At 44.1% G+C, this 69,759-nt stretch overlaps 1 protein-coding gene across 1 annotated transcript; it reads left to right on the forward strand.

The window, feature by feature from the left end:
* Positions 1 to 11,399: 11,399 nt before the first annotated feature.
* Positions 11,400 to 23,205, forward strand: LOC141198698 (uncharacterized). Its single transcript, XM_073663106.1, has 5 exons — positions 11,400 to 11,531; positions 14,892 to 15,041; positions 15,171 to 15,350; positions 15,434 to 15,557; positions 20,582 to 23,205. The coding sequence occupies exons 1-5, from the start codon at positions 11,427 to 11,429 to the stop codon at positions 21,577 to 21,579; spliced, it is 1,557 nt and encodes a 518-aa protein (XP_073519207.1). The 5' UTR covers positions 11,400 to 11,426; the 3' UTR covers positions 21,580 to 23,205.
* The last annotated feature ends 46,554 nt before the right edge of the window (positions 23,206 to 69,759 follow it).

Raw genomic sequence — 69,759 nt, forward strand, 5'->3', positions numbered from 1 at the left:
TTTCTTCGTCAAGAAGAAAGACGGTTCGCTACATCCTCAACCAAATCACGGTCAAAAACAAATACCCCCTGCCGCTCATCTCTAAGTTGTTTGACCGCCTTAAGGGCGCTAAGATCTTTACCAAGCTGGACCTTCATGGGGCGTATAACCTGGTCCGGATCCGTCAAGGAGACGAGTGGAAGACGGCATTCAATACCCGGGACGGTCACTATGAATACCGTGTGATGCCCTTCGGTCTCTGCAATGCTCCCGCCATCTTCCAAGAATTAGTCAACGACATCTTCCATGACCTTCTATATTCTTGCGTGGTGGTGTACCTGGACGAAATCTTGGTCTTCTCTCCGGATCTTCCCACACACCGGAGGGATGTTCGTCAGGTCCTGCTTAGGCTCAGGCAGAATCACTTTTATGCAAAATTTGAGAAGTGCCTCTTCGAGCTGACCTCCCTTCCGTTCCTGGGCTATATTATCTCCAAGACAGGTCTACGAATGGACCCCGAGAAGCTCTCTGCTGTCTTAAAGTGGCCCCGTCCGGAGAGGTTGAAGGCGATTCAGCGATTCCTGGGCTTCGCCAACTACTACCGTCTCTTCATCCCACATTTATCTTCCCGGACTGCTCCCATCTCTGCACTCACCCGTAAGAGAGCAAATCCTAAGGAATGGCTGCCCGAAGCTGAGGAGGCCTTCCTTTCCTTAAAACAAGCCTTCTCCTCTGCCCCAGTGCTGCACCGTCCGGATTGCAACAAACAGTTCTTCCTGGAAGTTAATGAGTCCTCCTCCAGAGCCGGAGCGGTGCTCACCCGAAAATCTTCATCCGGGAGAATGGTAACCTGGGGCTTCTTCTCCAAACTCTTCTCCTCGTCTGAGCGCAACTACTCCATAGGAGACCGAGAACTGCTAGCCATCAAATTGGCACTGGAGGAGTGGCGTTACCTGCTTGAAGGGGCTCTGTACCCGGTGATCATCTATACTGATCACAAAAACCTGGTATATCTCCAGAATGCCCAAAGACTCAATCCGCGTCAGGCCCGGTGGTCTTTGTTCTTCGCCCGCATCGACTTTATCCTACATTACCGCCCGGCGGACAAGAATGTTAAAGCCAACGCCTTGTCCCGATCTTTCATGTCCTCCTATCAAGAAGAGGAGCCTATGCACATCATCGACCCCTCCAAAGTGATGAATGTGGCCCCCTTGGATCTGACTCGTCTCCCACCCGGTAAGACGTTTGTAGCGGTTCCAGATCGTGAGAAGGTTCTTCACTGGGGTCATTCATCTAAACTAGCCGACCATGCCGGTCAGAAGAAGACCTTCCTGCTCATTACCCGGCATTACTGGTGGCCTACCCTGCGCAAGGATGTGGTAGACTTCGTCTTGGCCTGTTCGTCCTGTGCCCGCAACAAAGTTTCCAGACATCTCCAGCCGGTCGCCTCCTGCCTCTTCCCGTACCTGCTGCCCCGTGGCAACACATTGCTATGGACTTTATTACGGATCTCCCTGTTTCTGCCGGTTGTACAGTCATTTGGGTGGTCGCCAACCGCTTTTCTAATATGGCCCACTTCATCCCTCTGCCTGGTCTCCCGTCTGCATCTGAGCTGGCTAAGGACTTCATCCTTTACATCTTCCGTCTCCATGGCCTACCCCTCCACATTGTCTCGGATCACAGGGTTCAGTTTACTTCACGCTTCTGGAGAGCAACCTGTAAGCTGCTGGATGTTACCCTGGATTTCTCCTCCGCTTACCATCCGCAGTCCAATGGCCAGGTAGAACGTATCAACCAGATCCTTACCAGCTTCCTTCGCCACTTTGTCAATGCCCACCATACAGATTGGGTGGAGCTCCTGCCCTGGGCCGAGTTCTCCTACAACAACCACGAGAGAAAATCTACTTCCAAATCCCCGTTCTTTGTGGTCTATGGTCAACATCCCTAGATTCCATTTCCCGTCTCCGCCTCTGTGGACAACCATGCCGCGGAGTCTCTGGTCAGCGAATTCTCCACCATTTGGGAAAATACTAGGTTCGCACTTCTTCAGTCCTCCGTGCGGATGAAGAAACATGCTGACAAGAGAGGTCTGGATCCGCCTCAATTCCGTCCGGGAGACAAGGTTTGGCTCTCCTCCAAACATGTTCGTCTCAAAATACCCTCCTATAAGTTGGGTCCTTGGTTCATCGGTCCATTTGAACTCCTCAAGCAAATCAACCCAGTGGCCTACAAGTTAAAACTCCCAGCCACTTTGCGGATTCCCAACTCCTTCCACGTATCTCTCCTCAAACCAGTTGTGTTTAATTATTTTTCCAACAATACAGGTACTCCCCCCAGCTCCGGTTTCCGCTAAGGATGTTTTTGAGGTAGAGAACATTCTGGCCACCAAGAGGGTAAGAGGGAAAACCTTTTTTCTGGTGGATTGGTAGGGGTTTGGCTCAGAGGAGAGAACTTGGGAACCCAGGGAGAACATTCATGCCCCGCTTCTCCTTAAAAAATTTCTTTCTGGCCTAAAAAAGAGGGGGCGGAAAGGGGGGGGACTTTAGCATCGGCGTCTCTGCCCCCTGCCAGGCAGAGATGCCGTCTCTCTCACCGCCGCGCTCCCCGCCCGACATCCTCCGGCACTCCTCTTCCTGCAGCTGCCGGCACACACAGCTTCCCGACACTGTGCTTAGGGCGTGCGCGCTCCCTCCCTCTTAAAGGGGCAGTGCGAGCCATCCTAAGGAGTCCCCGGCCAAGAGCCGACGGTCCTCCCATATATAAGGCACCTCCTCCAAAATGGAGGTCCCCGAGCAAAGTTGTAGCTTAGAGTACTCACCTCTGCTTCAGCCCTCAGGTTCCGCTGCTAGCCTGACTACTAGTCCTGTCCAATAGCCTGACTACTAGTTCAGTCCGCCAGCCTGACTTCACTCCAGCCCGACAGTCTGTCTTCCGCTCAGTCCGCCAGTCTGTCTATGGGCTCTGCCCGCCTGCTTACCTGGAAGCACCTGCCTGTTTCCTGCCGTCACTTGCCGTGACCACCTGACAGCCTACCTAGAGGCTCCTGCCGTCACTTGCCGTGACCACCTGACAGCCTACCTAGAGGCTCCTGCCGTCACTTGCCATGACCACATGTCAGCCTACCTAGAGGCTCCTGCCGTCACTTGCCGTGACCACCTGACAGCCTACCAGGAGGCTCCTGCTGTTACCTGCCATGCCTAATAGCCAGCCTACCTGGAGGCTTCTGCTTGTTATCAGCCGTGTCTGCCAGTCCATCTACCCAGGTCACACGTCAGCCTGCCTGCTGTGCCCATCTGCAATACCGGTCAGTCCCTGCCATCTGTACCGTGGGAGTCACCTGCTCCTTTACAAGGTCGTCCCCAGAGTAGCACCTGGTCCCTCAGCTCGGACCCTCCCTGGTCACGGACTCAATTGAGCCGCCGTACAACCTTGGTCGCTCCGAGTTGATACCTAGTTACGCCCCTCTGGGTCCCTCCTTGCATCGCAGCACAGAGGTTCCCCCACCCGGATCCGTTACAGTTAACATGGACAAGAAACAAATTATTTTTGGGAAGTTTTTCAAATGGTCCAACAAATGCTATACACAGAGGTCAATATGGGAATGTGAGATGGTTGGACAAGAATTTTGATTTTTCTCTAGCTAATTCATCTCCTAAGGATTCTGGACTTTACCAATGTTGTGTTTTAACTAAAAATAATTACAAACAATGTAAAGATGTAAATGTTTGGTCAGGAGTAGATAATATATGTACACAGACAAGGTTTCAACCATCTACTCTTTTCCAAATCAATCAATTCCAATCTAAACCTCTATTAAGGGATGGAGTGTTGATGACTATGGTCTGGACTTTTAACATGTCTAGTTGGAAAATCTCATCCAGATATCCCCAGTGTCAATCACATCTCATTAACATGGAAATGGGAATAGAACAATGGTTTGGGAGAAGAACGTCAACACAGGTTAGAAGTAAGAGGGGATATTAGAAGGTAATTTGGGGGGATTAGGAACAGTGGGGAGTTTAATTAACATTATGGACATACATACACTTAAATCAGATTTACAAAATTTTGGGTATATTGGAGGCAAAGGGGTAAAAATTTTGAAAAGTTTGCATCAACTCCTTGAGAAGATGGTTTTGAACACTGCTGCTCTGCTGGGATCTTCAGTGTCACATCTACAAGATGCTACTTTAGCTCTAATAGAAAGTGAACAGGAATCCCAATGGCCAGAGCATGTCTAGAAGTTCAGATTGAATACTCCACCAATCTGAAAATGATTGCACAGGCATTGCAAAGTGGAATTACACCTTTAGGAATAATGAGAAATTTGTCTACAGAATATAATTTTGCGTTAAATCACACAGATTTGTGGGTAAATAAGTGAATAGAACATTTGTATAGGAACATCACTAATCCCAATATCGGGAAGAGAAGAAACCATGGTTCCTATAACTGTTCTGGGCATTCCTGTTAGTAATACACAATTACTATATTATCAATTACAGGACACAGATTTTGCATTTGATGTTACAAACACGGAACAATTAGACATTTCTTCATGCTTACATTTTGTTTGTAAGGTAATGTGTCTACCTGGACAGGATAAAGTCATTTATAACTTGAGTTTTCACAATCATACCTCATGTCATGCCAGAGTTGAGAATGTGCACACAATACATGACTTGGTGACTCTAATAAGCTCGAACAAAATTTGTTTCCAAGTTATGTCCGAAAAATAAGTTTTTTCTGCATTCTTCTCATCTTGTGTACATGCTGAAAATCTGACAATAGGTTTATATTGTACGGAGGGAAGTGTGAAAACTATCTCCAAGAAGGAAGGAAGTATTAATATTACGTCAATAGGGACAAGAAATCTGAAAATCCTTCCAATACAGTTCAATTTGTCCCAAATAAATAATTTCCCATGGGATATGTGGACAAATGAGATAAAGAAAGATAAAGGTTTGTTAAATTTGTTAACAAAGCAACTAAAAGAAGCTGAAATTGTATTCAGACATGAACAAGGTCATTTAAATGATATTGAACATGAATGGACAAGTATGTCAGGCTCATCTTGGAGGAGAAATCTAGGAAGATCAGTAACTAGTTGGTCACAGTCTTCAGCAAAAATGGCAGCAGGAAATGTATTAACAAATCCAATCATAATCATATTTATTTTGATCTTGCTGTGTAATTTTTATCAGATTTTTATGTGTAAAATTAAGAAAATATATTAAAAGATAAAGACAGAAATGAAAAAGGAAGATGGTCTTTTAAGAGAAATGTAAAGAAAAAATATAACCTTTTAAGTGAATTTTTATTTTTAATTTAGAAGCTTTTGGGAACTCAGATGACGTTCAATACAGGAGTTGATACAAGGTTTTCAGAATAAAGAATGAATGTGATACGAATGGTGAGAGAATGAGTTTAGGATTGATTAAGAGATTTCTTAAATCATAATCAGGGGGGACTGTAAGATATTAATCTCTTATGATAAAAAAAAATACATAATAAGAAACTTTGAAGCTTTGGTTCGAACCATGTTTAGTTTTAAACATTTTTATAGAAAGACTGAGGGGTTATTTTGAAGATCTTGGCAGAGACACCTGTTCTGTTTGTCAAACCTATAGGACTCTGGTCTATATTGGTTATTTGGAGATAACTAATGATCCTTAAAGGTCACTAGCCATATGTTTAAAATACACCAACATAAAGTAAATGTGCACGTACAGTACAGACCAAAAGTTTGGACACACCTTCTCATTTAAAGTTTTTTCTGTATTTTCTTGACTATGAAAATTGTACATTCACACTGAAGGCATCAAAGCTATGAATTAACATATGTAGAATTATATACTTAACAAAAAAGTGTGAAACAACTGAAAATATGTCATATATTCTAGGTTCTTCAAAGTAGCCACCTTTTGCTTTGATGACTGCTTTACACACTCTTAGCATTCTCTTGATGAGCTTCAAGAGGTAGTCACCGGAAATGGTCTTCCAACAATCTTGAAAGAGTTCCCAGAGATGCTTAGCACTTGTTGGCCCTTTTGCCTTCACTCTGCGGTCCAGCTCACCCCAAACCATCTCGATAGGGTTCAGGTCTGGTGACTGTGGAGGCCAGGTCATCTGGCATAGCACCCCATCACTCTCCCTCTTCGTCAAATAGCCCTTACACAGCCTGGAGGTGTGTTTGGGGTCACTGTAAACGCAAACCGGATGGAATAGCATGCCGCTGCAAGATGCTGTGGTAGCCATGCTGGTTCAGTATGCCTTCAATTTTGAATAAATCCCCAACAGTGTCACCAGCAAAGCACCCCCACACCATCACACCTCCTCCTCCATGCTTCACGGTGGGAACCAGGCATGTAGAGTCCATACGTTCACCTTTTCTGCGTCGGAACCAAAGATCTCAAATTTGGACTCATCAGACCAAAGCACAGATTTCCACCGGTCTAATGTCCATTCCTTGTGTTCTTTAGCCCAAACAAGTCTCTTCTGCTTGTTGCCTGTCCTTAGCAGTGGTTTCTTAGCAGCTATTTTACCATGAAGGCCTGCTGCACAAAGTCTCCTCTTAACAGTTGTTGAAGAGATGTGTCTGCTGCTAGAACTCTGTGTGGCATTGACCTGGTCTCTAATCTGAGTTGCTGTTAACCTGTGATTTCTGAGGCTGGTGACTCGGATAAACTTATCCTCAGAAGCAGAGGTGACTCTTGGTCTTCCTTTCCTGGGGCGGTCCTCATGTGAGCTAGTTTCTTTGTAGCGCTTGATGGTTTTTGCAACTGCACTTGGGGACACTTTCAAAGTTTGCCCAATTTTTCGGACTGACTGACCTTCATTTCTTAAAGTAATGATGGCCACTCGTTTTTCTTTACTTAGAATTTGTATTATGGCAAGAAAAAAGCAGCTAACAGTCTATTCAGTAGGACTATCAGCTGTGTATCCACCTGACTTCCGCACAACACAACTGATGGTCCCAGCCCCATTTATAAGGCAAGAAATCCCACTTATTAAACCTGACAGGGCACACCTGTGAAGTGAAAACCATTTCCGGTGACTACCTCTTGAAGCTCATCAAGAGAATGCCAAGAGTGTGCAAAGCAGTCATCAAAGCAAAAGGTGGCTACTTTGAAGAACCTAGAATATAAGACATATTTTCAGTTGCTTCACACTTTTTTGTTAAGTATATAATTCCACATGTGTTAATTCATAGTTTTGATGCCTTCAGTGTGAATGTACAATTTTCATAGTCATGAAAACACAGAAAAATCTTTAAATGAGAAGGCGTGTCCAAACTTTTGGTCTGTACTGTAGTCAAAAGGCATATTTTATGAGTTACTAGTTTTGTTCTAACATGGTAGAAGTTACTAATATACCAGAAAGTCGCCATATTGGGTTATGAAACTGTAAAAATAATCTCCAATGTATGTCCATGAGGCGAGATGGTATATAAGCAGAGGCAGACATGAATGGGCAGATGTCTCATACCTTGAGAATCTCCACCACGGACCATCTCATGCTGTATACTTAAGAACTTATGAATGTTGCTTTCTCTCTTATAACCTAATACCTCTTTTTCTGTGCTATGAACTATTTTTTCCTTATTTTTGTAACCACTTTTGAATAAACCTTAAACAAGATTTTGTTTTATCCACACAATTCAATATTGCTTTCCGTCCTATCCTCACTGTACTCTTACTCCAATGTAAGCGTTATATTTGTAACAGTGATGGAAAAGTATCATAGTCTTTAGTAAGTGGGCAGCTCCTCACACATCGTACACACGCGACTCTGCTCCATACACCTCAAACACATGGCTCCTCACACCTCATACACATGCGCCTCCGCTCCGCACACCTCGTACACACACGCCTCCGCTCCGTACACCTCGTACACACGTGGCTCTGCTCCGTACACCTCGTACACACGCGGCTCCGCTCCGTACACCTCGTACACACGCGGCTCCGCTCCGTACACCTCGTACACACGCGGCTCCGCTCCGTACACCTCGTACACACGCGGCTCCGCTCCGTACACCTCGTACACGCGCGACTCTGCTCCATACACCTCGTACACACACGCCTCCGCTCCGTACACCTCGTACACACGTGGCTCTGCTCAGTACACCTCATACACACGCGGCTCCGCTCCGTACACCTCGTACACACGGCTTCGCTCCACACACCTCGTACACACGCGGCTCCGCTCCACACACCTCGTACACACGCGGCTCCGCTCCGTACATCTCGTACACGTGGCTCCGCTCCGTACACCACGTACACACGCGGCTCTGCTCCGTACACCTCGTACAGACACTGCTCCCCTCCATACACCTCGTATATGCGCGGCTCCACTCCCTACACCTCGTAGACAAGAGGTTCCACTCCGTACACATGCGGCTCCGCTCCGTACACCTCGCACACGCGATGCTCCACTCCGTACACACGGCTCTGCTCCATACACCTCAACCACATGGCTCCTCACACCTCGTACACGCGCACCTCCGCTCCCTACACCTCGTACACACATGGCTACGCTCCGCACACACGTGGCTCTGCTCCGTACACCTCGTACACACGTGCCTCCGCTCCCTACACCTCTTACACACGTGCCTCCGCTCCGTACACCTCGTACACACGCGGCTCTGCTCCGTACACCTCGTACACACGCGGCTCTGCTCCGTACACCTCGTACACACGCGGCTCTGCTCCGTACACCTCGTACACACGCGGCTCTGCTCCGTACACCTCGTACACACGCGGCTCTTCTCCGTACACCTCTTACACACGCGGCTCTACTCCGTACACCTCGTACATGCGTGGCTCTGCTCCGTACACCTCGTACACACGGCTCTGCTCCGTACACCTCGTACACACACGGCTCCGCTACGTACGCCTCGTACACACGCGGCTCCGCTCCGTACACCTCGTACACACGCGGCTCTGCTTCGTACACACGCGGCTCCGCTCCGTACACCTCGTACACACGCGGCTCCGCTCCGTAAGCCTCGTACACAAGCGGCTCTGTTCCGTACACCTCGTACACATGGCTCCGCTCCGTACACCTCGTACACACGCGGCTTTGCTCCGTACACCTCGTACACGCGCGGCTCTGCTCCGTACACCTCGTACACGCGCGGCTCTGCTCCGTACACCTCGTATACGCGCGGCTCCGCTCCGTACACCTCGTACACGCGCGGCTCCGCTCCGTACACCTCGTACACGCGCGGCTCCGCTCCATACACCTCGTACACGCGCGGCTCCGCTCCGTACACCTCGTACACGCGTGGCTCCACTCCGTACACCTCGTACACGCGCGTCTCCGCTCCATACACCTCGTACACACTCGGCTCCGCTCCGTACACCTCGTACACACGCGGCTCCGCTCCGTACACCTCGTACACACGCGGCTCCGCTCCGTACACCTCGTACACACGCGGCTCCGCTCCGTACACCTCGTACACACGCGGCTCCGCTCCGTACACCTCATACAAACGCGGCTCCACTCCGTACACACGCGCCTCCGCTCCGTACACACGCGGCTCTGCTCCGTACACCTTGTACACGCGCGGCTCTGCTTCGTACACACGCGGCTCCGCTCCGTACACCTCATACACACGCGGCTCCGCTCCGTAAGCCTCGTACACACGCGGCTCCGTTCCGTACACCTCGTACACACGGCTCCGCTCCGTACACCTCGTACACACGCGGCTTTGCTCCGTACACCTCGTACACGCGCGGCTCTGCTCCATACACCTCGTACACGCGCGGCTCTGCTCCGTACACCTCGTACACACGCGGCTCTGCTCCGTACACACGCGGCTCCGCTTCGTACACCTCGTACACACGCGGCTCTGCTCCGTACACCTCGTACACACGCGGCTCTGCTCCGTACACACGCGGCTCTGCTCCGTACACCTCGTACACACGCGGCTCTGCTGCGTACACACGCGGCTCCGCTTCGTACACCTCGTACACGCGCGGCTCCGCTCCGTACACCTTGTACACACGCGGCTCTGCTCCGTACACCTTGTACACACGCGGCTCCGCTCCGTACACCTCGTACACACGCGGCTCCGCTCCGTACACCCCGTACACACACGGCTCCGCTCCGTACGCCTCGTACACACGCGGCTCCGCTCCGTACACCTCGTACACACGCGGCTCTGCTCCGTACACCTCGTACACACACGGCTCTGCTCCGTACACCTCGTACACACGCGGCTCCGCTCCGTACGCCTCGTACACACACGGCTCCGCTCCGTACGCCTCGTACACACACGGCTCCGCTCCGTACGCCTCGTACACACGCGGCTCCGCTCCGTACACCCCGTACACACACGGCTCCGCTCCGTACGCCTCGTACACACGCGGCTCCGCTCCGTACGCCTCGTACACACGCGGCTCTGCTCCGTACACCTCGTACACACGCGGCTCTGCTCCGTACACCTCGTACACACACGGCTCTGCTCCGTACACCTCGTACACACACGGCTCTGCTACATTCACACTGTAAACCCCTCCTGACCCCACACATAAACTTCAGCTCATCCAGCACCATGACAACCAGCACAGCAGAGTCCTGCATCCACTGAGGCCCCTGATCATGTGACCCCTGACTCCTCCCCTCCTGTGACCTCATCACAGCTCCTGTGCGCACAGAGCAGCCATATATGTGGTGGCGGCTCTGCAGGTGGAGGTATGTGGAGACCCCATTACTGGGCGCAGGGGGCATTAACCCCTTCAGCACGGAGACTCTTTTGGAGTCTTGTGTTGCCCCTTTATAAGAATCATAAGGTTTTTGTTCTGTTTCCTGTAATAGATACATACGACCCAACTATGGAGACAGGAAGGGAGGAAACATATTGTTCTCATAGTACAGGACCCCTTTACTGCCCCACAGTGTAATGCCCCCATTATGCCCCTTATGCAGTATGTATGATGCCCCCACACAGTGTAATGCCCCCATTATACCCCTTATGCAGGATGTATGATGCCCCCACACAGTGTAATGCCCCCATTATACCCCTTATGCAGGATGTATGATGCCCCCACACAGTGTAATGCCCACATTATGCCCCTTATGCAGTGTGTATGATGCCCCCCCCCCCCCCCCCCCACAGTATAATGTTCCCCCAGTACCCCCTAAGGTCCTGCTGTTGGAATAATCCCTCTAGGAAATGGTTTTCCCTTTGCCTGCTCCCCTACATGTATACCCTCGAGCATGTATACGGGCATGTAGGGGAGCCGGCCTTACTAGATATCGAGGCTTTGTACAGTAATATATCGCATGAGGATGGTATCAGAGGAGTAAGACGTTTCTTGAAATCGAGGTCAATAGAGTGTAGCAGACATAATGACTTCATGGAGGATCTTCTAAAATTCACTCTTACTCATAACTTCTTTCTTTTTGACAGGAAGTACTTCCACCAGCTCAGGGGTACTGTGATGGGGCGCCTCTGTGCCCCCTCTTATGCTAACCTGTTCCTGGGATGGTGGGAGGAAACCACAATACTCAGGGATGATCATAAGTGGTGGCAACCATATATTGGGGTATGGTATAGATATATTCACAAAATTTTTCTAATCTGGTCAGGGACGAGTGAAAAGTTTATTGAATTTGTTAGGGAACTCAACATCAATAGAGTGGGCCTTAGATTTATATCAGAGGTTAAATATTACCAGTTGCCTTTCCTGAATGTACCAGTCAAGAAAGTATGGGATAAGACCATAGGTACACTCATCTATCATAAACCTACAAGCACTAATAAACAATTGAAGTGGTATAGTCACCACCCCATCCTCCTTAAAAAAAAGCAATATCAAAGGGACAATTTTTACTGTTGAGAAGAGACTGCTCTAATGTCACAGATATTAATATACAGGCAATAGACATGAACACCAGATTCAAGGAAAAAGGTACCCACAGTACATTTTGGATTCCGCACGATTGTTTGCAGAAAATCGTGAGAGATAGACACTCCTCCATACCTAACCAAGAGAGCAAGAAAAAGATGGGATAACACGAGTAATAGGAACCTACGAGAATCAGAGTGACCATATCTTTAATATCCTCAGAAAACCCTGGCCGACCTGGACCTGAGGGTGCTGTGGGATCTACTCCCACAATAAGTTTCAGAAAGAGTTGGTCAATTAGGGACCGTTTAGTGCATATTTTCTATAAAAACCTGCACCCAAGTGGACTTGGCTGGATAGAAGAATCTGGAGAAAGTTGTATATATAATTGGATGAGACCATGTAAATCTTTCTCGAGTTCCTCTACAGGTAAAATCTTTTTCCAGAGGGATTATTCCAACTGTAACACCTCAGGACTTTTATATATGGCCACATGCACCTGTCCTAGATTATGTATGCATGACCAAGAGGGAGTATAGGAGGAGGGTAGGGGGCATTTGGGCGACATATGCCATGTTCGGAACACCCCATTAGTGAGACACATGAACAATGTACATTGAGGTGAAACCGGAGACATCTCCTTTTGTATCATTGAGGTGGTTAAACCCAATGTGAGAGGAGGTGATCTCAATACATGTATAGTCAAAAAGGAAAGCGAGTGGATTTCCAGACTGGATTCACGAGCCCCTAAGGGACTGAATGAGCAAATTTCCTATGCCTGTTTTGTATGAATACAGCCCCATTCTGGATTACATTTTTGGATTTTATACTCTACCCATTTCTACTCAGTTCCCTGTGAATGAGGTTCACATATTGTTTTACTTCATCGAGAGATCTGAGCTTCTATATCAGAATTATTTCTTATCAGTTATATCCCACTTATACTGTTTAGTAACTAACAAGTGCGGTGTTCCTTGTGTATCTCTAATTATGCAATGAGGGTCAAATATGACCATTTAGGAATATACTGTGGGCCACCATCCCATATTTTCTGTCGTGATAAAGTAGATCTAAATGCCTATTGCATGATGGGAGGATGTGCAATACTTGTTTTTAGTCTCACATGACGCTGATCTCAGAGATAGGATTTTTCTGTTGATGGAATGCAATCCAATATCATATGCGCTCCGGTGTGGAGCACAGACATCTAGGCATGCGCAATCGCGGACAATGATCCTAGATGCACGCTGGTGTGGAATTATAACTACGGCCATTCTCCTGTGTATGTTTGTCTTCAGACCAAGCCAGGACACTAGATGCTACCCCAGCTTGTTTCCTAGAGAAACACTCCGGGTTACATCACAGAGACTAGCCATCTCTGTGACACATACCTCCCTTTGACTATGCGACCATTAGCCACCTTACAGTACCTTGATACGTATCTGGTTTTATGATTACCCCACGGCTGATTAAAGGGAATCTGTCACCCCCTGGGACTTATCTGACCTCTACTATGGGCATACAGGTGATAGCAATGTGAATCTATACATCTATGCCTCATATTAGAGTTTTTTTTGCTGTGAAATGGCTTTTTATTCAGTGAAGATTCCAATGCTTGCTGGCCGAGGGACGGGAAGAAATCCCCGCCTACTGTGTTAATTAAAATATTTCCCACCTCCCCTGCACATCACAGTGCCCTGTGACGTGCAGTCACCATGTCCAGATCCCGCGACTGCGTGCTTTTTACGTTAGTAGTGAACTTGTACTGTGTACTATGCAGTTATAGTACTGCAGGGATCTTGAGCCCAGGCGCCGGGAAGTCACCATGACTCGCCAGCGCCTGTGCACAAGATCCCTGCAGCACTATGATTGCCTAGTACAGCCTTCCGTAAAAAGTGAAGTGCGCGGGACCTGGACATGGTGACTACACGTCAAAGGGCATTTCTTCCCGTCCACCGACCCGCAAGAATCGGAATCTTCACTGAATAAAAAGCCTTTTCACAGCAAACAGACCTCTAATATGAGGTATACAGGTAAGTATAGATTTACATTTCTATCACCTGTATGCCCATATTAGAGGTCAGATAAGTCCCAGGGGGTGACAGATTCCCTTTCATCAGCCGTGGGGTAGACGGTGGAGTGGATTCCCTTTAATAAATACTCAGCCCCATTCTTGGTGCAGGTACTAATGAATCCAGGACCTATGAGATTTTTACCAAATGATAGTTAGGGGTGTATCATCCATAGCGTCGGCCCACACGGCCTCTATGGTGCCCGTGAAAAAACACAGATTTTGAACTTGGTTTAAATTGGTATCCATGCAGCACATAAATACATGTTTACTATGGCCATAAATCAGAAAAAATCTATAAAGAAAAATGATCATAAATCCTGCTGTAAATAAATAAATAAAAAGCAAAAGTGCATTTAAATAAAATAGGGTTCTTATCAACACTGTTTTTGATCAAAAAATAGCATGAAAGCTATCTCACCATGGCAAGGTGCACCCATTCGAGATAGTTCTACTCTGTATAATATTAAAAACCTTGCCATGTGTGAAAGCCTCAAACTTCTGTGTGTGAATCAGACATGAGATCTAACGTGATAGAAGATTACAGTCCGGGGAAGACGGGAAACATTCATATAGACGGCCAGTGGAGATGTAGTCAGTGAAGCACTCTGGCTAAATATGTTTCTTGAGCCTTAGTAGAAGATGAAGATGTCGTCCTATTCATGAAGTAATTATTTCTCATGTCACGTGTAATGAATATCTGCTGCAGTATTGCTAATGCCGATTGCAGTGTTTTTAAATGAGACGAGAATTAGCTTTATGGAAGATGAGTCTTTGAGAAACGAGTTCAGCTACAGACTCCAAGAAAGAAACTGCTTGTTGTCTGTGGCCAAAAATATATAGATTTTATTACTAGATGTAAAGCAGAAAACTAAATACTGTAAAATAATAAATCTCCTCATATGTTTCCCCTTATTATCTCCAGTAATTGTATTATTACACAGGATTTTTATGATGTTACATTTGCTCATCATCTTCTCATTCAGGTCCCTACAATATCAGATCCTCTCAGTGAAGATCTTCTATTTAAGAGAATTTTCCTTATGGACCCATCAAAGATGGATATGGACAGAGACAAAATGGCGGAGAGGATATTGCACCTCACCCTAGAGATCCTCTTCCAGCTTACTGGAGAGGTGAGAGATTCTGATGACGTCATATTACATCATTCTTATCTATGGGAGTAACAGATGGACAGAACTGGAGAGGTGAGGACCCTGGAAATGTCTGTAGTGAGATTTAATAATTTGTCTCTCCATAACCAGGATTACACAGTAGTGAAGAAGATCTCTAGTGAGCACTGTCAGGCCCCTGTATCTGAGGGATGGGAAAGACCCCTGAGCCCAATCACCGGGGCTCCATCTCACCCCCTGATACATGAGGACATCAATGACCAGAAGATCCTAGAACTCACCTACAAGACGATTGAGCTGCTGACTGGAGAGGTGACACTGCTGGGAATGCTGGGACATTATACGGTAACGCTATGAAAGGATCAAGGAGATGACTGTATCATTGTATGTGTCAGGTTCCTATAAGATGTCAGGATGTCTCTGTCTATTTCTCCATGGAGGAGTGGGAGTATTTAGAAGGACATAAAGATTTGTACAAAGACATCATGATGGAGGTTCCCCAGCCCCTCACATCTCCAGGTAATAGACAGGACTGAATACACACGGCCTATAATTATCTGTATGTATGTTATTCTGCGAGTATTTGTGTACTCGCTTCGCTATATTCGGATGTCCCGCCCTGCAGTTTTGGCACCTCCTTTGCAGCCACTAAACATGCTGGGCTTCTTAATCAATCACATTAATGCCACAGATATCTTGGTTGTGGCATTACTGTGATTGGCTGGCTGCCCAGCGTCATGGGGTCTATTTAAGCCCTGCCGCTGCCATTTTGTGCACATTGCATCTGGAGCCTGCATTGTAATAGCCTAGGGAGAGATCGCTGAGCTGCTAGGGAGAGTGCTTAGACCTCTTGATAAAACAAAAGCCTTTTTAAGGGCTACCTGCAGTGTATAATAGTTCTGTGTTTAAAGGAGCCGCTCACTAGCTCCATAATACCACCAAAAAATAGCTCTTTTCAGAGCTGAAGACACACAACAGTCCACTTAAAAAGGTGTTTGGTGCCCTACGCAAAGCAGTAGTCCAAACATTTCCTACTGCCTGCTACAAAAGAAGCACGCACCAGCCCATTGTAACCGCTATTTTGGGGTGTCAGCCTGCCTTCTGTCCATATTAGTCCACTTTAAAAATCATTGAGTGTCCTACACAAAGCAGTAGTCCATACATTTCCTACTGCCTCCTAAAAGCATGCACCAGGCCATTTTAACCACTATTTGGGAAGCCACCATCCCAAATGTCTCCAATCACAAATAGTAGTTAGGCTGGAGTAGGAATACTGTCCTGGTTTGTCCACTGCACAATCTGCATAGGGTTTGTAAAATTTAGTCCTATGGGCTGAATCATGGTTGACTCACTATTTGGCTGTGACAGCTAGCTTGCCTTGTGCCATCAACATCTGAAAATCTGTCAACAAAACCCAAAATGCCAAAAAAAGCCTGTTGTTCAGGGACGTGGACGTGGTGTTGTCAGTGGTGCGTGAGAAGGCACTCAATCTGTGTCAGGTCAGAAGAAGCTTGATACATCCATTATGTTCCTGGAAAAAGTTCCCGGTCTGGAACGTAAACGTGTGCTGAAGCCAGAAGAGCTAGAGCAGATTCTGCCTTGGATAGCAGACAAGGCCTCTATGCATTTGTCAAGAAGCACCAAAACTTCCACGACCACACAGTCTACTGTGGATACACGATGGCTGGCCCTTCCAATCCTGAAGCTGGTTCTCCTTCCTCCAACCATTATCAGTCACAGGAGACATATGACCTCAAGCTTGGCCACTCCGAGGACCTGTTTGGTACGTATCCTTTGGTTGGCTCTGGCCTATCACCATGCAGCATTGAAGAGGGACAAGAGGAGGTGGCGTGCGTTGATGCTCAAGTATTTGAGGACCTACGACCAGAAGAAAGCCACTTGGAGGAACGTAATTTACTGTCTCCAGTGGTGGAGGCTGATGATGATGAGACACAGTTGCCATAAGGTCAGCCTACAATATCAACTGGGAAGGAGGATGAGATTGAAGACGAGGCGATCGATGATGAGTCCACTGATCCGACCTGGACTGTTGGCACGCATAGCCATGACAGCAACTGTAGGCTGACCTGAGGGTCGTAGTCCGCACTGCTACCTTCTAGTACTCCATGTCTCTTGGCCATTTTCACTGTAGTCTCTGCCCTTAAATTAGTTACATAATAGTGAGGGCCCTACAATATGAATAAGTGAGGGCACTCTCAGATGTACACAACAGGCACCTCCAAAATTTCTAGAGGAGGGCACTTCAAAATGTATGTTACAGGGCCACACGAGGGCTCTCACAAAACTCAGCTTTCCTGCTTACTGCAGACCCTCTGAACATTTGAATTTAGGGCTGCAGTATCACATGGTGGTGGAGTAGGAGGAAGAGGGTCAACCCAACGCTACAATGGGCACATTGTAAACTGCTATGGAATATGTATTCCACTATCTGAGTGTCAATGATGGAGGGACCGCCCAAATGTCTAAGTAACAGCTGTCCCTCCAAAACGCATGTTACAGAGCCACCTGAGGCCTCTCAAAAGATCTACATACCTACTAGTACGTTCTAGCTGTGCTTGTAAAGTGCTGGGGAATAGCGAACTGAAAAATGATGTATGACAGAGGGACCTACAAAATGTATAAGTCAGGGCCCTCCAAATTGTAAAAGGCGAAAAAAAGCCACATTATGTGTGAACAAACGCTAAAAGGGACATTTTTTGGTTTCTCTGGTTTATTTAGCCCTATATACAAGTGATTGTGCAGGAAAAACTGTTTCTTAACCTTTTTGGCCTGTTAAATGTAATTTAGATTAGGTTTGGTAGTTGTTCTTGTGTGTCTGTAAAAGTGGCGTAACATTGCTACAAACTTCCCAGAAACCATATGTGAGTCAGAAATGCATGCAGGCACATTCTCCAGGCTCTTCCCATTCTGTTTCATCACTTTCCCGTCCATTTCAGCCTTTTCCTCAAGCCCCTCAGGCACTATCTTTATGTGGGTTTGTTGCACCCTGGTAGTGCATTTAGTTATGAAGATCTGGGCAGGTAAACACTGCTGCCCTATTTTGCTGTGTTTTAGTTTCCGGCAATATGCTTCCAGCTTTAGCAGGGTGTGGTGCTTTCCAGTTGGCTGAAGCAGGGAGCAGATTACTCCAGCTGGACAGCACACACACCCATACTGGCAGACTGGATGGTATTTCAGGTCCCAGCAATCCTAATCTTAGTGGCTGGACAGAAGCTGTACCGCCCAGAGCTTCTGGTTCTGACGTATCCTCCATCACCAGCGCCACCTGCAGGATGAATAAGGCGGCTCCTGGTGACAGAAGCAGACGTCGCAGGAGCAGATTCCGGAGCAGATGGGACACACCATTTGCAGAAGCCCAAATGTGACCAAATTGCAGAAAACCAGAGCAGTAGAAATCCCCATAAAGTGGCTCCATTTTGGAAATTATAACCCTCAGTGAAATAATCTATAGGACTATTTTGACTCCACAGGCACTTTCCAGAAATTAGCACGTAGTGGATGTTGGAGAGTGAAAATTACAAATATATAATTTCATTACCCAACACATAGTGCCCAGATTGTTCTCCAGGAGACACACACCGTAAATTAAGTGGGTTCTTCTCACTATAGTAATGTCAAATACATGGATGCTAAATGTGGCTTGGGCACACTGCAAGGCTCAGAAGTGAGGGGGAGATTTGACTTTGGGGGAGCAGATATTATTGGATTGGTTTATGGAAGCCATGTTGCTTTTCAAAAGTCTTTGAGCCACTAATGTGGAAACCTCTGGTTTTCTATTGACAGATGGACTGATTGACAGTCCCTGACTGGGGACTTATTTTTTGTGAGATGAGTAGAAGTTTTTATTGGTATTATTTCACCTACGTAACATTGTTTGGTGGCTTTTTATTCCATATTTGGGAGACAGAATTAACAAACAGTTGAACACTACGATCTACTGGTTCATCTTAAGACGTTTTCTATTAGACTATGAACTGTTATTGTCCTGGTGAATAATGACGGCTAACATAGAGCAAAATTAAAAAAAAATCACAGAAAATGATACAGCTTTACCAACACCAAATCATATAACAAATGCACTAGCAGGATGCAGCAGACCCCCATGATAAAGGTGGGGGCAGCGCAGGTGCAAAATACTGATGGAGCAACCACTCACAAACCTACCAAATTCATGGAGAGGATGGTTGCCTAGTACTAAAGATGCCCACAGATGAAGCTCGCATAGGACGCCAGTCACACAGGCAGGTTTGATGCACAGTGGCTGACTTAGCCTAAAATGGGGGCACTAATACTTTCTCTACTCTTCTGGTCAGGACTCATAGTAGCTCCAACGGTCTACCATAAATAAGTGCAACTCTAGTTTAGTGTTGGAGCCCACCCCCTCCCCCAAACATACATTCTTGTTGGGGATGTAACGTGTTTTTTTATTCTGTCTTTTTTTTTTTACAGGTTAATTCTGTATGATAGTTTGATTGTGGTGGGATTGGCCTGCCTCACTTAACTCTGTAATTCTTGGTAGTCTTTCAAAAATGGTCTCCATTGTCTCTTCCAAATGCCCGAGTTCTAAATTTAAGACACCTCAGCTCTGCACTATTATAAAAAGTTGTCATTAAATGTATATTTCTTCTTGAGACTCATTTGACAGAAAATATTGGCCCTTACTATATTTTAAATTGCCAGGAGCTACCAAGAAGCATACTTTAATTATCCCAGAGAGTATTCACCACTAGTTACTCTTTTTTTTATCATTTCATTAGATTTGTTATTGTCTATAGTCAAAGTTTTGCCCATCATCCTTTAACCCCTCTACATGGATCTGTACTTACACATAGACCCCTAGGCTTGGACTTGGTGTTGCCTGCTGTTCTGTGGTGTGAGATGACAAGAAGAATAGTCAGGTGGCCTGATCAGAACCAGGAGGGCAGAGAAAATACAAAATCAGAAGACACAATAGTAGTCAGTAAACGGGCCGGGATCACAAGAAGAAACTAAGAAATAAATACACAACACGGGAGCTGAACACAGAGGACTTAACCAGAGGAGAACAAGGCTGTATCAGGCAGCTTCCGGCAATATGCATGAGCTTTAGCAGGGTGTGGTGCTTTCCATTTGAGTTAAGTAGGGAGCAGATTTGACTTTGGAAGAGCGGATTTTGCTGGATTGGTTGTATTGGAAGCCATGTTGCTTTTCAAGCGCCTTTGAGGCACTAATGATGTGGAAATTTCTGTTTTTCCATTGACAGATGATGGACCTGAGTGGGGGCTTGTTTTTTATGTGATGAGTAGAAATTTTTATTGATATCATTTTTGCATAATTCATATTTAGGAGGCAGAATGAACAAACAGTTGAACACCGCGCTCTCCTGGTTCATCCTATGAGGTTTTCTATTAGACTGTGAAATGTCATTCACTGTCATTCTGTCAATAACTTGCCATTTCTACAGACAGTTTAAGTAGAAATGTTCAAAAATATAAATTTTAAGATTATTTTATTCAAATATAATATTTTTTTATTCTTGGCAGATGACTGTACCAGATCAGAGGGACAGCTGACATCTTCAATTTTCAAATCAGATGAGCTTGAGATCCCACAGGATACAATTGAAGGGAATGCCATTACTCCAGATATACCATCATCCCTTTACAGCAAAGATGTGTCATCTGATCCTTTGAAAGAGGTCCTATCTTCTGATTCATTACCGACTACTAAGGAAAATCAAAGTCACAAAATAAGCATTAAAGAACTAATGGCTCCTAAAGCTAAGAAGCCATTTTCACGGTCAGAATATGGAAATAGTTTTCCCCTAAAAAAGTTTTTTCTTAAGCATCAAAAAATTTACACAGCAAAGAATAATTTTTCTTATTCCAAGTGTATGAAATGTTTTAACAAGAAATCAAGTCTTCTTAGTCACCAGAGAACTCACACAGGGGAGAAGCCTTTTTCCTGTTCAGAATGTGGGAAATGTTTTAGCCAGAAATCAGCTCTTGTTACACATCAGAGAACTCACAAAGGGAGGATGCCTTTTTCATGTTCAGAATGTGGGAACTGTTTTAACCGGAAATTAGATCTTGTTACACATCAGAGAACTCACACAGGGGAGAAGCCTTTTTCCTGTTCAGAATGTGGGAAATGTTTTAGCCAGAAATCAGCTCTTGTTAAGCACCAGAGAACTCACACAGGAGAGAAACCTTTTTCATGTTCAGAATGTGGGAAATGTTTTACACAGAAATCAAATCTTGACAAACATCAGACAATTCACACAGGGGAGAAGCCTTTTTCATGTTCAGAATGTGGGAAAGGTTTTAACCAGAAATCTGTACTTGTTAGACATCAGATAACTCATACAGGGGAGAAGCCTTTTTCATGTTCAGAATGTGGGAGATGTTTTAGCAGGAAAGCTTCTCTTGATAACCACCAGAGAACCCACACAGTGGAGAAGCCTTTTTCATGTTCAGAATGTGGGAAATGTTTTGTGAAGAGAGCATCTCTTCTTAGTCACCAGAGCAGTCACACAGGGTAGTAGCCTTTTTTATATTCTTTATGTGGGAAAGTTTTCCTTGAAAATCAACTCTTAATAAACTTTAGAGAAATCACACAGGGGAGAAGCCTTTTTATGTTCAGAATGTTGGAAATGTTTTAACCGAAAATTGTATCTTCATAAAGGAGTTGTCCACTAGTAGGACAACCCCTTGCCATTCCTCATGTTTGGCCTAGTTAAAATAAAAACACTCATACTCTGCTCCTGTGCCAGCGCCGTTCCAGCGGTGTCAGGACTCACGTTCCCCGGGGTTGTTACATCACATGAGCCCTGCTCTCAGTCATGCCAACTTCACTGTCCCCGCCTTCGGACGTACTGAACATCAACATGAAGCCAGTGCTGCGGCTGCTCTCAGATTTCCTTGTGATGTTCTATTTTTCTGAAGGTGGGGACAGTGATTCCAGTGCTTATTGGGCTCACATGACGTAACAACCTCACATGTGCCCCAGGACCGCACATGCCGACACCACTGGAACGGCGCCAGCATCGGAGGTATGTATAAGTGTTAGGTTTGTTTTTTTTTAACCAAAAACATTTTTATATTTTTATTTAACACAAAAACAAATCTTACAGAGTGTTTGATACAGAAAATATAACATATAATAAAACATCACATTTCCAGGATTTCAAAAAACTCTCCCAACCAGAACCCCCCCCCCCACACTTTTTCCCTTACCCATCTGATTTTGCATAAGCCTATCATCTTGGCTATAGAATTTTGGCTATTGCCAATTGTATAGGAGGCGAATCTCTAACCTCCGACACATACTCAAATGTAAAATATTAATCTTTAATGATAAAAAAATATACATAAGCTTTAACCCTAGAACGCATACCTGGGGCCTCGCATGCCCGCCCTGTTAATTGTTTTCTATTTTCTGCAAGATTACTTTAGTTAGAATTTTGAAACTCTAGGTATTCCTCAGGTATATAGTTGTTTGTCATTTTTGTTTGAGTTATTCCATGTTATTTGCACACGGGCCTAAAAGGCCCCAGGTATATGAAAGTGTAGATTTTTATGGTCATGCCTTCTAGGGTTAACATGCTTAGGCTCTAACCATGCTTAGATTCAAATACTTTAGAGAAAGATTGGAGTTATTCTAAGAACTTTGGTAGAGACACCTGCTATCTGTTTGTCAATTCTGTAGGACTTTTGCCTCAACTGTCAATATGGGTTATTTGGGGATAACTAATGATCATTTAAAGGTCACTAGCCGTATGTTTAAAATATACCAACATGAGGTGATGTGCACGTAGTCAGAATACATACCTCACTATTTACTAGTTTTGTTCTAATATGGTAGAAGCTACTTATATATCAGCAAGTCGCCATATTGGGTTATGAAACTGTAAAAATAATCTTCAATGTATGCCTATGAGGCAAGATGGTATATAAGCAGAGGCAGAGATGAATGGGGCAGATATCTCATAACCTTGAGAATCTCCATCACGGACCATCTCGTGCTTCTAAGACTGGATATGTAAGAACCTATAATTGTTTCCTTTCTCTCTTCTAACCTGACACTTCTTTTTGTGTGCTGTGAACTATTTTTCTTCATTTTTGTAACCACTTTTGAATGAACATTAAATAAGCTTTTGTTTTATTCACACTATTTAAGATTGCTTTTCTTTCAACCTTCATCATGCCCTTACCTGAAGTGGGAAGTGTTAATTTTTCTAACATTAATGGTGAGCCTTAGCCAGTTCTGATTTTTTATACTGTTTTTTTTTCTGTGAAATCCTTCACCTTCTGCAAGGGGAGGAGAGTTTTTGGTAAACACCTGTTGTCCAAGTCTCAGGAATTCCACATAGTCACAAGGATCAGATGGAATCTACAGTATGGTGAGGAGTGTGTCTCCAACCATACAACCATAAAGTCTGTACGTGGAGGTCTGCGGAACACAGTAGAGCCACAAAGGACCATCCATTGACGGTTGGATCAATCCAGGAGAGGAAAAGCCATTCTGTAGGTGAGAAATGGATTTTATTCATGACTATTCTAAGAAAAGTGACATACATTTTTAAGTTTGTTCATAGCCAAACAGATGCACAATTATGGTCTAATTTGTATAGCCAATGTGAAGCAGAGAATCTTAGAATTTATAAAAGTTTTTTTTCTGTAAAAAAGTTACACAGAAAACTTCAAAATGTGATGCATATGGTCCGTGTGTACAATAATTTGGTCTTTGAAAAAACTGACACACAGAAAGCATGGATTATCACACAGGACATCAGTCATACTGACAAACAGGTGGACACACAGGAGACCAGTTATACTGAGACATCAGCTCTTAATAAACTTTAAAGAAGTCACACAGGGGAGAAGCCTTTTTATGTTCAGAATGTTGGAAATGTTAGACACAAGACGCTGACGGGGATTACTTTGATTGTCTAAATTGTTTGATTTTGGCAGAACATATTGAACAATTGGAGGATCAAATTGATACTCGGACAGAGTTATTGTCCAAATTACACCAAGACATAAAAAAGGTGTTTCTGTTAATACAAGATCCAATAGTAAGAGTGAAGATAGTACCTCCACATCATTGGTACCAGACACACAAAGTCCAAAATGTTTCAGGAGAAGCTTTACAGGCAGATGATTTACAAAGGAAAAAAAATACATCACAGAGCAGCACGAATCAATCTTAAAATACACAATCAATTAATGAAAATTCTAAAAGACATTCCAAATTATAATGATAAGATGGATGCTTTTTATAATGCAGACATTTTTTAATCTAATACAGATAAATTTGATCTTAATAACGAACAAAAAAACAAGACATTCAGAGTATTGTTACCCTACCATATGGCAAAAAGATTACAGACCACATCCAGATTGAATGATGATAAAGAGTTGACAAATAGTACAAAAAAGACAGACTAGGCAATTGATATTGTTTTCCACAGGAGACTCGCCCTCTCTTGACATTTTGAGTCAATTGAGTGCGAGTATTCGTGATGACCCATTTGCTTTCTTGGTCAAATTTGAACAGGCCTATAGAACGGTGATGGATATTAGGCCTAATGAGGAACGAGCATCCATCAAATTATATGTAAAAAAGTTCAAGTACTTAGATCAAGTACAAGATGAAGCATTTTTGAGGATGGTTCCAGATTCTATTCAGATGGGCACTATTATACAGGATATGCCATTTTTTATCCCAAAAGAGGACAGGTTGTAAAGCACAAATTACCGAGTCATTTTTCAGGTCAGAGGGCAGAGCTAGAAGCAGTAAGAATGGTGCTACAGCTGAGTGAAGCTGGTAATCTGTGTCCCATTGTAATCTACAGTCATAGCTACTATGTTGTGAGATCACTGACAGATAACCTGCCAGTTTGGGGGAAAAAGAGGCTGTAGATTCTTCTAACAAAACTCTTGTACATAGTGACACACTGAAAACAATTTTTGACATAGCTTCAAAAAATCCTAATGGTTTTGCTATCGTCAAAGTTCCTGCTCATAAAAAATCTGATGATGATGATCTGTTGGAAATGCAACCGCAGATACATTAGCCAAAGAGGCAGCCCTGACAGGAGAAGTGTTTGAGCCTGAACCTCTTGAGGTTTCAGCAGTTCAAAGAACAGACACGCATATCCCTTCTTTTGCTTAAGAACAAGAAAAAGATACAACTCTTGTTGCTTCCCGGGTTGATACAAAACCTCCCTTTGCTTGTGAAAACAAGGTTTTGTGCCATGACTTAAACGGGGACTTACGTCCTGTTGTACCAAAACATCTACAGGATACGTTCACAAGATATAATCATGAAAGCTTGGGTCATTTGGGCCAACAGAAATTGTTAGGCATTCTCAAAGAGAAATTTTACTGGGAAAAGATGGAAGAGACTGTACAAAGTATTGTTCAATCATGTCTCATTTGTGCCCAAATGAATCCAAGACCAAAAGGACAGAAACCGCCACTACTCCAAACCCCACCTGCAGATGGTCCATGGTCTACGTTGCAAATCGATTATGTTGGTCCATTACCATCAGGTAAAAGTGGTCTCAGGTATGCATTGGTTGTAGTAGATGTTTTTTTCCAAATGGGTTGAAATTTAACCTGTCAGGAAAGATGATGCTTTGTCTACAGCTAGAGCATTAGTTAATCGTGTCTTTTGTACTTGGGGGATCCCAAGAATGATTACCTCTGATCGAGCAAGTCACTTCACAGGAAAAATCATGCGAGCAGTTTGTGCTATTCTAGGGGTACAACAACAGTTTCATGTACCTTACCATCGACAGTATGCTGGTATTATGGAAAGGATGAATAGAACAATAAAATCCAGAATTGCCAAAATGTTATTGGACAAAAGTAATACTTGGGTGGATGCAGTACCTTTTGTACTGTTGAGTGTTAGCGGAACAATTTCCTCCACAACTCAGTTTACTGCTTTTGAACTAATGACAGGAAGAAAAAATGCCATTGATTTTCCCACATGAACCATTTTTGTCCACACCTCAAAAAGATGCTGTTGCAAGGTCCAAATGGTTGCATTTGTTGCAGGAAAACTTGAAAACCATTCTTCCACATGCTGCATCAAGAATGCAGAGGATGGAGCCACCATATGAATCCAAATTCAAAAGAGGGGCTTTAGTCATGATTAAAACTTTCAGGAAGAGTGGACCTTGGGATAGTAAGTGGGAAGGTGCCTTTGAAATAATCAACACCATTGGACGAGTTATGATCCTAGTGCAACCAGCATCCAACGTGGTTAAAAATACCCGCAGACAACAAAAATTGTGGGTACATGTTGATCAATGCAAATTGTATATTGCAAAATAATGGTACTGCATTTCTTTCAGGAAGAAATGGATTCCAATAAGAGCTGGAATACGGAATACCATGTCCTTGATGGAAGGGATTCAACACCAATCTTTCAAGAAAAGAAAAAGTTTCCCAGGAAAAGCTATTATCTGATGGGAACCACATTTCTGCTACTTTGTACTATTTCAATTGTGATCTACGCAGAAGACATTTTATATCATGGAACAAAATACTAGTGAAGTGAATGGACATATCAAAAGAACTTTACATTCACGGAAACCAAGAGGATCAAGTCTACAAAATCTAATAGATGAAGACATACCAGACGATTCAGTAGATATTACTGGAAACATTTGCATGGGTTATGGTGTAAAATGCTGTATTGAGCTACACTTCATACACGACACTGACTTAATATTACATGCTGCCACAGGACCTAAGTCTAAATTTACACAGTTACAAGGAGATTATATACATAATAATAAGACCGGCACATGGGAATGCAATCCTACAGATGTGTTATACTGGAATATACAGATAAGAGGTGAAGAGAAAGCTGTATGGTCGGGTGATATTACTAATGATATGTTCGCAAAAGGGAAAGAAAGAAAATCCGAAACAGAGATTATGTTAAAGACACAACTTTTTGGAAAAATGTTGGATCCTTCATTACTTTCTATTACAGAAGGAGATGAAGATTGGGTAAAAACATGGAACTTCCAGAGAATCAGTACAAGTACAAGTATCTGTAGTCTTTACAGTAACAAATACGATCGCTCCAGAAGTAAGGGTCGCACCACAAGCAGTACATAGTCAAGAAAATATGTCTCCTCTTTTATTGAAATGCAACACAAGGTTAGAGTTACCTCCCGAGTCTTTGTTAACATGGACCAGAAACAAATTATTTTTCGGAAGTTTTTCAAATGGTCCAACAAATGTTATACACAGAAGTCAATACGGGAATGTGAGATGGTTGGATAAGAATTTTGTTTTTTCTCTAGATAATCCATCTCCTAAGGATTCTGGACTTTACCAATGTTGCGTTTTATCTACAAATAATTACAAACAATGTAAAGATGTAAATGTTTGGTCAGCAGTAGATAATGTATGTACACAGACAAGGTTTCAACCATCTAATCCTTTCCAAATCAATCAATTCCAATCTAAACTTCTATTAAGAGATGGATTGTTGATGAAGAATATGTTGTGAAGAAAAAATGGAGAGTGGTGGTCATGGGGGATTCCCTGTTGAAAGGAACAGAGGCCGCTATCTGCAGACCAGACATAACCTCACGAGAAATGTGCTGTCTTCCAGGAGCAAAAATTAAAGATGTGTCTGACAGGATATCAAGACTCTTCAGACCTACAGATCACTACCAATTCCTGCTAATACATGTGGGAACAAATGACACCGCAAGAAAGTGCCTGGAAACCATCTGCAGAGACTTTGAAGACTTAGGCAAGAAAGTGAAAGAATTGGGAGCGCAGGTGGTCTTCTCATCCATCCTCCCAGTGGATGGCCATGGAACAATGAGGTGGAATAAAATTCTACAGGTGAACAACTGGCTACGTCGATGGTGCCGTCAACAATGATTTGGATTTCTGGATCACGGAATGAATTACCTATATGATGGACTACTTGCTAGAGATGGGGTGCACCTTACGAAGACTGGAAAACATGTATTTGGAAGTCGCCTTGCTACACTCATCAGGAGAGCTTTAAACTAGAACAATGTGGGAAGGGAAGCAAAAGGCCAGAAAAAGATATACAGCTGACAAATACTATTGAGATCTCTGCTATTGGAAGTGGAAAGAAAGAACCAAGACAAAAAAATCTAAATAATAAAAATATGGGAGGAAGAGAAACCAATCACAAACTAAAATGTTTTTATACAAATTCACAAAGCATGGGCAACAAACAAGGAGAATTGGAACTACTAACGCAGGAAAAGAAATATGATGTCATTGGAATCACTGAAACTTGGTGGGACGATACACATGATTGGAATAAAAGGCTAAAAGGGTACAACTTATTTGCAAGAAACAGACTTGATAAACGAGGAGGAGGTGTCGCATTTTATGTTAGAAAAGCGTATATCTGCACAGAGATTGAAGCTTCAGAGACTGGGCGTTCTGTGGAAACTGTTTGGGTAAGAATACAAGGAGAGAACAACAGAAAGGATACCATTGTAGGCATTTACTACAGGCCACCTGGGCAAGCTGAAGATATGGACGAACTCTTTATGTATCAAATAACCAAGTTCTCCAAAAAATATGACGTAGTGGTCATGGGAGATTTCAACTATCCAGACATTTGTTGGGAATCTCTCTCAAGTAAAGCTAACAGGTCAAGCAAATTCTTATCCTCTCTTGCTGACAATTTATCTTCCAAAAAGTAGGGCAGAAAACAAGGGGATCTGCTACTTTGGATCTAATCCTTATAAACAGGGAGGAAATGGTTGAGGAGGTAAAAGTGGCTGGAACCCTAAGAGGAAGCGATCATGCTATTACAGAATTTTGGATAACTAGAGGAGGAAGACATGTGAAGACTCAAACTTTAAGGTTAGATTTCAGAAAGGCAGATTTTAAGCGACTCAGAAAGAGAATAGGAGGGATCCAATGGCTGGATGTCCTTAGGGACAAAAATGTCCAGGAAGGATGGGAAATTTTTAAAAATGAGATTCTCAAAATCGTTAACAATCCCGAAAAGTAGGAAGAATGGGAAGCATTTAATGAAACCAGGATGGATGAACACAGAACTTAAACACATGCTAAAAAGAAAGAAAGAAATGTTTATCAAATGGAAAGAGGGAGGCATATCTAAAGAAGATTATAATGCAGTCTGCAGATCCTGCAGGGCACGTATCAGGTTAGCTAAAGCTGACAATGGATTAAGGCTTGCAAGAGATGTCAAAAGCAATAAAAAAGGATTTTGGGGGTTAAAAGTAAAAGAAAAGTCAAATATGCTATAGGATTTTTACAGGACGAAAATGGTGAAATGGTAAGAAAGGATGCTGAGAAGGCCGAACTTTTTAATTCCTATTTTGCATCTGTTTTCTCTCAGGAAGAAAATGTAACATCAACTGATCTTCACTGTCCTAGTAAAGGAATAGAAGAATCCAAGTTATCTGTAAGCAGAGAGATTGTGAGGGAATATTTAGCTAACATAAATGAGTTCAAGTCTCCAGGTCCAGATGAATTACACCCCAGAGTACTGAAGGAGATCGTAGAAGAAATTTTAGAACCACTCTCCATAATCTTTGAAAATTCTTGAAGAACAGGAGAAGTCCCAGAAGACTGGAGAAGAGCAAATGTTGTTCCTATCTTCAAAAAGGGGAAGAAGGTGGACCCAGGGAACTATAGGCTGGTGAGTCTGACTTCTATACCAGGAAAGATCTTTGAACAAATTATTAAACAACATGTATGTAAGTACGTGGATAAGAATGAAGTGATTAACCAGAGTCAGCATGGGTTTGTAACTAACAAGTCATGTCAGACTAACTTAATTTCCTTCTATGACAGAATCACTGACTGGGTGGATCAGGGAAATGCTGTAGATATAGTATATCTTGACTTCAGCAAAGCATTTGACAAAGTATCTCACACCATCCTTATTGAAAAAATTACCAAGTATGGAATGGACAAGGCAACTGTTAGGTGGATTCATAACTGGCTTAGTGATCGGACTCAAAGAGTGGTCGTAAATGGCTTCAAATCCAGTTGGATGAATGTCTCAAGTGGGGTACCACAGGGCTTTGTCCTGAGACCTGTATTGTTCAACATCTTTATCAATGATTTAGATGAAGGAATTGAGGGTAAACTGATTAAATTTGCTGATGACACTAAGCTAGGAGGGATAGCTAATACTAGAGAAGAGAGAGAGAGGATTCAAAAAGACCTAAATAAACTGGAGCAGTGGGCAGCAACTAACATAATGGTTTTAACAGGGAAAAATGCAAAGTAATACATCTGGGCAATAAAAATGAAAAAAGCATATACAGAATGGGAGGAATAGAGCTAAGCAACAGTACATGTGAAAAAGACTTAGGTATACTAATAGATCATAGACTGAACATGAGTAAACAGTGTGATGCAGCAGCAAAAAAGGCAAATACAATTCTGGGATGTATTAACAGAAGCATACAGTCTAGATCACGTGAAGTCATTATCGCACTTTACTCCTCTTTGGTCAGACCTCATCTGGAATACTGTGTCCAGTTTTGGGCACCGCATTTTAAAAAAGACATCGACAAACTGGAGCAAGTTCAAGAAGAGCGACCAGAATGGTGACCGGTCTGCAAACCATGTCCTATGAGGAACGGTTACAGGATTTGGGAATGTTTAGCTTGCAAAAAAGAAGACTGAGAGGAGACTTAATAGCTGTCTATAAATATCTCAAGGGCTGTCACATTGTAGAAGGATCATCTTTATTCTCATTTGTACAAGGAAAGACTAGAAGCAATGGGATGAAACTGAATGGGAGGAGACACAGATTAGATATTAGAAAAAACTTTTTGACAGGGTGATCAATGAGTGGAACAGGCTGCCACGACAGGTGGTGAGTTCTCCTTCAATGGACGTCTTCAAACAGAGGCTGGACAGACATCTGTCTGAGGTGATTTAGTGTATCCTGCTTTGAGCAGGGGGTTGGACCAGATGACCCAGGAGGTCCCTTCCAACTCTACCATTCTATGATTCTATGATCTCAAATTGCAGCTGCCATGAGCAATTATCAATAGGAGCGTCTCAGCCCGTCACTTTGTCACTTCTGGTACCCCTGCCAACTGAACATAGCTCAGCTCTGGTTCATGGACACTGTCATTTTGTGACCACATTAGTATTTTTCCAGTAAATACTGCAGGAGGCTGGCACTTATATACCTGTGTGAATATCTGTTCTGACAATGATGAACTTCAGGGTAAACTCTGCAACCAGGAAGATTTAGAAGCTACTAATTAGTGCACCATATAGGAGACCTGCTTGTCAAATCTGTGTCCAGGTGCTTTGTGGAGTGACCTTCCTAAACTCTTAGAACACTGAGTTGTCCAGTCATTTTGCTTATTTATCTACCATATAGATCAGCAGATGACCTCAGACTCCACAGAATGCAGGACTCACTGCTACACAATGGTACACTGACAACAGTAGTCAGGCGGCCCATTTTATGACCTACCAGACCAGCCCACACCGGGCATCTGCCAGATAAGGCAGATTATCAGTCTGGGCCTGGTATAGGCTCAACTTGTTTCTTTTCTTGAGGTTTGTCTCACTGCAGGGATGACTAGATTGGACTTACTGTATTGAGGTTCAAGATTTCCGGGCACACAGAATAAGGACGTCCTCCATACAGCAACTCCATTCTAGCTGTATCACTACAGAGATGACTAGATCGGAGTTACTGCACGGAGGTTCATGATTTCTGCACCGTCAGTACTGTCTATCATTGCTCATTCAGATATCCATACACGTCTCGGAATGAAATGCACGTACTGGCTGCGGGTCTCCCGACCCAAGCATGAGTCTTCATAGATTTCTATGAGGCTGTCATGCTCTGGCTGGCAGAGCCTCGGCAAGTCCATGCATTGCATTCTGAGATCAGACCGAGGTGCATGGACGTCTGAATGAGCCCTTACACAGATTACTCTAAGGCTATGTTCACACATGTGTTTTTTTCTGCTGCAAATCTGCTGCTAACTTTTTTTCTGGCAGGAAAACAGCTGCGTAAAAAAACGCGCATATTTGCTGCGTATTTGTTGCGTTTTTTTTCTGTGTATTTGCTGCATATTTTCGACCACCCATTACTTACTATTGGTGAAAATACGCAGCAAAAAACAAGTGCGTTTTGTGCTGCAGAAACACTGAAAGAAGTGAAACGCTGTATTTTCCAAATACGCAAGCAAGGCAGAAAATACACAGCAAACAAAAAGCAACAAGTGTGAAAAGAGAATTCTGGCTTCTCATAGACTTTGCTGGTACTGCAAGACGCAGCAGAAAATTTGCATAAAAATCTGCTGCAAAATATGCAGCAAAACACAGGTGAAAACTTGCTGATCAATGAGTGTCCGACTCGCACTGCTTGGAAAAATGTGGAATTACAGAATTAGGTCTCTTTCACACATCCGGATATTTCCAATACTGGAAAAAACAGTACTGGAGATATCAGTGTCCCGTGTGTGTGATACATGTGGCAGCCATGTGCCGCATCAGTATCACAAGTACTGGCGCCTGGAATCAGCGTACAGTGAGTGCTGTTCCCAAGTGCCGGGTGCTCAACGCTGCCCTCATCATTGTCGCCTGCTTTCATGCGATCAGCGCTAGCAAGGGACAATGATGAGAGTAGTATTCCGCTCCCGCTGTGTCTTGGTGTAAAAATAAGAATAAAATTTAAATAATCCTTATACTCACCAGTCTGAAGATGTCCCCTGCTGTAATCCACCTGACCGTTCACGCCGGGGAAAATGACTCACTGCAGCAAGCGGGCCCTGGACCACCGCTAAGCTCACTAAGTGGTGTCCTGTCACTCACTAAGCTCAGCGGAGGTTAAGGGCTCGCTCGCTGCAGTGAGTCATTCTCCCTGGCTCCTCATTGTGAGTGGTCAGGTGGATTACAGCGTGGGACATTTAGGACAGGTGAGTATAAGGATTTTTTTTACTTTATTCTTATTTTTACACTTGCTCGACACAGCGGGAGCTGAATACTACAGGGCAGAGTAAGCAGGGAACAATGATGAGGTCAGCGTTCAGCTCCCAGCACTTGGGAACAGCGCTAACTGTACACTAATTCCAAAACGCCGGTATGTGTCACACTGATGACACACATCATCACTGTGCACCTGTGCGGGAAGTTTTGCGACCAGGGCTGCGAGAAAAAAACCGACATGACAGCGTGTTTTGCCCAATGACACACGGTTCAAGGAAACACACTGACATGTGCACAGACCGATTCATTAAAATGGGTCTACGTGTGTCAGTGTCTCCAGTGTGTGTGGAAACGGACACCACACGTACTAGAAATACGGATGTCTGAAATGCGCCTTAAGAAGTAGGTAGGATGTCTGACCATTGCTATGTGGCTGCCAGGAAAAAACATAACTGGAGAGCCCCGTAGGGTGATAATGGAGGTCAGACTGAGCATGTGCACTATATACCCATGCTGAATAAGTGCTGCGTCACTCACCCCCTCGTCATGTGGTCTGTGTGACGTGTCCCTTGGTTTAGCTGGCCACTTCTGGGTGCACGTCGCGCCGGCCACGTGACCGGACCTCCTTTATTCAGCATGGGTATATAGAGACCCCGAGCCATGTCCTCCTCACACTCTCTGCCCTTGAGAAAGTGGCCGGTGACGCCGTGAAACGTGCGTTGGGCTACGAGGCTACGGTCCTCACCACGCTCCCCCTGTGACTTGCTATGCATCTTGGATAGGTAATCCTCAATCTCACCGCTGTAAATCACCTTTCATCTTGAATGGATTCGAGTGAGCTGATTATAAGTCTTTATTTAACAGCAATCATTTTGCCCTGACCATTTAGCATATGCTCCTTTCCCATTTATTTGTGTCTTCTATACAGCCTAATTGAGGAAGAACCTGTAATATTCAGACAATTTTCCCTCTACCTTCAATTTATACATGACACGTTTCTTGACAATAGCCTAGCTATGACATTGTATACGGAATATGTGATTAGATATTTGGGCCATAGGACATTGTGCAATTGTGTCTTCTTTTGAAATGTTGTGAATTTATCATTTGCTTATCCTACCTCGATGCACCCCACCATCTGGCATTACCTCCTTGTCTGTACTCTTCTTTGTGTGTTTTTTATAATTAATAAAATACTTATAATTTGCCGACTTCTGCTCCTCTCTTCTATGCTTTGATTGAGCAGCTTGTGTGTGGACGGTCCTTTGCTTTATTTATACGGAGGACCATCCGTTCTTTGACATTTGATGTCTATGGCAATTTTTCGGTATAAAATTTGTAAGAGGCGCACTTTTACCGCTCTGTAAAATATGTAATGTGACCTCTGCCAGATTCTGTGTTATGGAGCAGCGGCAGCACCAGCAATCAGACCCTCAGCGAAAGCAACTTTACCAAAATGCCTCATTACAGACAAAAAAAAATCTGTCAAAAAATGTTTAGCCTCATATATGACCTGGACGGCTAACCAGGCTGCATGGGCCACATGGAAAGCCAAGTCACATAAGCCAGTATGTTTTTGTTTTTTAACCCCTTCATGACCGGGCCATTTTCACTTTTCATTTTTTGCTCCCCTTCTTTCCAGAACAATAACTTTTTGATTTTTCGGTCATAATGGCCATGTGAGGGCTCATTTTTTGCGGAACAAGAGGTACTTTTGAACGTCACCATTGGTTTTACCACATTGTGTACTGGAAACCTGTAAAAAAGTGCGGTGAAATTGCAAAAAAACTGAAATTCCAAAGTGTTTTATTGTTTCCATTTTGGGGTAGATCCGATGTTTTGATCGCCCTTTATTGCATTTTATTGCAATGCTGCGGTGACCAAAAAAACATAATACTAGCGTTTTGATTTTTTTTCTCATTACGCCATTTACCGATCAGATTCTTTTTATACATTAATAGATCGGGCGATTCTGAACGCGACTATACCAAATATGTATATTTAATTTTTTGTTTGTTTTATTTTGAATGGGGCGAAGGGGGGTGATTTAAACTTTTTATATATATATAAAAAAAAAATAAAAAAAAATTTCTTTTTACTTTTTGCATGCTTCAATAGTCTCCCATGGGAGACTAGAAGCTGCAATTATCTGATTGCCTCTGCTACACACAGGCAATGATCAGATCGCCTATGTGTAGCAGAAATGCTCATAGCAATCTGGCAATAACAACCGCAGGGGTCTCCTGCAGACCTCGGGTTGTCATGCCAACCCATCGGCTCTCATGTGACACGGGTGTCGATGGGCGGCATTAGTGACGCACTTCCTGTAAGCACGAGTTAAATGCCGCTGTCAGAGATTGACATTTAACTAGTTAACAGCTGTGGGTGGATCCACCCGCAGCTATTAGGGGCACATGATAGCTGTACAGATCAGCTGACACGTGCCCGGAAAGGTGCGCCCGACATGTGTCTTAATAGTACGGCACATGTCAGAAAGGGGTTGCATACCGCTTCAGCTCGAGTGTTTGGTTAAAGAGAAAGAATTACTGTATTGGTTAACATTCATATGAATAAAGCTGTGGCCGACTCCGTCCACAAAAAAAGTTCTATGTGTCAGTGTTTTTTTTCTATAATGGGGGAGTATATATCGGCTACATGTGCTCATATCAACAGTCTAATGAACCACTGACATTATAGGGATGGAGTCCTGGACTGGGGATATTTGTCAGTGATTTTAGTTTGGGATCTTTCCTCCCCCTTTATTCTCATCCCTTGCACTATATTCAGCAGGTCAGAAACTTGAGGGGTTAATCTCAGCCGTACCATTCAGTTTATCCACAAGGGTGGGGCTTTTTATAGGGCAGAAGCTAATCCTTGATTTGCCTAAGCAGCTGCTCTCCCTATATAGAGTTGTGCTTCCCTCACTCCTCCTGCTCCTCCTGGGTGGGAAACAGACACGGGAAAGAGTGCTGGAAACAGACACGGGAAAGAGTGGGGGAAACAGACACGGGGAAGAGTGGGGGAAACAGACACGGGGAAGAGTGGGGGAAACAGACACGGGGAAGAGTGAGGGAAACAGACACGGGGAAGAGTGGGGGAAGCAGACACGGGGAAGAGTGGGGGAAACAGACACGGGGAAGAGTGGGGGAAACAGACACGGGGAAGAGTGGGGGAAACACACGGGACCACCAGCACCACGCAAGTAACAGTGCCTCCTCTTTCCCCACACAGACCCCTAGCACGCTGCCACACTCAAGTACCAGCACCCCATCATTCCCCACGTAGATCTCAGACCCCCTCAGCCCCAAGCAAGTAACAGCACCCCCTCCTTCCCAACGCAGACCCCCAGCACACAGCACCACGCAAGTAACAGGACCCCCTCCTAACCCATGTAGACCCCCAACACGCAGACCCACACAAGTAACAACACCCCCTCCTTCCCCACATAGACCCCCAGCACGCAGCCCGATACAGGTAACAGGACCCTCTCCTTCCCCACACAGACCTCTAGCACGCAGCCTCACGCGAGTACTAGCAACCCCTCCTTTCTCACATAGACCCCCAGCACACAGCCCCACGTTAGTACCAGCACCCCCTCCTTTCCCATGCCCACACCAAGCCACATGCAAATAACAGCACCACCTCCTTCCCCACGCAGACCCCCAGCATGCAGCCCCATGCGAGTACCAGCACCCCCTCCTTTTCTACGCAGACTCCCATCATGCAGCCCATGCAAGTAACAGCACCCCCTCCTGTCCCACGCAGACCCCAACACACAGCCCCATGCAAGTAACAGGACCCTCTCCGTCCCCTCGCAGACCCCAAGCACGCAGCCCCATGCAAGTAACAGAACCCCCTCATTCCCCACGCAGAACCCCAGCACATAGCCCCAGGCGAATACCAGCACCCCTCCTTCCCCATGCAGACCCCAAGCACGCAGCCCCATGCAAGTAATAGGACCCCTTTTTTCCCCACGCAGCCCCATGCAAGTAACAGATCCCCTCCTTCCCCACATAGATCCTAAGCACGCAGCCCCAGGCTAATACCAGCACCCCCTTCTTCCTTACACAGACCCCCAGCACACAGCGCCATGCAAGTAACAGGACCCCATCCTTCCCCATGCAGACCCCAAGTAAGCAGCCCCATGCAAGTAACAGGACCCCATCCTTCCCCATGCAGACCCCAAGTAAGCAGCCCCATGCAAGTCACATGACCCCCCTTCCCCATGCATACCTCCGGCATGCAGCCCCATGCAAGTAACAGGACCCCTTCCTTCTCCATGCAAGTAAAAGGACCACCTCCTTCCCCATTCAAGTAACAGGACCCACTCCTTCCCCACGCAGACCCCCAGCACGCAGCCCTATACAAGTAACAGCACCCCCCCAGCATGCAGCCCCGTACAAACATTATGACCCACAGCAGAAAGGCCCAGGCAAGTAACAGCACCTCCTCCTTCCCCACACATACAAAATCTCCCTGTTCAGCCTCCATGGAGGAACATCCACTTATCTGTGCCCCCAAAACCCCTCAGTTCCTTAGTGTCATGTCTTCACAGCCTCAGCTGCAGAACGCGGCTTCCTGGCATCAGGTTTGCAATTGAGAAAGAGGCCCCGTCCCTTCCGGTGATATCATCAAATAGCATGGGCATGACGTCAGCAGAGATCCTTTAGACCACTTGGGTTTAGTCTCTACCGCTGGATCAGGCGAGGGTTGTGGCTTTATCCCAGTAAAGGGCCTGATGCTTCTGTCCACTAGGCTTCAGCTGTCTCACACAGAGCCGGCTGGTTCCTAGTGGGCAGAGGGGCCTGCTTGTGTATAGAATTACAGTGGGCTAGGGAGATATGACACTAGAAGAAGATGTCAATGGTGTTATGCCCTATATTCTATATGTGTATATTGTATACTACACTATTAAGGGGAATTTTAAGCAGAATAAAAGAGGACGAGGATAGTAGTAGGAGAGCCCATGCTATACCATAGGTGCCCAGGATGGGGATGGTGAATGATAAGTGTCTATCGGTTCTGTTAGAAAGAGAAAAAAAGTATTAGTGATCTCACCAATATCTGGCAGAGGCAGCAGAAAAATGTGAACTGGATGCAAATATCCACACAACAGTGTTAATTATAATGACAAAAATTCAACATTAATAGACAGTTATTACATTCATTAAGAGCTCAGCATCCAGACATCCTGAGTGTTATCTCATGGTCTCAAAGAAAACTCACCATGTCATAGTCTCTGATCAAACCTTTTGGGTCTAGAGTTTGAAGTTACAAAATCCAAAATGCCTCATGCATCTTCAACTGTTTAATTCTGTTTTTTCCCCTTCTGCGGGGTGGTGTTAAGGGTGTGTCAAGGGTGACAGACAGTCATACGGTGTCCAGCTGTAGAAGGTCGCTGCGTTTGGCCTTACAAACATCTCCCTAATCGTTTTATGATTCCTTTCTCTTTAGAACCCAGCGGTGACCCTCACCTTGCTTGGGGATTATACATTTCCCTTTAGGACTCTGTACCCAAGCTGGGGTACAGAAACGCCTCAGTAACATTAAAATAAACAAATCACCATGACCTGATGGCATACACCCACGGGTACTAAGGGAACTAAGTAATGTGATAGACAGACCGTTATATCTTATATTTAAGGACTCTGTTGAGACTGGGTCTGTACCACTTGATTGGCGACAGGCGAATGTAGTGCCAATATTCAAAAAGGGAGCAAAAAGTAACGCCGGAAACTATCGGCCGGTGAGTCTGACGTCCGTTGTGGGCAAAATTTTTGAAGGCTTTATTAATGAGGCAATCATGGAGCATCTTGATGCTAATAATCTATTAACCCCGAACCAACATGGATTCATGAGGAATCGCTCCTGCCAAACTAACCTGATTGACTTCTACGAGGAGGTTAGCTCTCTAGTAGATCAGGGGGAACCAGTGGATGTCGTGTATCTCGACTTCTCAAAAGCGTTCGATAGCGTGCCACATAATAGGTTGGTATACAAAAAGAGAATGATGGGGCTGGGGGAAAATGTTTGCAAGTGGGTTGTTAACTGGCTAAAGGATAGAAGGCAGAGGGTGGTTATAAATGGAATATACTCAGATTGGGTAAGCGTCACTAGTGGGGTACCACAGGGGTCTGTACTAGGCCCAATGTTATTTAATATCTTTATTAATGACATAGTCAACAGGATAAATAGTAAAATATCAATATTTGCAGATGACACAAAGTTATGTAAAACAATTAATACAAAAGAGGATAGTGAAGACCTACAGAGGGATTTGGATAAGCTGGGTAGGTGGAGCATTAAATGGCAAATGAGGTTTAACGAGGAGAAATGTAAGGTCATACATATGGGAAGGAAAAATGGAAGTCACCAGTACTCACTGAATGGGAAATCATTGGGGAATTCAGAGATGGAGAAGGACTTGGGCATCTTGATTGATAGCAAACTAAATTGGAGTGCCCAAAGTCAGGCCGCTGCTGTAAGGGCAAACAGGGTAATGGGATGTATCAGAAGAGGTATAGCTGCAAAGGATGAGAACATTGTTCTTCCACTGTACAAAGCTCTGGTCAGACCACACTTGGAATACTGTGCTCAGTTATGGGCCCCAATATATAGAAAGGATATAAACGAGCTTGAAAAGGTACAAAGGAGGGCAACAAAATTAATAAGGGGAATGGAGGGACTGCAATACCCAGAGAGGTTGGCAAAACTAGGACTATTCAGCCTGGAAAAGAGAAGGTTGAGGGGGGACATAATAAATGTGTACAAATATGTTAGGGGACAGTATAGAGACCTTGCCCGGGATTTGTTCAAAAGGAGGGATATTACGGTAACAAGAGGGCATTCACTAAGACTGGAAGAGAAAAGGTTTCAGCACCAGCATAGGAAGGGGTTCTTTATGGTAAGAGCAGTGAGAATATGGAATTCACTGAGTGAGGAGACGGTAATGTCGGATTCACTAAACCAGTTCAAGCGGGGACTGGATGCTTTTCTAGATACCAGGCAGATTTCTGCATATACTTAAAAATAGAATAAAATAGTAGGTTGATACAGGGATTTATTCTGACTGCTGGTTTCAGAGTCGGGAGGGAATTTTTCCTCAGGTGAAGATTGGCTAAATCATTTGGGGTTTTTGCCCTCCTCTGGATCAACTTTAGCAATTACAGAACTAACAGGTCGAACTTGATGGACGCAAGTCTTTATTCGGCTTTACTAACTATGTAACTATGAGGTATCCACACCTTTCTGCTGTTAATCAGCACTTTCTTGCCTCTCTTTCAGTCCTGGGATTCTAGTAGTCGACTAGAATTACTTTGGAGTTCCTTCGTGGATTTTTGCCGTGCTTTCTTCGGTGTCATCTTGGAGCTAAGTGTATTCCTATGTTTGTTTCCCCTGTGTGTACTTTAGTTTGTAGTGGGGTTGACTTAGTGCTCACCCCTCCCGCTCCCTACCTAGGGCCTAGCCTTAGGGTCAGCTAGGGCCAGGTGTCCTGCTTGGCGATAGATGCAGAAGCAATTTAGGGTCTACAGGGGAGTCAGGGTTTGTCGTTAGATCTCCCTTTCCCTATTTGTAGGGCTCCCTCCCCTTTTCCCATCGTTATACGCTTGGTTCTCCCCATTCCTAGGGTGACAGATATGCAGGAAAGCGGTTTATTAGTCAACAGTCACAGTGGTTTGTCCTGATGAAGAAGTTTTGAACTTCGAAACATGTTGACTAGTGATGAGCGAGCATGCTCGCCACTGCTCAGTACTCGCCCGAGCATCTCAGTACTCGAGATGCTCGGAGCTCGCCGAATACTTTCGAGATGCTCGGGCGGGAGCTCGGGTCCCCGTCCTGCATGTTTGGTGCTCTTTAGAGCACCAATCAGGCAGGGATTGTCTGCCACTCACTGTAATGTCACAGCCATGGTGGTTGTGGCATTACAGTGATTGCCCAAATCGATGGGAACAGTGCTCACAGTGAAACATGAAAAGCCGGCAATTCAGCAGCAGCATACACCGGTACCCGACAATTTAGAACAGAAAGAATAGAGCATCACACATAGATTAGATAGAAACATGCCAGTCACATATATAATAAGTACAGTGACAGCGTTGGTTACTGTACTTGTCATTTAGTGTTAAAATAAAGGATTTATTTAAAAAAAAATTGGCGTGGGGTTCCCCGTAATTTTAGTCTGTAGCGGAGGTTAAGCAGACGGCTGAGGCAGATGTTTGAAGCCTGGGAAGGGGGTAATACCCACGGAGCTTCCCAGGCTACTAATATCAGCCCCCAACTGAATACCTAGCCTTTATTAGCTATTAAAATGGGGGACCCCCCAAAAAATGACGTGGGGTCCCCCCTATTTTAATAGCTAGCAAAGGCTAGGCAGACAGCTGAGGGCTGATATTAATAGCCCAGGAAGGGTGCCACTGAGGAGCTTCTCAGTGTCTGCGGCATGGCAAGCTGGATGGCAGCGTTCTGCTACGATCCAGCCTGTCATGTCAATGTAGCAGAGCTGAAGCTGTCCTGGGAACCATGGAAAGGTAAGGATGAGGTTGGTTTATTATTTTACTTTTATTGCAGGAGATCATTGGCTTCAGCTGGAATGGGCGTGATGGTAAGTATGGTTTAATTTAGAACATTAAAGGAATGTGTCTTTATTTCAATTAAAGGACTTTATTCTGGGCTTTTGTGTTTTTTTTTTAACTTTGACCATGGGGTTAGTAATGGTGTCTTAGGATGCGCCATTTCTGGGGTGGCTGACGGCTGGTGTTTCTAGCCTGGGAGAGGGCCAATATTCATGGCACCCTTCCTGGGCTATTAATATCATCCCCCAGCTGTCTGACTAGCCTTTGCTAGCTATTAAAATAGGGGGGACCCCACGTCATTTTTTTTTTTGGGTCCCCCATTTTAATAACTAGTAAAGGCTAGGTATTCAGCTGGGGGCTGATATTAGTAGCCTGGGAAGCTCCGTGGGTATTACCCCCTTCCCAGGCTTCAAACATCTGCCCCCCGTCTGCTTAACCTCCGCTAGAGACTAAAATTATGGGGAACCCCACGCCAATTTTTTTTTTAATAAATCCTTTATTTTAACACTAAATGACAAGTACAGTAACCAACACTGTCACTGTAGTTATTATACAGTGCTGGCCAAAAGCATTGGCACCCCTGCAATTCTGTCAGATAATACTCAGTTTCTTCCTAAAAATGATTGCAATCACAAATTCTTTGGTATTATTCTCTTCATTTAATTTGTCTTCAATGAAAAAAACACAAAAAGAATTGTCCTAAAGCCAAATTGGATATAATTCCACACCAAACCTAAAAAAAGGGGGTGGACAAAAGTATTGGCACCGTTTGAAAAATCATGTGATGCTTCTCTAATTCGTGTAATTAACAGCACCTGTAACTTACCTGTGGCACCTAACAGGTGTTGGCAATAACTAAATCACACTTGCAGCCAGTTAACATGGATTAAAGTGGACTCAACCTCTGTCCTGTGTCCTTGTGTGTACCACATTGAGCATGGAGAAAAGAAAGAAGACCAAAGAACTGTCTGAGGACTTGAGAAACCAAATTGTGAGGAAGCATGAGCAATCTCAAGGCTACAAGTCCATCTCCAAAGACCTGAATGTTCCTATGTCTTCCGTGCGCAGTGTTCTCAAGAAGTTTAAAGCCCATGGCACTGTGGCTAACCTCCCTAGATGTGGACGGAAAAGAAAAATTGACGAGAGATTTCAATGCAAGATTGTGCGGATGCTGGATAAAGAACCTCGACTAACATCCAAACAAGTTCAAGCTGCCCTGCAGTCCGAGGGTACAACAGTGTCAACCGTGCTATCCATCGGCGTCTGAATGAAAAGGGACTGTATGGTAGGATACCCAGGAAGACCCCACTTCTTACCCCGAGACATAAAAAAGCCAGGCTGGAGTTTGCCAAAACTTACCTGAGAAAGCCTAAAATGTTTTGGAAGAATGTTCTCTGGTCAGATGAGACAAAAGTAGAGCTTTTTGGGAAAAAGCTTCAACATAGAGTGTTCAGGAAAAAAAAAGAGGCATTCAAAGAAAAGAACACGGTCCCTACAGTCAAACATGGCGGAGGTTCCCTGATGTTTTGGGGTTGCTTTGCTGCCTCTGGCACTGGACTGCTTGACCGTGTGCATGGCATTATGAAGTCTGAAGACTACCAACAAATTTTGCAGCATAATGTAGGGCCCAGTGTGAGAAAGCTGGGTCTCCCTCAGAGGTCATGGGTCTTCCAGCAGGACAATGACCCAAAACACACTTCCAAAAGCACTATAAAATGGTTTGAGAGAAAGCACTGGAGACTTCTAAGGTGGCCAGCAATGAGTCCAGACCTGAATCCCATAGAACACCTGTGGAGAGATTTCAAAATGGCAGTTTGGAGAAGGCACCCTTCAAATATCAGGGACCTGGAGCAGTTTGCCAAAGAAGAATGGTCTACAATTCCAGCAGAGCATTGTAAGAAACTCATTGATGGTTACCGGAAGCGGTTGTTCCCAGTTATTTTGGCTAAAGGTTGTGCAACCAAGTATTAGGCTGAGGGTGCTCATACTTTTGTCCGGCTCTTTTTGGAGTTTTGTGTGAAATGATCAATGATTTGATTTTTGCTTCATTCTCTTTTGTGTTTTTTCCTTGCAAGCAAATTAAATGAAGAGAATAATACTAAAGAATTTGTGATTGCAATCATTTTCAGGAAGAAACTGAGTATTATCTGACAGAATTGCAGGGGTGCCAATACTTTTGGCCAGCACTGTATATGTGACTGACATGTTTTTATCTATCTAATCTATGTGTGATGCTCTATTCTTTCTGTTCTAAATTGTCGGGTACCGATGTATGCCGCTGATGAATTGCCGGCCAGCTTTTTTAAAGAGACAAAAACTCTATTATTTTTTTTTTTTAATAAATCCTTTATTTTAACACTAAATAACAATTACAGTAACCAACACTGTCACTGTACTTAGAAACATGTCAGTCACATATATAATATCCCGGCCTCCTTACGGATTCCCAACTCCTTTCACGTGTCTCTCCTCAAACCTGTTGTCCTTAATTCTTTCTCTGACGATCCAGGTACTGCTCCAACTCCAGTCTCCGCTGAGGACGTCTTTGAGGTAGAGAACATTTTGGCCATCAAGAGGGTAAGAGGAAAGACTTTCTTTCTTGTGGATTGGAAGGGGTTTGGAGGTGCCTGTGTAAGTTTGTTGTTTGTGTGCTAACACTCTCCTCAGCCCTCAGGTTCCAGTGCCCACCAGCCTGTCTGTTAGCCGTGCCCGCCAGCCTGTCTATCACCCGTGCCCGCCAGCCTGTCCATCAGCCGTGTCCCGCCAGCCTGAAAGTCAGCCGTGTCCCGCCAGCCTGTCCTTCAGCCGTGTCCCTCCAGCCTGTCCTTCAGCCGTGTCCCGCCAGCCTGTCCGTCAGCCGTGTCCCGTCCCGCCAGCCTGTCCGCCAGCCGTGTCCCGCCAGCCTGTCCGTCAGCCGTGTCCCGCCAGCCTGTCCGTCAGCCGGGTCCCGCCAGCCTGTCTACCCAGATCATCTGTCAGGCCACCTGCTGTGCCCGCCTGCTTGCCAACCCGGATCACCCATCTGGCTACCTGCCGTGCCCACCGACTTGCCAACCCGGATCACCTGTCAGGCTACCTGCCATGCTCTCCCGCTGTACCTGTCAGCTTCAGCCATCTGACCCGTAGGAGTCGCCTGTTCTCACACAAGGTCGGTCCCAGTGTGGTACCTGGTCCACCTGCCCGGTCCCTCCTTAGTTCACGGAGTCAACTTAGCCGCCGTGCGACCAGGGTCGGTCAGAGTAGGCACTTAGTTATGCCCCTCTGGTCCCTCCTTGAATCCCAGCACAGAGGTTCCACCACCCGGATCCGTAACAATGTCATGTGTTTGGAAGCTTCTCAGACACACCTGTGGATGTATTTTAATGCACACCTGAAACACACTGCTTCTTTGTGCAGCATTATGGGAAAGTCTAAAGAAATCAGCCAAGATACCAGAAAGAGAATTGTGGACTTGCACTGGTCTGGCTCATCCTTGGGTACAATTTCAAGATACCTGAAGGTGCCTCGTTCATCTGTACAAACAATTATACGCAAGTACAAACAAGATGGGAATGTCCAGCCATCATATCTCTCAGAAAGGAGATGGGTTCTGTGTCCCAGAGATGAAGGTGCTTTAGTCCGACATGTACATATGAACCCAAGGACCAAAGCAAAAGACCTTGTGAAGATGATGGCGGAAGCTGGTAAGATTGTGTCAATATCCACAGTGAAACGAGTACTATATCAACATGGGCTGAAAGGCCACTCTGCCAGGAAGAGGCCATTACTCCAAAAGAAACATAAAAAAGCCAGATTAAGGTTTGCAAATGCACACAGGAACAAAGACCTTAATTTTTGGAGACGTCCTGTGGTCTGATGAAACTAAAATTCAACTTTTTGGGCATAATGACTATTGTTACATTGGGAGGAAAAAGGGAGAAGCTTTGAAGCCTAATAACAACAACCCAACTGTGAAACATAGGGGGGCAGCATCATGTTGTGGGGCTGTTTTGCTGCAGGAGGGACTGGTGCACTTCACAAAATAGATGGCATCATTAACAAAGAAGATTATGTGGCAATACTGAAGCAACATCTCAAAACATCAGCCAGGAAGTTAAAGCTTGGGCGGAAATGGGTCTTCCAAATGGACAATGACCCAAAGCATACTGCCAAAATGGTAACAATGTGGCTTAAGGATAACAAATCCAATGTTTTGGAGTGGCCATCACAAAGTCCTGATCTCAATCCTATTGAAAATTTATGGGCAAAGCTGAAAAGGCCGGTGCGAGCAAGGTGACCTACAAACCTGGATCAGTTACACCAGTTTTGTTAGGAGGAATGGGCCCAAATTCCGACCAACTATTGTGAGAAGCTTGTGGTGTAAAGGAAATATTAATATTCATGCTACCCAAGTGTAAAGGACATATTGATACTCATGCTAGAGCAACTCAATTTTGTCTGCTTGCTTTAAAATCATGTTATTATCACTCCTTGCATAACATACTTCTTTCTTTCTCTTCCCATGCAACTTTCCCACACTATCCTTTTCTCACAAGAACATTTTGTCAGACACCCTGCTCCTGTTATCTAACTAGTCTAGGCCAGGATTGACCTTGTAAATTTCCAGCGTGCTTCAAACAAACGATAATATGACCGTATATGTGTTTCCGTAATAATTGCACTAACATTGGCTCAAGCCTGTAGTACTGTAGTACGGCAGTAGATGATTGGACATTAATAAACTCAAAACAATATAAAATGCTAAGCAAAATAAACGGGATCAGAGATTCTTTGAATCCTCCCATACAGAGCATTGCCTCCATTTGGTTTTCTGTGGATTGCAATCAACATAATAATTTGACACTCACTTGGTCAACCGTGAAGGGTTATTGCCCTCCCTTAACAGCTGGTGCCGTGACTCGGATCCCTAACCAGGGACGCCCCACCACCTCTGGACGTCCACAAAGAGAGACTTGTCTTCAGCCTCTCCCACTGGAATTGGGACTTATCATCCCCCACAAAAAGCCACGGTAAGTGCACAAGTTCTTTACTAGTGTTACTGACCGTTTGGCGTGGTTTACACGTGGTGTGTGGTTGTTTGCAGTATCTCCGGACGTCTTGGTTGGATATAGTCAAAGGTGAGACTATAAGGGGTGTAGTCCCATTAGGGGTCTGATATTATTTACTTTTAAAACAGTATCACCTCGGATTGACAAGTGAATATTGTGTGAATCTTTCTCAACTTCTGACAAAGGTCCTTAGTAGACTGAACACTGTTAGGTTCGGTCGTGGCAGGTGATCGAAGATTGGGTAGGACACGCACCCAGATATACATATATCTAGTGTCCGGAGAGCTGTAGGCAAGAGCTCTCCTCCTTTCACCTAAACCGGTTCGGGGTAAACCCGTTCGGGGCGGGTGATCGAAGACTGGGTAGGACACGCACACAGATATACATATATCTAGTGTCCGGAAAACTGCGAGTTCTCCTCCTTTCATCTGACCGTTCGAGACTTCCCCGAGGGGAGGGGGTGAAACAAAGTCAGTGGAACAGCTGGGCGGTCCGGCCGGACTCGTGCTGTGCACAAATTAAGGATCTTTTGTCAGTTGTAGTGATTAATCAATGTTTCCGTGGAGCAGAAAGACTTTGTCTTCCCTGCAGGAGGGAGAGGATGTGATGAATATCATGGTCAGTCGAGAGGGGAAAAGATCATTTAAGAATGCACCAAAAGTGTTTAAGGTGTTAAATTTTCCTGTGGGAGGGAGACCTCAGCCTGCCATCCGCCATCTCCCTCGCAGAGGAGACGAAGCCTGGTTGTTTTAATTATTTTTATGTAAAGAAGGGAGAATTATCTAGCACTCTAACAGCAGTGTCTGACTGTTTTGTGCTACAAAATGCAGCTGATGTGAAAAAATGCTGCTCTGGGTTTATTGAAAGAAAGGAAAAGTTATGTACAGAAACTTAAACAGTTAACTAAAACATGCAAGCTACCAGATAAGGGCCGGTTAATTATGAAGAAGAAAAAGGGCAAGTTAGAAGATAAAGGATTGTTACAAATAGCTTTGGCTTGGTACAGAACAGCAGAGAATTTAGAAAATGCAGACAATAAGGGAAAGACGCTATGTTATGTGTATTACAAAGATACTGCTCTCCGATAATGGCGGCGTAATGAATTGTTGGGAATGTTCTAATTGTGGCCAGCTGAATCCATTGTCAGCAGATTCTTGTGTTGCATGTCACGCACCCCATTCAGGAGGCCCACCCCTCACTACTACCTAAGCCACTCCTAGTGCCCCATCCTCATCTGTTATACCTATGTCCGCCCAAAGTTCCAACCCTTCCTGCAGCGGCCATTTAGCTACACCCATTGCATCACCTCCGGCCTCTGACAAGATGTCCCTTTGGTGGCGGCCATCTTGACGCACCCCTCCTGTAGTGTGCTTCCCTCTGGTGGCGGCCATCTTGGCACACCCGGAATACAGGCAGCAATACACACTACACCCGGAATGTGTATGAGGAAGATCATCATGATCAGTGTGTGACAGAGCATTAGATGCCAATACGTATGAGAGTGGGGTTAACTTCTGTCAAGCCCTTAAAATATGGGCTCAGGATAAGTTGGCTGATCAATCGACTACCCTCAACAGCACATATTTATGTCCACTTTGACATTAGGGCTAAAATATGGTGATGTAAACTAATTCTCTAGATGGTCATATATCCTTAAGTTTCTAATAGATGCACATACACGTTTTCTGGCTTACAGTAATTGATTTAGCAAACGCTTTTTTCAGCATTCCACTACACAAAGACTGTCAGTTTCTGTTTGCATTTACATCTCAGGGCAGGCAATTGACTTGGACAGTGATGCCACAGGGTGCACAGAATAGCCCTAATCAGTTTGCAAAGAACATGTCTAGCTGTCTGCTGCCGTGGCAGCTGGACAACTCTGAGGTAGTACTTTTACAATACGTGGATGATCTTTTGTGTGCCCCCACGGAGCAAATGTCCATCAGGGCCAGTGTTAGCCTCCTCAAGCATCTAGCAAAACTGAATTGTCGAGTCTCAGCCTCGAAACTTCAGTTTTGCCTTGGTCAAGTGGTCTTCTTAGGCCACTGCCTTACTCAGGGTGCCAGACATCTCACAGAAGAAAGGAAGACGGCCATCTACCTGCTACCATTCCCAAAAGATCCCATAGAGCCCCAACGGTTCCTCGGACTATGTACATATTGCAGACAATGGATCCCAGACGCCTCACATCTGATGCAGCCCCTATATGATGCATTAAAAGAAGACACTGTAGCTGATGTAAACAACAAAGACCACCAAGAACTGCTGCAACAAGCTTTTGAGCAACTAAAGTCAAAGATAATGACAGCCCCTGCCCTTGGAAATCCGGACTATGCTCAACCTTTCCATTTGTATGTCTCTGAGACTGGATGACATGCAGCCGGGGTACTCACACAGAGACACTGTGCAAAGCGGTGCCCAGTCGGGTATTACTCAGCACATCTGAACCCGGTAGCCAGGGCCTCCCCCAGCTGTCTACGAGCAGTTCACGCCACACAGCAGTTACATGAGAAGACGGCGGACATCATCCTTGGACATGAGACTCACATTTATGTCCCACACGATATTGCGGCTGTTCTGGCTTTACAGCAACCTAAACATCTGTCCACACAGAGACACCTGCGGCTGCAGTGTTCGTTGATTTTGCCAGAAAATGTGAAATTACACCGGTGCATCACCATCAATCCAGCCACCCTGCTGCCGGCACCTGAAGGAGAGGGGAAAGAGGCTCCACCGCATGACTGCCTGGAACAAATTACTGCGGAGTCAACTCCACTTCTTCTAGTGGGGGACGTACCCTTGGGTGATCCAGATCTTACGTTATATACGGATGGATCCAGATATGTTGACACCTCTGGCAGGTTTCATACTGGATATGCTGTCACAACTGAAGATACATTGGTACAGGCTGCAACCTTACCACCGCCAAGAAGCTGGTCTCTGAAGTTGTTCGCCGGTATGGAGTTCCAGAAGTTATTGAAAGTGATCCAGGACCAGCCTTTTCCTCATGCGTATATTAAGAAATACTTACCATGATCGGATCAACAGTAGCGTTACATACTCCTTACCATCCACAGTCAAGTGGCAAGGTGGAGAGATTGAATGGCACACTGTTGTGCAGTATGTGATTCAGCTTGCCAAAGCACTGACTAACACCCATGCGTTAGTATCATCTTCTATTCCAGATCCAGCTGATGCAGAAGGTTGTCGTACCCTCAAGCCTGGAGATTATGTGTATGTGAAGAAGCATGTTCAGAAACACGGACTAGAACCATTGTATGACGGACCATACCAAGTGCTCCTGATGACCCCAACAGCAGTAAAACATGAATTTTCTGAATATAAGCCTAGTGATCCAACATGTGGCAATCCGGATGTTGGATATTGTAGCCCCCTGGGACAAATGTCTTCATGGTGTATGCTATCAAATAACACAGTTTTTATCGATTTGGTACATAAATTAGTATTGCAGCACTCTGCTTTATGGGATCAGCCATCAGCCACATATTGGGTCTGTGGGAATAATGCATACAAATGGCTCCCAGTCGGAGTAGGGGGGACTTGTACGTTGGCTCAGCTAACTCCAGCCACTTATCTTATCCCCCATAGTAAAGTAGATATGAGAGCCATCTCTCTTCATACCATCTATAAACGTGCTAAGGACAATACCCCACGCCCATCAGGAAGACCTCATTTGATACAAAAGAGTATACCCAATAAGATAGCCAGTACGGTCTTCCTCTACCCTATGGTTACACAAATGTGGGACAAATTAGTGGAATTCACTGATTACTTAGATGACCAGATTTGGAATATTTTGGAAGTAATTAATACTACTGTTGCAGTGCAGAATCAACTTATTACAGTGGCCAATCAACATATTTTAGTGCTGGACTATTTGACAGCAGTTCAAGGACGGATGTGTCAGGTTATAGGCTCAGCCTGTTGTCACTATATTGACCCCGACTCTACCATACGGTTAAAGACTAAAAGGGAATACATTAGGAAACTCAGGGAAGAATATAACAAACATAACAAATTGACCAATGACAGTTGGTGGTCTGATACGTTCTACTTTTTTAAATCCTGCTAATTGGTTTAAAGGGATTGGTGGATGGATTGCTGGAATATTACAAGGAGTGTTGCATATTGCTGCTTGCATCTTGTTAATATATGTCTTACTAAAACTAGTCTTTTATTGTATCCCATTTTGCATGAGGAAAACCTGCCAGTCATCAGAGAGCAAGGAGGACGCTGTCAACCAACATCCAGTGTTACTATACACGGACCTCCCAGATGTAACCAGCATTGAAGACCTGGACAACAAGGGAATGATGACCTTTACCCGCTTGCCCCAACCAACCTCACGTCTGAAGATCTGAGCTTTATGATTATGTCAACAAACAAGGGGGGATGGACATGCTGCGACAGACTCAATTGGTAACAAGGGCACTAATTGGGTGAAGACCAATGTCCCTCAGGCTCAAAACATGACCCTGGAAAAGCACCTCTATCGTTGATAATAACAATTTTTATGGGGGGAATGTAAAGGACATATTAATATTCATGCTACCCAAGTGTGAAGGACATATTGATACTCAATGCTAGAGCAACTCCATTTTGTCTGCTTGCTTTAAAATCATGTTATTATCACTCCTTGCATAACATACTTCTTTCTTTCTCTTCCCATGCAACTTTCCCATACTAACCTTTTCACACAAGAACATTTTGTCAGAGACCCTGCTCCTGTTATCTAACTAGTCTAGGCCAGGATTGACCTTGTAAATTGACCTTGTAAATTTCCAGCGTGCTTCGAACAAACGATAATATGACCGTATATGTGTTTCCGTAATAATTGCAATAACATTGGCTCAAGCCTGTAGTACTGTAGTACGGCAGTAGATGATTGGACATTAATAAACAATATAAAATGCTAAGCAAAATAAACAGGATCAGAGATTCTTCGAATCCTCCCATACAGAGCATTGCCTCCGTTTGGTTTTCTGTGGATTGCAATCAAAATAATAACTTGACACTCACTTGGTCAACCGTGAAGGGTTATTGCCCTCCCTTAACAGTGGAAGGATATACCAAACGTTTGACCCAAGCCATACAGTTTAAGGGCAATGATACCAAATACTATTGAAATGTATGTAAACTTTTGACTTTGCAGTAAGTAATAAAAATGCCTTAAAAACATTCTCTCTCTCTCTCATTATTCTGGCATTTGGCAAATATAAAAAATTATGATAATCCTAATTGACCTAAAATGGGAAAGGTTTATTCTGATTTCATGTCAGATATTGAGAAAAACATGCAGATCTGTCTTTTTATATAGTGTATGGAAACTTCTGATTTCAACTGTATATATTATATCATGTGCCCCCCAAAAATCTGCACTTTATTCCTCGTTTTTGAGTTAGTTACTCAAATATATACACTGTGTTCCAAATTATTATTCAAATATTTTCTCAGATTTTCCCAAATTACCTATATGAATTGCAGTCATTGTAATTTTCCAGTCAAATAACTATTAGAGTACAATTGAAAGGTTTTTGCACAAACTGCCTATGATAACAGTATATTTTTAAAAAATAAAAAACTCAAACTGCACTCAAAATGCATGTTCCAAATTATTATGCACAGCAGAGTTTTCAACCTTTTCATTTTAATAAAGAACAAAAAAATGGTCATTTGTGAAATTATAAGCATTAGCAGGTTATTACAAACTGAAATCAAACAGTTTTCAACTCAAAACTTTATTCTAGGTTATGTTACATTTGCACATAGGACCCCTTGTTCGAAAGGAGCTTCTGAACTCTCTCGTCCATTGAATTTGTCAGGTTTTGGATGGTTTCTGCTTCAATTGTTTTGCATGAGGACAGAATACCCTCCCAGAGCTGTTGCTTAGATGTGAACTGCCTCCCGCCATCATAGACACTCCTTTTGATGATGCTCCAGAGGTTCTGAATGGGGTAGAGGTCAGGGGAGCATGGGTGCCACACCATAAGTTTGTCCTCTTTTATGCCCATAGCAGCCAGAGATGCAGATGTGTTATGTGCAGCATGAGACGGGGCATTATCATGCATGAAATGATCTCGATGGTCCAGATGGATGGAGTGGAGGATGGCTGGTTGATGGACACCCCATGCAAACACGGCTACGGCGCTAACAAGGAGGAGGTGGAGTAATGTTTTGGGCTGGAATCATGGGGAGAGAGATTGTCGGCCCTTTTAGGATCCCTGAAGGGGTAAAGATGAACTCCATAATGTATGTTGAGTTTCTCAAACAGCACTTCCTTCCATGGTTCAAGAAGAAGAACCGTGCATTCCGCAGCAAGATCATTTTCATGCATGATAATGCCCCGTCTCATGCTGCACATAACACATCTGCATCTCTGGCTGCTATGGGCATAAAAGGGGACAAACTTATGGTGTGGCACCCATGCTCCCCTGACCTCAACCCCATTGAGAACCTCTGGAGCATCATCAAAAGGAGTGTCTATGATGGCGGGAGGCAGTTCACATCTAAGCAACAGCTCTGGGAGGGTATTCTGTCCTCATGCAAAACAATTGAAGCAGAAACCATCCAAAACCTGACAAATTCAATGGACGAGAGAGTTCAGGAGCTCCTTTCGAACAAGGGGTCCTATGTGCAAATGTAACATCACCTAGAATAAAGTTTTGAGTTGAAAACTGTTTGATTTCAGTTTGTAATAACCTGCTAATGCTTATCTCAAAAATGACCATTTTTTTGTTCTTTATTAAAATGAAAAGGTTGAAAACTCTGCTGTGCATAATAATTTGGAACATGCATTTTGAGTTTTTTATTTTTTTAAAAAATATACTGTTATCATAGGCAGTTTGTACAAAAACCTTTCAATTGTACTCTAATAGTTATTTGACTGGAAAATTACAATGACTGCAATTCATATAGGTAATTTGGGAAAATCTGAGAAAATATTATTTGCATAATAATTTGGAACACAGTGTACAGCTGATGTCAATACAATGCAGTTTTTTATTCTAAGGCCCCGGTCCCACTATCAGTATTCGGTCAGTATTTTTTTCTCAGGAATGGGGGATAAATGCAGAATTGGTGACTTGTTTCTATTATACCTTTTTTCTGATTGTTCCTCACCTGGTTTTGTCTCACTCCTGAGAAAAAATACTGACCGAATACTGACCAAATACTGATAGTGGGACCGTGGCCTAAGATCGCTAGTGTTTCTAGGTAAGGATGAGGTTGCTTTATTATTTAACTTTCATTGCAGGGGACATTGGCTTCAGCTGGAATGGGCATTATGGTAAGTAGGGTTTACTTTAGAACAATAAAAGGTCTCTGTTATTTCAAATAAAATATTTTATTCATGGTGCTGTTGTACACTGCTCAAAAAAATAAAGGGAACACTTAAACAACACAATGTAACTCCAAGTCAATAACACTTCTGTGAAATCTACCTGTCCAGTTATGAAGCAACACTGAATCAATTTCTCCTGCTGTTGTGCAAATGGAACAGACAACTGGTAGAAATGATAGGCAATTAGCGAGATACCCCCTATAAAGGAGGGGTTCTGCAGGTGGTGACCACAGACCATTTCTCTGTTCTCATCCTTTTTGGCTGTTGTTTTGGTCACTTTTTCATTTTGCCATTGCTCTCAGCCCTAGAGGTACAGTAGCATGAGGCGGTGTCTACAGTACAACCCACAGAAGTTGCTCAGGTAGTGCAGTTCATCCAGGATGGCACATCAGTGCGAGCTGTGGCAAGAAGGGTAGCTGTGTCTGTCAGCACAGTGTCCAGAGCATGGAGCAGATAGCAGGAGATGTGGAAGAAGCTATAGGAGTGCAACAACCCAGCAGTAGGACCGTTTCTTCCTCCTTTGTGCAAGGAGGAACAGGAGGAGCACTGCCAGAGCCCTGCATAATGACCTCCAGCAGGCCACAAATGTGCATGTGTCAGCACAAACGGTTAGAAACCGACTCCATGAGGGTGGTATGAGGGCCCGACGTCCACAGATAGGGGTTGTGCTCACAGCCCAACACCGTGCAGGACGCTTGGCATTTGCCACAGAACACCAGGATTGGCAAAGTCGCCACTCGCGCCCTGTGCTCTTCACATATGAAAGCAGGTTCACACTGAGCACATGTGATAGACGTGACAGAGTCAGGAGATGCCGTGGAGAGCGATCTGCTGCCTGCAACATCCTTCAGCATGACGGGTTTGGCAGTGGGTCAGTAATGGTGTGGTGTGGCATTTCTTTGGAGGGCCGCACAGCCCTCTATGTGCTCGCCAGATGTAGCCTGACTGTCATTAGGTACCGAGATGAGATCCTCAGACCCCTTGTGAGACCATATGCTGGTGCGGTTGGCCCTGGGTTCCTCCTAATGCAGGACAATGCCAGACCTCATGTGGCTAAAGTGTGTCAACAGTTCCTGCAAGATGAAGCCATTGAAGCTATGGACTGGCCCGCCCGTTCCCCAGACCTGAACCCGATTGAGCACATCTGGGACATCATGTCTCACTCCATCCACCAACGTCACACCACAGACTGTCCAGTAGTTGGCGGATGCTTTAGTCCAGGTCTGGGAGGAGATCGCACAGGAGACCATCCGCAACCTCATCAGGAGCATGCCCAGGCGTTGTAGGGAGGTCATACAGGCACGTGGAGGCCACACACAATACTGAGCCTCATTTTGACTTGTTTTAAGGACATTACATCAAAGCTGGATCAGCCTGTAGTGTGTTTTGCCACTTTAAAGTTGGGGGTGACTCCAAATCCAGGCCTCCATTGGTTAATAAATTTAATTTCCATTGATGATTTTTGTGTGATTTTGTTGTCAGCACATTCAACTTTGTACAGGACAAAGTATTCAATGAGAATATCTCATTCATTCAGATCTAGGATGTGTTATTTGAGTGTTCCCTTTATTTTTTTGAGCAGTGTAGTTATTTCACATATCACTTTCACTATGGTGTTAGTAATGGGGGCGTCTTATAGACGCCTCTCCTTTACTAAGCTGGGCTTGATGTCAGCTGGCCTTATAAGCTGACATCAACCCCAACCCTATAACCCCACTGCCACCGCTACAGGGCAGTGGGCAGAGCGGAGACTAAGTGGCAGAATTGGTGCATCCTATGGATGCGCCACTTCTGGGGCGGCTGAGGGCAGCTGTATCTAGCCTCAGAGGGGGCCAATATTCATGACCCCTTCCTAGGCTATTAATATCAGTCCCCAACTGTCTGCATAGCCTGTGCTAGCTGGTAAAATAGGGGGACCCCACGTCATTTTTTTGGGGGGTCCCCCATTTTAATAGCCTGTAAAGGCTAAGTATTCAGCTGGGGGGGGCTCATATTAGTAGCCTGGGAAGCTCCGCGGGTATTACCCCCTTCCCAGGCTTCAAAAATCTGCTCTAGCTGTCTGCTTAACCTCTGCTAGACTATAAAATTTCAGGGGACCCCACACCAATTTTTTTTTAATAAATCCTTTAATCTAACGATAAATGACAAGTACAGTAACCAACACTCTCATTGTACTAATTATATACATGACTGACACCTTTTTATCTATCTATTCTATGTGTATAGCTATTCTTTCTATTCTAAATTGTTGGGTACCGATGTATTGTAACTGTATGCGGCTAATGAATTGCAGGCTTTTAAAGAGACGGGTGAGTGAAAATCGGACGGCACTCGCATGGTCCGAGTGCTGTGCGATTTTTTTCACACACCCATTGACTTGCATTGGCGAGTCTCATCCGAGATACATGGCAAAATGCAGCATGCTGTGAATTTTTCAGCTGATAAAAAAAAAAAATCGCAGATGAGATGTCACTCATGCATTAACATTGGTCCGAGTGCAATTCAATTTTTTATTGCTCTTCCTCAACTAAAGCAGAGAGGGAAAGCACGTGGTGGATCTGGGCTGTGATGTGCGGTGAAACCCCGACCACAGCCCATCAATCAAGCGGGAGCGCGTCACTTGCTCACGCCCGACTGCAGCCGGAACTTGACGTGACATCAGCGGATGTCGGAGTCGGCTGCAGCCGGGGTCACGTGATGCCTGGTGAGCAGCCAGCAATAGCGCCGCTCACAGGCAATAAAGAACAAGCAAGGTATTTACAAAAAGACTTGTTGGCACAATTTAAATCCATGGGGGCATTGTTAATAGTAGTGGACAACCTCTTTAAGGTCTGGAGGGAGGTAGAAAGGTATCTTTTTGTAGATGGTGACTGGGACAAAAGAGTTGGTAACCTCAGACGTAGGAAGGCTCCTGTCTTTAGGGTGGGGGATTTTGTGTGGTTGTCCTCAAAAAATCTGCGCTTAAAGATCATATCTAGAAAGTTTGCACCTAAACTTGAAGGTCCTTATAAAATTATTACAATTTTAAATCCTGTGATATTTAAGTTGCAGCTTCCTATTGTTTGGAAAATCAATAATTCTTTCCATTCTTCTCTTTTAACCGGTTCCCGACCGCCCACTGTAGATAAACGTCGGTGCTTGCTGGGCTCTGTGCAGCGCCGACGTTTAAAAACGGTGGGTGGTCTCGCAGCGCTCAGGACCCCCAGGGTCCTGCAAGCGCTGCGGTTCCGGTGCAAAGCGTTAGCTCTGACAGGCAACATCATCGGGACCTGATTGGATCAGGTCCCAGTGATGTTAACCCTTTGCTATGCTCTATATGCCGCGATCTATAGTGATCGCGGCATATAGAAGATAGAAGGAGGAGAGGGGGTCGTCTTACTTACTTCTCCGACAACCCCTGATACCTTCCAGGACCTGGGGTTGCTATGGCAGCTGGAGGTCACATGACCGCCTCCAGATCTGCCATATGTGGTGTCCTGCCTGGCTCAGCCTGCAGCTGAAGCCAGGCAGGAGACTGACTGTGAAACAGTCAGCGAAGATCTCATGTAATGTAATACATGTCTATTACATTACATGAGATCAGTGATCAGAAAAATAAAATTAATGTCCCATACAGGGACTAAGTAAAAATGTAAAAAAAAGTAAAAAAATAAGTTTTTAAAAACTGTTAAAAAAAAAAAATAACAAAATAAATAAAAATAAATAAAATATTAAACCAATAAATCCATATATTTTTACAAAACTAAAAAAAGTACACATATTTGGTATCACCGCGTCCGAAACAACCCGAGCTATAAAACTGTCACACTAATTAACTCCTTCTGTGCACACCGTAATAAAAATAAATAAAAAACGGAGCAAAAAAATAAGCTTTTTCATCATATTGCCAAACAAAAAGTGGAAAAAAATGCGATCAAAAACAAAATAGAAATAAAAATGGTACCGCTGAAAACGTCATCTTGTTCCGCAAAAAAAAAGCCACCATACAGCTCCATCAGCCGAAAAATAAAAAAAAGTTATAGCGCTCAGAATAAAGCAATGCAAAAAAAATATTTTTTTCTATAAAATTGTTTTATTGTGTATAAGCGCCAAAACATAAAAAAAATACAGTAAGAGTAGTATCGCTGTAAACGTACTGACCCGAAGAATAATGCTGCCTGATCACTTTTACCACACGCAGAACGGCATAAAAAAAAACTCAAAATACAATTCCTGAATTGTTTGTTTTTGTTAATTTTACCTCCCAAAACACGGAATAGAAAGCGATCAAAAAATGTCACGTACCCAAAAATGGTACCAATAAAAATGTCAACTCGTCCCGCAAAAAACAAGCCGTCACATGACTCTGTCGGCCAAAATATGGAAAAATTATAGCTCTCTAAATATGGTGATGCAAAAATTAGATTTTGCAAAAAAAAAGGGTCTTTTAGTGTGTGACAGCTGTCAGTCATAAAAACCCGATATAAATCTGGTATCTCTGTAATCGCACCGACCCGAAGAATAAAGTAATCTAATCAGTTATATCACACTAGGAACAGTGTAAAAAATAAATAAAACCAATTCTTCACCTGCTACTGATTTGTTTATTATGTCTCCCAAAGATCGCAGTAAGGCTCTGCTCACATTTATCCTGCGCTCTGCGCTGAGCACTTACACCAGAGTTTCCGTGTAAATCTCTGAAATACGTGATTCAGCCGGAACCCATGACGGAAGATTCCCTGTAATGAGGCAGATATAGGCCACTGTGGATGCCGTCTAGCCTGGGATCCCACGGTGTCATTTGTTTTAGGCGTGCATAAAAGTGTGGTTGGCCACAGTTTTGTGCACTTCTGAAAAAAAGGACACCGCTAAACAGAGGCCAGACGGAGTCCAGAGTAACTCAGCTGCCTCATTACAGTGAATGGATCCCACAGGGGTTTCATCTGAATTACATCACTTGGAAATTTAGATGGAAACCCCGATGTAAGTGCTCAGCCTAGAGCGCCGGATAAATGTTACGTAAAATGTTCCCAATAACAGCTTCAACTCAGTCCTCAAAAAAAGCTAGTCCCCACTCAGGTCGGTCATCTGTTAAAAATATAAGGGACTTCCAAGTTACTGGTAGCAGAAAGGCTCTGGAAAAGCGAAATGGCCCTTGCCCCCCAAAAGAAATTCAGAAAATTTTGTGCTCCCAAATCCAAATGCCTATTCTACAATAATTTGTTCTCCAATTGTCAAATAGCGCTCCGTCCCCCCCAGATCTCGCCGTATGGCTGAGCGGTACGATACAGCCACATATGGGGTATTGCCACTTTTAGAAGAAATTGTGTGACACATTTCGGCACCATTTTTACCCATTGCCCTGTGTGAAAATGTAAAATCTGAGGGTAAAACATTTTTTTGTGGTAAAAATATAATTAGGCTTTTTTCACTGCCCAATGGTATAAATTTAAAAATTAAAAAAATACTCACTACTTCCCTAGATGAATTCCTTGAGAGGTGTAGTTTACAAAATGGGGTCACTTGTGGGGGTTTCTGCTGTTTCGGCATGTCAGCGACTCTTCAAATGTGACATGGTGTCTGCTGCCTATCCCAGCCAACATAGCGCTCCTTTCTCTTCCGAACCCTGCCGTACACCAAAGCAGTGGTTTTCCCCCACATATGGGGTATCGGCGTACTCAGGAGAAATTGTACAACAAATTTCATGGTGCAATTTATCCTGTTACCCTTATGATAATACAAAATTAGGGAATGAAAAACATTTTTTGTGGGAAAAATGTGAAAATTTTATTTTTACGGCTCAATATTATAAACTTCTGTGAAGCAGCTGGGGGTGCAAGGTGCTCACCACACATCTAGATAAGTTCCCTAAGGGGTCTAGTTTCCAAAATGGTGGCACTTGTGGGGGGTTTCCACTGTTTAGGCACATCAGGAGCTCTCCAAACGCAACATGACGTCTGCTAATTATTCAAACAAATTTTACATTCAAAAAGTCAAATGGCACTCCTTCCCTTTCAAACCCTGCCATGCGCCCAAACAGTAATTTGCCTCCACATATGGGGTATCGGCGTGTTCAGGAGAAATTAAACAACAAAGTTCATGGTGCAATTTTTCCTATTACCCTTATGATAATGCAAAATTAAGGGATGAAAAACATTTTTGTGGGAAAAATGTGAAAATTTTATTTTTACAGCTCAATATTATAAACTTCTATGAAGCACCTTGGGGTTCAAGGTGCTCACCACACATCTAGATAAGTTCCCTAAGGGGTCTAGTTTCCAAAATGATGTCACTTGTGGGGGGTTTCCACTGTTTAGGCACATCAGGAGCTCTCCAAACGCAACATGGAGTCTGCTAATTATTCAGACAAATTTTACATTCAAAAAGTCTAGTGGCGCTCCTTCCCTTCCGAACCCTGCAGTGCGCCAAAACAGTGGTTTTCCCTCACATATGGGGTATCAGCACGCTCAAGAGAAATTGCACAAAAAAAATTGGGGTCCATTTTTTCCTGTTACCCCTGTGAAAATAAAAAAAATTGGGTCTAAAGTAACATTTTTGTGAAAAAAGTTAAATGTTAATTTTTTTCTTCCACATTTCAAAAATTCCTGTGAAGTACCTGAAGGGTTAATAAAGTTCTTGAATGTGGTTTTGAGCACCTTGAGGGGTGCAGTTTTTAGAATGGTGTCACTTTTGGGTATTTTCTGTCATAAAGACCCCTCAAAGTGACTTCAAATATGATGTGGTCCCTAAAAAAATGGTTTTGTAAATTTTGTTGGAAAAATGAGAAATCGCTGGTCAACTTTTAACCCTTATAGCTCCCTAACAAAAAAAAATTTTGGTTCCAAAATTGTGCTGATGTAAAGTAGACATGTGGGAAATGTTATTTATTAACTATTTTGTGTGACATATCTCTCTGATTTAAGGGCATGAAAATTCAAAGTTTGAAAATTGCAAAATTTTCGCCAAATTTCCGATTTTTTCACAAATAAACGCAAGTTATATCGAAGAAATTTTACCACCATCATGAAGTACAATATGTCATGAAAAAACAATCTCAGAATCAGGGGGATCCGTTGAAGCGTTCCAGAGTAATTACTTCATAAAGTGACAGTGGTCAGAATTGAAAAAATTGGCCCGGTCACGAAGGCAAAAACAGGCTCTGGTGCGAAGTGGTTAAAAAAATTTGAGGGGACCTCAAGACATAATTGAGGTGGATTTGGAAGGGTATCGGGAGTATGAAGTAAGGCGAATTCTTGGTTCCAGGTGGGTCAGGTACCGTCTGCATTATCTCGTTAAGTGGAAAGATTATGGTCCTTAAGATAATTCCTAAGTTAATTTGGGGTGTTATGGATAAATATATGTATGATTATGGAAGTTATATGAAAATGGAACTCCATACTTTTATGTATTAAGAATTGCAGACAATCCAAAATGCCCTCCTCCTGCCCGTACCACATTGTACCAATAACCTCATATTGATCAAAGATCCACATACTACGTGGAACATTGAATTATGCAAAATCCCTAATGATTATTGACTAACATATTAATCTGATAATAAGAGCTTGGTAATGATCTTTATTACTTTTAGGGAATTTACAGAATAATAAAAGATAAGTGACTATACTGATTGACCTTTGAACCTTACATGCAAGATGGACTTAATTGATTTGATTGAGAGTCAGCTTGACTTAATTGTTTACATATTAAAAAAATGACCCATTAGCGACAGAGGTCAGCCATAATTATAACATAAGGCAATGAGGTAATGTGTGGAAGGTACCTGATTTTTCCTATAAAAAGCTGTGTATTTGACCAATAAAGCAGAACTCATTTGAGACATGACGCAGTGTTCATTTGTGATTTCTCCGACCGTATAGATCCTATATACAATTTGGCGGCAGACAACTAAGACGAGAACACACACATTTTGTGTGCCCCTAACAGGGTGATCTTCATGCGATCAGATAGACAGATTATTGGGTGGGACTGGGGAAAACCCAGCAGTCATGGTACACATTGGTACCAATGACAAAGTTAGAGGGAGGTGAAAGGTTTTTAAAAATGATTACAGGGAATTAGGAGAAAAGCTGAAGTACAGGTGGTGTTTTCAGAAATACTGCTGATTCCACTACCTTACTAGAAAGTCAGCGGAACTTAAGGAGATAATTGTCAGGAAGAAAGGGTTTGGGTTCATGGAGAACTGGGCTGACTTCTCTGACGGCTACAGGCTCTACGATAGGGACAGGCTGCACCTCAATGGGGAAAATGCAGATGTGCTGGGGGAAAAAAATGATCAGATGGATGGAGGAGCTTTCAAATACGATCTGGGGGTAGCTGGGTAGCTGTGCAAATAAGGGGATAGAGTAGACAGAGAGTGAGACATTCAAGGAAAGTAAGGAGGTGAGTAGCAGTAATAAATATGCTAATAGTATTAAATGTCTGCAGGCAAATGCAAGAAGTCTTGAAAACAAAATTAATGAATCAGAGTCACTTTGGTCAGCCAGAGATTACGATGTGGTGGGCATTACAGAAACCTGACTGGATGAAAGCCATGACTGGGTGAGAAAAATAGAGGGTTACACTACATTCAAACGGATAGGAAAGAAAAATAGGTAGAGGGGTGGGTATTTTCATTAAAACCAACTTAAGACCCCAAGCTCAATGATGACATGGGGGGGGGAGCTTCGACAATGTACAGCACACATGTCCAACTCTTGGTGATTACATTTGACCCACGACACCAGAACCACCACATCTATGTGGGGCCATTATTCTGCATGGAGGACTTTGTGGGGTCCATTATACTGTATGGAAAGCTATGTGGGGCCCATTATACTGTATGAAAAGTTATGTGGGGCCAATCATACTGTATGGAGGACTATGTGGGGCCCATTATTCTGTATGGAGGACTATGTGGGGCCCATTATACTGTATACTGGTTGGTCCATGACTTTGTCCAAGTTTTTCATTTTGGCCCTCTGCATGTAAAATCAGTATGGGTAATGTACATGGAAATGGCAATAATGGAAAGCTGCTAATTGGACTTTGCTACAAGCCTCCTAATATAGCTGAACACGTAGAGGATGATATGCTGCAACAAATTAAAAAGGCAACAAAAACAAGTCATGGTCAAAACTGTTGGCTCCCTTGAAATTGTTCCAGAAAATGAAGTAATTCTCCCAGAAAATTATTGCAGTTACATGTTTTGTTATACACGTTTATTTCCTTTGTCTGTATTGGAACAACACAAGAAAACAGAGAAAAAAAAGGCAAATTTAACATAATTTCACACAAAACCACATAAAATAGGTCGGGCAAACTGATTGATACCTTGCCAAAATTGTGGGTAAACAACTTTGTTTCAAGCATGTGAAGCTTGTTCAAATGCAATTGTGGCAAGTAACAGGAGTGGGCAATATGAAAATCACAACTAAAACCAGATAAAAAAGGGAGAAGTTGATTCAATCTTTGCATTGTGTGCATATGTGTGGCACACTAAGCATTGAGAAAACAGAAAAAGGAGAACTGTCTGAGAACTTGAGAACCAAAATTGTTGAAAAATATCAATAATTTCAAGGTTATAAGTAGTGTTGAGCCACCCCGTAGTGTTCGGGTTCGGTTCGGTTCGTCGAACACCGGGATGTTCGAGGAACTGTTCGTCGAACTGTTCGTCGAACACCTTAGAACACCGTCGAACACCGTTAAAACCAATGGCAGGCAAACAAAAACACATAGGAACACATAGAAAACACCTTCAAAGGTGTCCAAAAGCTGACAAACTGCTCAGAAGACGCTTTCTTTAAAAAAGCCGGCCGGCAATTCAGCAGCGGCATACACCGGTACCCGACAATTTAGACATGAAGGAATAGAGCATCACACATAGATTAGATAGATAGAAACATGTCAGTCACATATATATGAAGTACAGTGACAGTGTTGCTTACTGTACTTGTCATTTAGTGTAAAGGATTTATTAAAAAATATAATAGTGTTTTCGTGCACCGTCTCTTTAAAAAAGCCGGCTGGCAATTCAGCATCTGTACCCGACAATTTAGAATAGAAGGAATAGAGAATCACACATAGATTAGATAGATAGAAACATGTCAGCCACATATATACGAAGTACAGTGACAGTGTTGCTTACTGTACTTGTCATTTACTGCAAAGGATTTATTAAAACAAATAATAGTGTTTTCATGCACCGTCTCTTTAAAAAAGCCGGCCGGCAATTCAGCATCTGTACCCGACAATTTATAACAGACAGAATAGAGCTTCACACATAGATTAGATAGATAGAAATATGTCAGTCACATATATATGAAGTACTGTGACAGTGTTGCTTACTGTACTTGTCATTTACTGCAAAGGATTTATTAAAACAAATAATAGTGTTTTCATGCACCGTCTCTTTAAAAAAGCCGGCCGGCAATTCAGCATCTGTACCCGACAATTTATAACAGACAGAATAGAGCTTCACACATAGATTAGATAGATAGAAACATGTCAGTCACATATATAATAAGTACAGTGACAGTGTTGGTTACTGTACTTGTCATTTAGTATTAAAATAAAGGATTTATTATTAAAAATAATTGGCGTGGGGTTCCCCGTAATTTTAGTCTCTAGCGGAGGTTAAGCAGACAGCTGGGGCAGATGTTTGAAGCCTGGGAAGGGGGTAATACCCACGGAGCTTCCCAGGCTACTAATATCAGCCCCCAGCTGAATACCTAGCCTTTACTAGCTATTAAAATGGAGGACCCCCCCAAAAAAATGACGTGGGGTCCCCCCTAATTTAATAGCTAGCAAAGGCTAGGCAGACAGCTGGGGGCTGATATTAATAGCCCAGGAAGGGAGCCATGAATATTGGCCCCCTCCCAGGCTAGAAACACCAGCCCTCAGCCGCCCCAGAAATGGCGCATCCATAGGATGCGCCAATTCTGGCACTTAGCCTCGCTCTTCCACGCTGCCCTGGTGCGGTGGCAGGGGGTAATAGGGTTGGGGTTGATGTCAGCTTATAATGCCAGCTGACATCAAGCCCAGGTTAGTAATGGAGAGGCGTCTATAAGACACCCCCATTACTAACCCCATAGTCAAAGTTAAAAAAAAAACACAAACACCCAGAATAAAGTCCTTTAATTGAAATAAAGACACAATTCTTTATTGTTCTAAATTAAACCATACTTACCATCACGCCCATTCCAGCTGAAGCCAACGATCTCCTGCAATAAAAGAAAAATAATAAAGCAACCTCATCCTTACCTTTCCATGGTTCCCAGGACAGCTCCAGCTCTGCTACATCGAGATGACAGGCTGGACCGCAGCAGAACGCTGCCATCCAGCTTGCCATGCCGCACACACTGAGAAGCGCAGGCATGCTTGCGCTCCTCAGTGTCTGACTGTGACGGCATCCAGATGAGCCGACAATGAACTCGGCTCACCTCATGTACGTCACTGACAGCGTGGGAAAATTCTCCTGCACTCAGCGCTTCAGCGTGAGAATTTTCCCACGCTGTCAGTGACGTGCATGAGGTGAGCCGAGTTCATTGGACATGACCTCGGCTCATCTGGATGCCGTCACAGCCAGACACTGAGTAGCGCAAGCATGCCTGCGCTTCTCAGTGTCTGCGGGATGACAGGCTGGATGGCAGCGTTCTGCTGCGGTCCAGTCTGTCATCTCGATGTAGCAGAGCTGAAGCTGTCGTGGGAGCCATGGAAAGGTAAGGATGATGTTGCTTTATTATTTTACTTTTATTGCAGGAGATCATTGGCTTCAGCTGGAATGGGCGTGGCGGTAAGTATGGTTTAATTTAGAACAATAAAGAATTGTGTGTTTATTTCAATTAAAGGACTTTTTTCTGGGTGTTTGTGTTTTTTTTAAATACTTTACTAGAAATTCATGGTGGTCATGTCTAATATTGGCGTGACCCCATGAATTTCGGGCTTAGGGCCAGCTGATAATGCCAAGCTGGCCTTAACCCCTTTATTACCCAGTGAGCCACCGCACCAGGGCCCTGGATGAGTTGGGTACAGCGCCAGAAGATGGCGCTTCTATGAACGCGCCATTTTTCGGGGCGGCTGCGGACTGCAATTTGCAGCGGGTGGGGCCCAGAAAGATTGGGCTCCCTGCGCTGCAGATTCCAGCCCCCAGCTGCCTAGTTGTACCTGGCTGGACACAAAAATAGGGCGAAGCTCCACGTATTTTTTTTTTAAATTCATGAAATTCATGGAATAATTAAGAAAAAAAGGGCTTCCCTATATTGTTGTGTCCGGCTAGGTACAAATAGGCAGCTGGTGGTTGGGAGCAGCCCGTTCCTGCCTGCTGTACCTGACTGGACACAAATATAGGGCGAAGCCCCACATCAATTTTTTTTTCATTATTTCATGAATTTCCTGAAATAATTTAAAAAAAATTGACGTGGGGCTTCGCCCTATATTTGTGTCCAGTCAGGTACAGCAGGCAGGAACGGGCTGCCCCCAACCACCAGCTGCCTATTTGTACCTGGCCAGACACAACAATATAGGGAAGCCCTTTTTTAAAAAAATTATTTCATGAAATAATTAAAAAAAAATTGACGTGGGGCTTCGCACTATATTTGTGTCCAGCCAGGTACAGCAGGCAGGGACGGGCTGCCCCCAACCACCAGCTGCCTATTTGTACCTGGTTGGACACAACAATATAGGGAAGCCCTTTTTTTCTTAATTATTCCATGAATTTCATGAAATAATTAAAAAAAAAAATGCGTGGGGCTTCGCCCTATTTTTGTGCCCAGCCAGGTACAACTAGGCAGCTGGGGGCTGGAATCTGCAGCGCAGGGAGGCCCAAGCTTTCTGGACCCCACCCGCTGCATATTGCAGTCCGCAGCCGCCCCGGAAAATGGCGCGTTCATAGAAGCGCCATCTTCTGGCGCTGTACCCAACTCATCCAGGGCCCTGGTGCGGTGGCTCACTGGGTAATAAAGGGGTTAAGGCCAGCTTGGCATTATCAGCTGGCCCTAAGCCCGAAATTCATGGGGTCACGCCAATATTAGACATGACCACCATGAATTTCTAGTAAAGTATTTAAAAAAACACAACACCCAGAATAAAGTCCTTTAATTGAAATAAACACACAATTCTTTATTGTTCTAAATTAAACCATACTTACCGTCACGCCCATTCCAGCTGAAGCCAATGTCTTCTGCAATAAAAGTAAAATAATAAAGCAACCTCATCCTTACCTTTCCATGGTTCCCACGACAGCTTCAGCTCTGCTACATCGAGATGACAGGCTGGACCGCAGCAGAACGCTGCCATCCAGCCTGTCATCCCGCGGACACTCAGAAGCGCAGGCATGCTTGCGCTCCTCAGTGTCTCGCTGTGACGGCATAAAGATGAGACAAGCTCATGTCCAATGAACTCGGCGCACCTCATGCACGTCACTGACAGCGTGGGAAAATTCTCACGCTGAAGCGCTGAGTGCAGGAGAATTTTCCCACGCTGTCAGTGACGTGCATGAGGTGAGCTCATTCATGTCCAATGATCTCAGCTCACCTCATGCACGTCACTGACAGCGTGGGAAAATTCTCCTGCACTCAGCGCTACAGCGTGAGAATTCTCCCACGCTGTCAGTGACGTGCATGAGGTGAGCTCATTCATGTCCAATGAACTCAGCTGACCTCATGCACGTCACTGACAGCGTGGGAGAATTCTCACGCTGAAGTGCTGAGTGCAGGAGAATTCTCCCACGCTGTCAGTGACGTGCATGAGGTGCGCCGAGTTCATTGGACATGAACTCGTCTCATCTTTATGCCGTCACAGCCAGACACTGCAGAGCGCAAGCATGCCTGCGCTTCTCAGTGTCTGCGGGATGACAGGCTGGATGGCAGCGTTCTGCTGCGGTCCAGCCTGTTATCTCGATGTAGCAGAGCTGAAGCTGTCGTGGGAACCATGGAAAGGTAAGGATGAGGTTGCTTTATTATTTTTCTTTTATTGCAGGAGATCGTTGGCTTCAGCTGGAATGGGCGTGACGGTAAGTATGGTTTAATTTAGAACAATAAAGGAATGTGTCTTTATTTCAATTAAAGGACTTTATTCTGGGTGTTTGTGTTTTCTTTTAACTTTGACTATGGGGTTAGTAATGGGGGTGTCTTATAGACGCCTCTCCATTACTAACCTGGGCTTGATGTCAGCTGGCATTATAAGCTGACATCAACCCCAACCCTATTACCCCCTGCCACCGCACCAGGGCAGCGTGGAAGAGCGAGGCTAAGTGCCAGAATTGGCGCATCCTATGGATGCGCCATTTCTGGGGCGGCTGACGGCTGGTGTTTCTAGCCTGGGAGGGGGCCAATATTCATGGTTCCCTTCCTGGGCTATTAATATCAGCCCCCAGCTGTCTGCCTAGCCTTTGCTAGCTATTAAATTAGGGGGGACCCAACGTCATTTTTTTGGGGGGTCCCCCATTTTAATAGCTAGTAAAGGCTAGGTATTCAGCTGGGGGCTGATATTAGTAGTCTGGGAAGCTCCGTGGGTATTACCCCCTTCCCAGGCTTCAAACATCTGCCCCAGCTGTCTGCTTAACCTCCGCTAGAGACTAAAATTACGGGGAACCCCACGCCAATTTTTTTTAATAATAAATCCTTTATTTTAATACTAAATGACAAGTACAGTAAGCAACACTGTCACAGTACTTCATATATATGTGACTGACATGTTTCTATCTATCTAATCTATGTGTGAAGCTCTATTCTGTCTGTTATAAATTGTCGGGGACCGCTGCTGAATTGCCGGCCGGCTTTTTTAAAGAGACGGTGCACGAAAACACTATTATATTTTTTAATAAATCCTTTACACTAAATGACAAGTACAGTAAGCAACACTGTCACTGTACTTCGTATATATGTGGCTGACATGTTTCTATCTATCTAATCTATGTGTGATTCTCTATTCCTTCTATTCTAAATTGTCGGGTACAGATGCTGAATTGCCGGCCGGCTTTTTTAAAGAGACGGTGCATGAAAACACTATTATTTTTTTTGATAAATCCTTTACACTAAATGACAAGTACAGTAAGCAACACTGTCACTGTGCTTCTTATATGTGTGACTGACATGTTTCTATCTATCTAATCTATGTGTGATTCTCTATTCTTTCTGTTCTAAATTGTCGGGTACCGGTGTATGCCGCTGCTGAATTGAAGGCTTTTCATGTTTCACTGTGAGCACTGTTCCCATCGATTTGGGCAATCACTGTAATGCCACAACCACCATGGCTGTGGCATTACAGTGAGTGGCAGACAATCCCTGCATGATTGGTGCTCTAAATAGCGCCAGACATGCAGGACACGCTTTTGGTGCACGAACAGTTATCGAACATAACCTCGAACAGCCGAATTTTTTGCAAATCGTTCGGGTTCGTCGAACAACTCGAACACCGCCCAAAACAGCTCGAATTTGAGATTGGCGAACAGTTCTAGTCGAACACCGCTCATCTCTAGTTATAAGTCCATCTTTAGAGATCCGGATATTCCTATGTCCAAGGTGCGCAACATAATCAATAAATTTACAACACATACAGTCAAATATGTTGGAGCTTCAAAAATGTTATGGGGTTGTTTTGCAGCCTCTGGTCAGGTACCTTGACTGTGTGCAAGGCATCATGAAATCTGAAGATTAGCAAAGGGTTTTGGGGCACAATGTAGTGACTAGTGTCAGAAAGCTGGGTTTGCGTCCTAGGTCATGGGACTTCCAGCATGACAATGACCCCAAACATACTTCAAAAAGCACCCAGAAAATGGATGGAAACAAAGTGCTG

The sequence above is a fragment of the Phyllobates terribilis genome, unplaced genomic scaffold (assembly GCF_046119375.1).
Source record: "Phyllobates terribilis strain yellow unplaced genomic scaffold, ASM4611937v1 Scaffold_99__1_contigs__length_5935540, whole genome shotgun sequence".
In the NCBI taxonomy this organism is placed as follows: Eukaryota; Metazoa; Chordata; class Amphibia; order Anura; family Dendrobatidae; genus Phyllobates; species Phyllobates terribilis.

Excerpts from the sequence above, each read along its gene's own strand:
- LOC141198698 (XM_073663106.1), top strand. The coding sequence starts at position 11,427 with ATGGGGCGCCTCTGTGCCCCCTCTTATGCTAACCTGTTCCTGGGATGG. Across the intron at positions 15,351-15,433 it reads TTGAGCTGCTGACTGGAGAG|GTTCCTATAAGATGTCAGGA; the intron begins GTGACACTGCTG and ends TGTATGTGTCAG. Across the intron at positions 15,558-20,581 it reads CCAGCCCCTCACATCTCCAG|ATGACTGTACCAGATCAGAG; the intron begins GTAATAGACAGG and ends TATTCTTGGCAG.